General features: G+C 41.2%; 4 protein-coding genes across 6 annotated transcripts; all 4 read left to right on the forward strand.

Annotated features, from left to right (window-relative positions):
• Positions 1 to 2,217: 2,217 nt before the first annotated feature.
• LOC115358608 (proline-, glutamic acid- and leucine-rich protein 1-like) lies at positions 2,218 to 16,388 on the forward strand. Its single transcript, XM_030050578.1, has 6 exons — positions 2,218 to 2,548; positions 6,858 to 6,902; positions 7,298 to 7,342; positions 7,818 to 7,965; positions 10,123 to 10,284; positions 11,196 to 16,388. Exons 1-6 carry the CDS (start codon positions 2,498 to 2,500, stop codon positions 12,341 to 12,343), a joined length of 1,599 nt encoding a protein of 532 aa, XP_029906438.1. The 5' UTR covers positions 2,218 to 2,497; the 3' UTR covers positions 12,344 to 16,388.
• Positions 16,389 to 18,798: 2,410 nt separating this feature from the next.
• Positions 18,799 to 41,664, forward strand: pdcd4a (programmed cell death 4a). Of its 3 annotated transcripts, none has more exons than XM_030050581.1 (12): positions 18,800 to 19,007; positions 19,121 to 19,261; positions 25,973 to 26,272; positions 26,811 to 26,908; positions 30,418 to 30,531; positions 31,397 to 31,618; positions 32,538 to 32,635; positions 33,191 to 33,305; positions 36,963 to 37,070; positions 38,410 to 38,520; positions 38,682 to 38,821; positions 39,731 to 41,664. In XM_030050581.1, the coding sequence occupies exons 2-12, from the start codon at positions 19,216 to 19,218 to the stop codon at positions 39,780 to 39,782; spliced, it is 1,404 nt and encodes a 467-aa protein (XP_029906441.1). In that variant the 5' UTR covers positions 18,800 to 19,007; positions 19,121 to 19,215; the 3' UTR covers positions 39,783 to 41,664. The 3 variants fall into 3 exon arrangements, with proteins under 3 accessions (XP_029906445.1, XP_029906441.1, XP_029906439.1); XM_030050579.1 differs by having other exon boundaries at positions 19,155 to 19,261; XM_030050585.1 differs by lacking the exon at positions 19,121 to 19,261 and having other exon boundaries at positions 18,799 to 19,007.
• Positions 41,665 to 41,856: 192 nt separating this feature from the next.
• On the forward strand, positions 41,857 to 48,255 carry mogs (mannosyl-oligosaccharide glucosidase). The gene is made up of 5 exons (XM_030061825.1): positions 41,857 to 41,949; positions 43,182 to 43,545; positions 44,270 to 44,493; positions 44,657 to 44,850; positions 45,551 to 48,255. The coding sequence occupies exons 2-5, from the start codon at positions 43,197 to 43,199 to the stop codon at positions 47,319 to 47,321; spliced, it is 2,538 nt and encodes an 845-aa protein (XP_029917685.1). The 5' UTR covers positions 41,857 to 41,949; positions 43,182 to 43,196; the 3' UTR covers positions 47,322 to 48,255.
• Positions 48,256 to 59,986: 11,731 nt separating this feature from the next.
• Positions 59,987 to 62,469, forward strand: LOC115364949 (early growth response protein 4). The gene is made up of 2 exons (XM_030059646.1): positions 59,987 to 60,157; positions 60,424 to 62,469. The coding sequence occupies exons 1-2, from the start codon at positions 60,001 to 60,003 to the stop codon at positions 61,749 to 61,751; spliced, it is 1,485 nt and encodes a 494-aa protein (XP_029915506.1). The 5' UTR covers positions 59,987 to 60,000; the 3' UTR covers positions 61,752 to 62,469.
• The last annotated feature ends 8,922 nt before the right edge of the window (positions 62,470 to 71,391 follow it).

The raw sequence follows: 71,391 nt of genomic DNA on the forward strand, positions 1-71,391 counted from the left end.
GTGCATGTAGTCAGATGAAGTGTATGTGTGTTTTTATGTTACACTGTGTCATCATGTGGGTGAGAAGACAGTAAATAGGATTTTGTTATTGTTGCAGCGGTTACACCTTATGTGGAGGATTTCCTGAAGTTTACATATTTTCAGATAGGATTTTCAGAGCTTATTCATCACGCTTACAAAAATATCAATCTATTTCAGTGTTGATAAATAATACTAATCAAATTAAACTTTTAGACCAGACTACATGAATCATGATTTAGACCTTATTATATTTGACAGCTTCTCGTGCTTGTTTCAAGGGCTAGGTTTTTTCTGGCCTTCTGCAGAACTTGCCAGCACTTCTGAGCTTGTTACTAGGAAATGAAAGTAGACATATCAAAGATGCTTTTTGTAAATGCCTCCTCACTGATGTGGCATGAACAAGACGATTAGAAAAAAAACTCTCAATGGGCTCCATTTAGGCTGTTTAGTATCCTATTAACACCCATGGCTGGTTGAATTCAACACCTCCCAGGAGTTAACACACCCTCCGACTGATTTCTGTCTTTAATCATGAGCAATTTGAAATCTGCATGTAGGTCTAATAAAAATAAACTTGACTTTACTTGACTTGGCACAATGGGTTCACACTCACATTCGCGACTAAAAATAGCAAGCAGGAGCCATGTACAAAGCTTCTTTTGAACTCGAAGTTCACTGTCAGACTATTCAACCACAGGCATCAAACACGGGAGAGGCAAAAAAAAAAAAAAAAAAAAAAAAAAAAAAAAAAAAAAAAGCAGGGCAGTGGAAATACCTTGGAGGTTTCAGTTTGTGTCAGTGGCTCACAAACTTCTACACACACACACACACACAAGAAAAAAGAGAGAGATGTGTTTAATGATGGACAAGCGATGCTCTATTAAGGTGATGAATGAGTCTCCTATGAAGTGTGTTTTCATCAGCGTTCGTGTGACTGTATAATAATAAATAAACTCCTCATCCTCGTCTCACTGAGCAGCCTGGAGCCTTATTTTTCAGCCGTCCCGGGTCATTGATTAAAGTCAGCTTCATGGCCTGTGCAAAAACTTTAACTACAGCCATAGCCTGTAGTCTACTGCCCTCTTGTGAAGGACAGACATAAAGGTAGTGTTTGGAGACTTATTGCTGAGGTACTCTGGAAGAGTTATGCTGACCCGGTTTAGTTTTAAAAATTAATTACAATAAAAACTAATGAAGGATTATGGTGTAGTTGACCAAGGACAGTCAAGGGAAGAGATACTAAGCTCCCACAATTCCCTCCTCATACAACAACACAAAACTTCACATATATGTTTACTGTTATGTTTCAAGGCTATACCAAATATGTCATGTCACATGAATACTGGAGACACAATTTCTTCCACTTCCTATGATGTTGACACCAGCAAGCAGAGGAACATCCCAATCTTTTGGCCTCAACACAACAGGCCATTCTTTGTTTGAATGTCAACATTTAATAAAAGTCAGCAGACTGAGTTGCATGAAAAAAGATAATTTAGTTTGTGTTAAAATTAGATATTATAGCCTAGTCCGGCGCTGACAAAAGGGAATCACAGGTGAGATTAAAACGTAAAGATAATGACTCATACATTGTATTGTATCATAACAATTTATGTTAAGTTATATTGTAATAAATCTCTCCCAGTGAGTGTAGCATACTACTTCAAGGACAACTGGCTGCTCCATAGAAGCGTTGGGACGTATGTAGTTCCGGTCCTCAGCTCTGATTGGCTGAGCCATATTCGAAACCGTTAAAACACAAATCTCAACGTTCCAATGTACACCTGTGGCCACATTAACGGTTATCATGTTAATGCGCCAAACTCCCGACATAAACAAGCAAACAGGTTGTTTTAGAAGTATATTGCCAGGCGGAAAATTGCTTTTTAATGGATTACACACTATTACAATGGCGTAGTTTATTGCTGTTTTAACGACTGCAAGCTGGTAACAGCTGTCAGACACAACGGGAAAGGGCCTATTTTTTTTTTTTTTAACTACATGTGAATAAAAGGAACTAGCTAGCAGAGAGGAGAGACAGGGGCTCCTCTCTTCTCACAGCCTCTCTGCGGCTGTTGCTGGGAGCTCCGTCCAATCAAAGGCGCAGCGCTCCTCTCCAAGTAGTTTGGGGGCTGGAAAAAAAGCATGACATCATGCGTAGCTCCGACCCCATCTAGCCAAAACAAAAGAGTGAAATATCTTGTTTGAGTGCTACAGCAAATACGAGTCGACGACCGAACCACGTAGTAGTTCCCGTCCCATTTGTATAGCCTGTGCCATACGTCGGGACTGGCCCTGGTGCCGCGGTGAGGAGCGGAGTCTGGGAGGGGCGTCCGGGGAATGGCGGATGTTGAGGCCGTGTCTGTGGAGAGGCAGAGAGATGGGGGCTTAGCAGAGTAACACCCCACTCCTGTATTTTTTTTTTGTTTTTATTTCTTTTTAGTTAGCGTTACGTGTCTGTGTCCAGCTCACCGCCATGGATCCAGAGAAAACGTTGACTTTCTGCCTCGGGGTGAAGGCTGCGGAGGTAATGTTACTGCAATATGAATGCAAAGCTGTTCCTTCATGAGCGCTGCTGTCAACAGCTGGGCTTTAGTTATATTTCTGCAGGGGCAACATGCTGTACGGCGCCTCTTGTTGACAAACATCACACTAATTGCGAGGTTTTGCTGCCCTTTTGGTGCTGAACTTGCTCTGTAGCCATCTGATGTATTTAAAATGAAGGACTCATAATAATAATAATAATAATTATGATTATTGTTGTTGTTTTGTTTTTAGTCGTTGTACGTTGGCCATCGTGAATTTTGGGCAGCACATGCTTTAATCCATTATGAAAGTAAGTTTGCGCTGATTTCTGTTTAACTACTAATAAAGGCATATTACAGTGATGACCTAAAGGTGTAAGGTCGCTTTAAACTCACCATTGAGTACTACAGACACTCTGAATCTTTCTAAGAGCATCACAGGGATGTTTTTTCTAGAGTAGTATGGGACTTGTTGACAGAGTTGCTGAAATTACTCTTCCATTTGAAGTAGATTCTGTCTGAGCTCTGCTTCTTGCAGAGGAATTGCTGTAATGCACCAAGGGATTAACCCTAATTTAGACAGCCATAATTAAAAGAGCTTTTACTGCCAGGCAGTGGTGATAAAGTTAATTTACAGTTGCTTGACCAGCAGAGGAACACTATACTGCTGATTGGGATGGTTGTAGGTCGTCCCTGCAGTACAGCATAGTACTGTGACAGTCATTTCAAGTTGGTTGAAAGTAGGCCAGCTGTGCTATTTGGCCTTATACAGTTGTAGACCTAATTGCTATACCATGAAAACTATAGACTAATGGTGATCTAGAAGTGTGTTTTTTATGCTGAGTATAGTTGAATTCCACTTCAACACTGAAAATCAGATGCATAATAAAAGGACGTCTGTGTATAGCCAGTCAACATAACATGCAAAGCTACATTCACCACACATTCTCCAATACCAATGGTTGATATGCCATATAGAGAGAGAAGAAGGTGTTTTCTTTCTCTACTTCAACCACACAGTGACCTTACATTGTCCCGACTTTGCTTCAGGGTATATTAAGTGAGTAACTTTTTTTTCTGTTGTTAATCAATGTTCATGGCAATTTTTAATATGTTGACATGTCCATCGTGGTCAGAATCTAAGCCATATATCAGATAATGCCTTTTTCCAGTTGTCTGTGCAAATCCTGGCTTACTGTCGCCAACTAGCGGCTGAAAAACCTTGGAGTGGATTGTGTTATTTTGATGCTCTACAGAACTGTGAATGTTATCATACATACAACCTTTCCCCATTGCCCACCAAGTTAAAACTTAGGGTATCATGACCTTTTAGAAGCCTTTCATGGTGACTTGGTGTAAGCTTGGATTACACAAGATGTGAAAAAGATTACTCCCTTTGCCTTTCCACCAATGACATTACCTCCTCATAGACAAACATTGCACTTCCATGCTCTCACACACATAAATATACACTCAGTGGCCACTTAATTAGGTACACCTGTACGATTTAATGCAGTTTAATGCAACAGCTCTGCCATAAATTCTACCTTTTAAGAAAGTTTATAATGCTCAATTTGTGTTGACATTGTGGAGAACGCGTAAATTTAATTATATGTTTATTATTGAGGTTGCAGTTTGCAGAGGTCTTGTACTGGGCTACATTATATTGAGGGGTGTTTTTAATTTTTTGTCCTCCCTATATACATGAGGGGGACAGAATAGTAGAAACACCTCTCAATAAAATGCAGTCAGAACAGTAGCACTACTAACAATGAGTTCAAACATCTCAAACAGTTAACACCTCTGTAACAGAGGTCTGTGTGTTTGTGTGTATATAGATACATAGATAGATACATAGATAGATATACACATACATATGTGTGTGTGTGTGTGTGTGTGTGTGTGTGTGTAGAGAAGCAGCTTCCACATGTTTCAGCTGCAGGAGGTGAATCAGTGTGTTTGTTAGGGTACAGGCTTTTGGTTGGGCCTCCTGTGTATAAGTCATTTGTGGTTTGTCAGTGGTCTCTGGGGAATCCTGAATGATCTCCTCATACCCATTTACATGCACTTGGCGCTGTGTGGTGAGCTTACCACAGGAACTGAACTCTACAGCAGTCATGTTTGAGATTTCCCCCTCTTGATTCTGGCTTTTACAACAAGCCTTCTCATGCAAATGGATTACCTCAAGTTATATTATGTAATGGCACATTACACACCTGTTGAATTTTATTGTTGCACAATATTCACAGAATGCTATTCTCGGTAGAAACAGATGCACAGCTAACAAATCCTTATTTAGCTTTAACCAGTAGTAATCAGATTAAAAAGTCACTAAAGCCAATAAAAGATCGTTTTGATTCCTGAAGCAATCAGTTGGTAGTTAAGAGGCATGTCTTTGATGGAACAGGACTCCATGCAGTGCCTGCATAGCTCATGTTCGCCAGGCCACACAATGCTTGCTGCCACAAGATCAATTTTTGGCAGAAAACTGAGGTGCCTGTCCCGTGCCCTGTGTGCTGCAGTGCCCCGCTTTATTTGGGAGTCCTTATCTCCTTGGTTGGAGATTGCTTTTCAGCTTTAATATGATGTAATTTTGTGTCATGCAATAATAATTAACGTATGGATGCACTCGAAAAATGCTAAATATGAGGGTGTGTAAGTGAACTAAAAACCACTGTTGTTACAGCTACTGCAGTCGGTTTTTGAAATCTATCTTAGGTGTAGCTCATATTTCATAATGACTTCATTTGTGTGTGAAGAGGCAGTTCCTGTTATGATTATAAAATTGTGTGATTGCATGTGCATGTGTGTACACACTATAGTCTTGGGGCGATGTGGTTCCCCTTGTTGACTACACAGACAACAGCCAGAGTTAACAAAAGAGCTCTCACCGTGCTCATTTGCATGGCTGCGGGCCCACTGTAAAATAAGGCAGTAAGCCAAGAGAGCTTCATGCATGCATTGTCTTTCACCGTGGCCCCTGCTCCAGCAGCACAGAGGTAGGCATTTTCTTTTTACTCGCAGAGGGGCTGCATGACATTTGCACAGGCGTGACTGACACACTGAGTTTGAGGTGAAATCAGCACAACAGGGGAATTGTATTTCGGGGAGCGTTTATGCAACACTGATTTTTCACTGGCTGAGCAGGGGAATTAATGACACTTGGTGCTTGATTTGATGTGACTGCTCAAATTGAGCAAATTCGAGAAATGTAGATTTTGTATGAGTGTGGTTGTATATGTGTGTGTTAAAGACAAGAAGGAGAGGGAGCGCAAAAGGTTTTGGAGGTGTTTTTGGAGTGTCTGGGGTTTCGGTGCTGTCTGTCTGCTATTCTCTAAAGACCCACAGGGAACAGGTTTTGTTAAAAAGTCATTGTCCTTTCAGTCTCCTTGAAGAGCAGCTCCTGTCTGCAGACTGGAGAATGGGCCTATAATGACCTTTTAGCAAGCCAGATTACAACTATGACGACAGCATGCAGATGAGAATAGGAGACCACAAAAACATGCTTTAGAAATATGTGAAGCCTGTCAATAAATATCTTAAAAAACAATGTCAGTCTAATTCAGTTAGGATCAAATATTACAATTTTTACAGAAATGCCAGCTAGGGATGTCATGATACCAGAACTTTGGTAGTCAATGCCAGTGATTCTCAGAACCCCAGAGAAAAATATATCCCATATACTTAAGTATAAATTTGTGTAATGTAGTAGTTACAGACAATGAATATGGTTGGCTAGGTTGGATGTGTTTCCCCCCCTTCGTGTGCAAAATGCTAAATCACAGGTTTTTGTTTGTCTGTGATGCCTTTTCTAGCTGCCTCAAAGGCAAAATGCTTCCATACGTGGCTTTTGTAATTTACTCTTTCTTTTTTGTTAGTTTGTGGAACAGGAGGAACAGGAGGAGTACCACTCAATGTCTTTTTTGTTTTTCTGTGTGTGTGCTTGGCTCTCATGTGCTCCTGTGTTGGTAGCAGATGCGCTGTTACTCGTTACCAATGTGTCACCAGTCGGTACTACCGATACTGCATAAATCCTGTTAGGTTTCCTGAAATATATTGGTGTCGGTGGTATCGGCTCTTGTGACATCCCTAACATCAGCCATTATGGGTGAGAAGATATCGGTATCTGCCTCAAAAGACAGTATTGGTGCCTCCCTAATTTGTGGTGTTGGTCTCATGACTCTCTGCACTAAACTGTTCCAGTTTAACCATTTCTTCTATCTGTCTCTCACTGTTTCTGGTATGGGCCAGGACATTTTATCTCTACAAATGTCAGCTATAGTAACTGTTTCTTTTGTTTTTTTCTACCAGATGACCATGTCCCTGCAGGGGTTGGACGTGACTGAGGCTTCTACGGTAGGGAGCTCAGCCACAACTAAACATCTTATAAAAATGACAATGTAAAGTGTTGACTAAGAATTAGAAAGCCTTAAAGCTAAACCACATTAGTTTCTGTGGTAAACATGATCATGTGTGAACAAAACTCACTTATGTGTTGTAAATTAGTAATGTGCATGATAGATTAAGCAGCCCCTGCATCTTATTATTATGGTTTATGGTTTTGCTTAAATCCTCAAACTCATCTGGATTCTTGGACCCAGATCTTTGCTGTTTGTTTTTTTTAATATATCAAACAAAATTAATAGTTGAAACAAGTCCAAATTTTCACTGGCTTCAATTGCTTGCAGTGACGTGCTTAATGATTAAGATGCAACTAAAATTAATAGAGGTGCTCTCATTTCTCGTTGTAGGTGACAGTCTCTCAGAAGGACACTGACATGGTCACAGTTAATAAGGTGTGAGGTTTTTGTCATTTCGCTGTAAGGTAAAGCTGTCATAAAACATGGTTTCAACTGTCAAAAGGAAAAACAAAACAAGGTGACAGCAGCCTCCTTTAATAAATGGCAAGTCACAACATTGACTGTAGGTTTGCAATGCAATTCATTCATTGCATCAATGCTTCCATTATAAATTCTGATTTCAGCATCAATCTGTGAAAATAAATAAATAGAAAAGAATTTACTCATTCACAATGTATCTGGATTTTGGGCTTCTTTGTAAGATGTTTTTTGTTTGAACAAGTAATATTGATGGATATAAAATCTTGGCTAAAATCTAATTGAATTGTTCCACAAAAAATAACGAAATTATTCTTAATTATTATACTATACTATTATTATATTGTTCTTAATCATGAACTGAATTTATTTAAGGCCAAGGTCCATATTCCTTTACTGTGATTACATTGTAATGTGGTGTTTTGTCCACTAGGTGGTGAAGTACCATTCGGACTCTGGCAGCCAGCCTATAGTCAGTCCCAAGTACTGTCCTGGAGTAAATAACAACCCAGGTTACCTGTGTGAAACTGGCCACTGCTGCGGAGAGACAGGCTGCTGCACCTACTACTATGAACTCTGGTGTGAGTCAACTGACTGGCTTCCTGTCCGATGTAGACAGGGCCCAGATGGTGTCTGCAGGTCCTTAAAAAGTCTTAAAATGTCTTACATTCAATATTGTAAATAGTAGGCCATTAAAATTAATTACATTTTGATTCATGATGTCTTAATTCCAACAGATTTTATCTAATTTCAATTATCCATTGATTTTGTGTGGTCAGCATTAGTCAAGTTCTTCTGTATCAGAGTCAATATTTCTGCTGATTTACAAAATATGCTTTCTTGATTAACCAACCTCAAGCCTAGCTGTAGAGGGTAAGCTAAGAAAATTCTTACCTGTCCCAAGATCTGCGGAAAAATATTAATGGTTAGATTTATTACCACAGCACTAGTTAATAACAGACCATATTTTATACGTATGTGAATAAGAAAAAGATTATCTCAAAATCAGTCTTACAATTTGTTTTAAAATGGTTTTAAAAAAGTTTAACTCTTTGATACCTGTACACATGCTGCGTTTATAATCTAGTCATGCTAGTGAGCATTAAATAACAGAGGACTGCACTACGAAACGAGATAAATCGGTTAGCAAGATATGTTGAGTCTAAAGCCAGAGTTTGCCGTGTCACAAAGGTGGCCCTCTTTTGACCCGGCTTCGTCACCGTGGTAACATATGCTGTAAACATAACATGCTTCGGACCAGGTTATGTGCAGAGTTTTCGCTTAATATCACCTTTTTTCCTGTTTGCCTCAGGTAATAAAAGGTAATTAAATTAAATTTTACACTGAACATCATCCACAGAAATCCACAAAATACAAGAATATTAAGCCATAGCAACTACATGCCACTTTGAGTGATATTTTTATGCTTGCTCCTTATTTGCTGCCAAGTTTGTTTGACACTGCTGGTACCACTTCTAATAAAACACCGAATAAAAATGAAAGCCTATCACACATAGGCCAATATTATATACATTTAGCTACATTTATTTCACTTGATACTGATAAAAACTACAGTGATTTACATATATCCTTTGTTATAGGATAGTGTGAGTCCTGAATACAATTCTTGAGTTTGCTTAATGTTTAATTAATAGAAATAAACTGGAAGATAATTTTCTCTGGCCTTAGTTGCAGCCACAGTAATATTTTCTTTGTATTCCTTATTGCGCTCCATAATGACAATTTGTTCCTCTTGAGTGAAGTAGGTGGCACGCGATCTGTCCATTTTGTGCAAAAGAAGAGTCACATGATGCACCAAATGCCCCTTTTAATGTGAATGCACACAGAGCTCAGAGAAGAGAGCTGGGCTTCACAAAGCCAGTTGTTAACCACCGCTGTGATGCCAGTTATCTCTACTTGGGGCTTTAGGTTTTGTCAAGCCAGCTCACACAAAGAAGGCCTGACTCTGTTGAACTCGCTTTGTAGTACAGCCCTGAGGTGTGGACATACTTATAGTCAGATCACTCTGCTATCAGTTACTGAAAATTAGCCGTGGAAGTGGCTGGGTTTGCTTTGTGATCTGAATTCTTTGTAGTATGGAGAAAATCCAGCTACAATGTGCACTCAGGTTTTGTAAAGATATTGAGAATCAGACCAGAAAACAGGAGACACCAAACAATCATTTTAGTTTCTATATGGGCAGTGCAGTGTGGATATACAATAACATAAAAGCTGATATTTAAAATCACATCTCAGAGGTCACTTTGCAGTGGCAAGTGTAACTTTAGCCAGACCCTCTCTTGGTTGGATCACATAGTTTGACTAAAGTTTGGGCCACAGTACAGGCCATTCATGAAGAAATTTAGAGGTTTAGTAAGAATTTGTATTCATGGCACAACTTGCAGGCTCACTCCTGTAATTGTGACAATAATGCAGGGGGAGTTAGAAAGCAGTTCAAGACCAAAACAAGTATGAAAGACATGACAGTAGCACTTCCTCTATTCACCTGTTTGTTCCTCATTATTATGTTGTGCTGTTCCGCTTCAGAGGAAGCATTTTAAATGAACGGAAAACAGATCATGCGTCTTACCATCGAAAAGACTGTTTTCCTCTTTGAAATTGTAACAGCTGTCAGAGATTCTCAGATATGCAGCTCAGATACAGAACATGAGCACCTTTTGTTGCTTTATCATGCTGAAAGCTGGGTTCATGTTGGGTTCATTGTCTATTTTCTGCAGGGTTCTGGCTTCTGTGGACAGTGCTGATCCTCTTCAGCTGTTTCTGTGCCTACCGCCACCGCCGGGCCAAGCTGCGGATCCAACAGCAGCAGAGGCAGAGGGAGATCAATCTGATCGCTTACAATGGAGCCTGTAATTACCCTGCCTCAATGCTGGACCTCAGTATGTTCATCACAATCAGTTACTCTAAAACTCCCTTTCATTTATGATACTGAGTGACATTTTTTTTTTTGGTTTGAGTATCAGTTTCAGTTCAGCTTCAGTTGGCTTTACTGGTCTGACAGGAAGTTATGTGTTTTCAAAGCTTTTAATGCGTACTCAAAGTAAAGACATTGTGATATTTCAGTATAGTCACTGAGAACATAGGTACATGCAGTAGTTTACAAACATGACATAACATAAACAGTAAGAGCAAACACTCAACATAGCAAAGCAAACCATTGTGTTGCACACTACAGTGTAATATCTATTTTTCGTAGTCATCTGCATATACAAATTGGACAGTTCTGGAGAGAGAGCAAATCTGGTATCATTGGTCCTGGTAAAGTCTGGTCTGAAATTGTCCTCTGGGATAGTTAAGTATAGCCTCAAAATGAAAAGAAAATACTTCTGTCTCCTCAGCTCAGGTAAGCACATACAGATTTTTGTATATCTGCACTTTTTATTTTCATGTTCATTTCCGTTGAAACATTTTCCCTAAATTCCATGCTAACTGGCATTTAAGAGGAATTTAAAAGTCTTAGATTTAACTTGATGAAATTTACATGCTGAACTTGTTTTTGTCAAACAGTTGAGTGCAAAATATAACATTAAACAGAATAGAATAGAAGAGAGGAGAATATAATAGAACTTTGCTGTCCACACAAGGTGACTTTGGCTTCTCTTGGCAATATTGTACAACACTGATATAACATTAAAAGACGTAACAGACACACAACACATAAAAAGGATACAGCATCATTTCTTGACTGTATGTGGTGCATCAAGAATACTGAGTGGTTTCAGAGCCAAGTTTGAATTAAGTCAGTTTTTATTTAGACTCCATGTCTGAATTGGCATTTCTTTTTTCATAGGTTTCCTGGCTTCCTTCAAGCTGCCATCCTATGAGGAGGTGGCAGCCCAGCCCAGCACCCCTCCTCCGCCTTACAGCTCTGTCTTTGCCCTGCAGGGAGGTGCCATGGGCGGTCCTAGCTCCTCCTACCCCCATCACCACCATCATCATCCCTGTCCTCCCTATCTGGGCCCTGGCCCCGGTCCCAGCTGCCTGACGTCCTCCCAGAGCTCCGACAACTACACCAGCTGCTCCTGCGAGTCATGCTCCCTCACCTCCCCTTCCAGCACCTCCTTCTCTGTCCAAGTGACGGACGAGACGTACGACAGCAGCCGTGTCTCCACGCCCAGTGAAGCAGTGGGTGACCGGGCTGTCTTGCCGAGGTTTGGGCCTTCTTTGGATGGAGCCACCTTCACACCAACTCCCTCCCCGCCTCTTCCAGTGCACGTTCCGCCAGATCTTATACCTGCCCCCGCTCCAGATATCATACCTGTACCAAGACATTTTTCTAACAGCAGTGAAAGTGTCTCACCTCCGCCTCCATCCCTTTCTCTTCCTTTACACTCCCTTAACCCCTCTCGTCCTGCACATGCTCCTCGCCTGCCACTCTCTCCCCTTGTTCTCTCACCTTCCCCCCCTTCTGCTAAAGTCCGCCCTCTCATTCTGTCAGACCCGCTGGGAGTCACATCTGCTCAGAAAGAGGAAAAGGCTTCCCCCTGCGATCAGAGGCCATCCCTCAGGCCTGCTCAGTCCCCCCCAAAACAAGCTCTCTTCTCCTCAAATGTGGACATTTTTGAGCATCACAGCTACCAAAATGAGAAAAAACAAGAAAAGGAAGAGGAGGGGGAAGAAGAGGAAGAAGAAGATGAGGAGGACCATTTCCGCCATCGACGGCTAACAGGTGATTCAGGCATTGAGGTGTGCCGCTGCCATGTGAAGAGAGAGGAGCAAGAGGAAGAGGAACTGCAGAAGGGGCCTATGGGTAACAGAGGAAAAGAGGCGGTGGGGGATGGGGAGGGGGTGAACATGCTGCACGACAGCATGGACTGTTCCCTCCGAGCGCAGGCGGCTGTCCAGTCACAGCTCCCAGAGAGCCACGGCCACACCTCCTCATCCTCTGCCATTGTCCCAAAAGCAGGCGAGGCTATTATCACTGTGGAGTCCTCATGAGCTGACAGTCAGTGAGATGTTGTCAGACTGGTGAAGTGCTCAAAATGGCGTGGAGGTGTTTATGGTTGCTCAGTAGAACCCACTAGAGATTGACTGGCCATATCAGCTAACAGGAACCTAGTTGGCTCTGTTTATAGTTTCTAGCAAGTGGGAAAGAATGACAAATATATAGATCCTCTTTTTTTCAAATTGAGAATCACCAACTCAAAGACTTGGATTGTTAGGTTCATGCCGTTCCTGGTTTGGGTAAAGGCAGATTGTTTTTTTTTGTTTTTTTGCAAAGACCAGAGTGATAAAAAATGTTCTTTGATTGCTCTCTCTCTTTTTTTGTCTCACTCCTCTCCTTTTCTTGCTGCAGCCGCCATAAGAAGAGCAACAGCTAGTGACGTGAATTTACAAGTGCACACACATGCACACACACACGGCTGACACGCCTGTGTTTCTTTGGATTAAAATAACAGGCCCCCATACTCCACCCTCTCTCACTCTCTCTCTCTCTTCTCTCTCTCTCTCTCCCTCCCTCTCTCTCTCTCTCTCTTTCTCTCTTTCCCCCTTCACTCTCTTCCCTCCTCTCTCTCTCACTCACACATAATACACACATACACAGAACATATGGTTACCTAACCCAGCTGTGCCTGTGGCTCTGTGTGAACATCCCAATATATCTCTGTTTTTGCTCATCTCTGTTCTCTGCGTAAGTTCACATTTTTTCCCAAAATACCCGTATTGAACTTTGGGATGCCACCCCTTATATCATGTTACTGTCATTGTAGACAAATTAATAGCTGTCAAGTGACATTTTTTAATTGCTCCATTGAGGAGACTGTATTTTGTGCATTGTAAAGATATTGTTTGAATTATTGTAATTGCTCCCTTTACTGTAATGGCTCAAATGTTCTTTGAGTAAAATCACTGATCTGTTTGTTGTCAAAGGAGCAGCTCCAGAAAGTGTTTCTTGATCACATTACATTATCAGAATCTCAGTTCTCTGAATTCCAACTTTTGAAAAGAGTGGGTGTTCACAAGTATTAAGCGCATGGTTTGAGGTCACAGAAATAACATGAATTCTTTTGTAGAATTGTTTTTTTTTTTCCTTTCACCAGCCAGGTCTCCTCTGTCTGTCAGAGGCAATAATGAAAGCATCAAGAGAGAAAACAACTATGTGACTGATTTAGAGGGTGTGTTTTTTTATACCTTGTGTCTTGTTTTTCACCCTCATGGAGAGGGAATGCAAAAAAACCTGATGAAAATGGTGTTTTGGTGACAAAGCTTTATGATGGTATTATTATAATCCATTGTTGCAAACTGTTAAATGATTTTATTGTGTCATTAAAGACTGACTTTGGATTTGAAGTACTTCAACAAACTTGTAGTAGGGTTTTTGTTGCCCTTTTGCAGCATGATATAAATCTGATTCCTTCTATCACGGACTTTTGATTTTTTTATGAGGCAGGAACGTTAAGTCTAGCCCTCATCACTGATACTGAATGTAAAGGTTATGCATTGCAACAAAAAAACCTAAATTGTTTACGAAGAACTCGTACAGCATGACGCTTATCAGAAACTTGCAGAAAAGTTTCTGAAATTGCAGGAAGGCAATGCAATCTGTCAGAGCTTTGACTGAAAAAGCATACAAAGACGATATTATTTGAAATGAAGTGCCCACTGCAATGTCTGTCTGGGTCCAGTTCTGCTATTGTCCATTATTAAATGTGCAAGTGTATGAAGCGAAGGTTTAAAATCAGAGCCATGATACTGTTTCCTTCAGTCTTGTGTGATTATTATTGTGGCTCATCACAAGGTCACCACTTACAGAAGGACTATTTTTTTTTCTCTGAGATCCTGTATGTTATGGCTCACTCTGTTTTTCTACGTGGAATAATGTAACAATTGATGCATAGCTGTATCCATCACTACACCTCACTTATGGTCTCAATGTTTACTGGGATTAGAATACACACAGTATCTGCACATGACTTCTCTCAATTAACTGGCTCAAATGTACAAAATGTACTGAAAGAGTGAAAGTCTCAAATTCCAATTTTAATGTTTGTCTTGCCTTTTCTCTTGTAGTTGTCTTATAACAACTACAAGAGAGACAGTATCTGTTATTCAGTGAGCAGAGGCTTGTTTCCTTGGCTCGGTGCAAAGAATGTGAAAGCTTTCAAAGGTATTGACAAATCACCTGCTGTGTAAAGCCCTGTCCTTCCTCATTTATAGATACAGTAGATAAACACAAAGTGTTGCCTGTGTTCAGCTTTATTTGTCAAAGACAAATTATTTGTGTGTGTGTGTGTGTGTGTGTGTGTGTGTGTGTGTGTGTGTGTGTGTGTGTGTGTGTGTGTGTGTGTGTGTGTGTGTGTGTGTGTGTCTATTTGGTTGTAAATGTCACTTTGACATGTTATGACCAGATTGTGTGTCCTGAGGTCTTGGCCTGTGATTTCTTGAATACGTTTATCAGAGGTGATGTATTCTGACAGAAATTTTCCTGAACATATCAGCATAAAAGCCTTTCGGCTCCTATACTCTTACTGATTAAAGAATGGACAGAGTCATTATTTTCTCATTAATTCAAGCAGAATTATGTTATTTATTGAAGCATATTGTGCCTAGACGAAATTATTTTTTCTGTTAGGTATTCTATTGTTTGCTGCTGCTATATGTGTGTGTTTTCTGTCAGTTGTGTATAGTTGTATACCAAACGGGGAAACATTTTATAGCAGTACTTTAGCAGTCTCTTTATAAAATATACACAGTGCGTAGTACATGTGAGACTTGCAAAAATAGTAAATAGCAATATTATAGTGTTCACACTTTTCCTTATTCTAGTTGATGCTGGTTGATAGGAAATGACATGTTGTGAAAATGACTTTTACCTCTTAATATTGATCTGTTACTTGTGCTGGGCAGGTGCCCTTGATTGTAAACAACACAGGATTTTAAGCGCCTTTTAGGCTCACAGTTGCTCCTAAATGCAGATAATCTGGTTTTACCAGATTACCTACTTTTACCCCCACTCTTATTTCACCTTGCAAGGATCGGAAGCCAAACTGGTCTTAGCTCAGTGCATAGAAATAATTTAATCTCCCTTGCCTTGCCGGCAACTAGTGTATAAATGCTCATTTCCATTATAGGCCAAGGCCCGATAGAAGACTGTTACCTCGCTGAGTTATGACTGTAAAGGACTGTTTACTTCTCCTTATCAAGATAGTATTTACTCTATATTTGTACTGACTTTATTTTGTAATGCCAAGAAATTAACTGAAGAATTGAAAAAAACAAAAACAAACAAACAAAAAAAAAAAACACACAGATAGAGCCCACATTGGTTTGGTTGAACTACTTTGCAAGGGAAAAGAAAAAAATCAAACCCTGTTGCTTCAGGCAAGCGCAAGAATGTTTGTCTCCCAGGACACAAAATGTTCTTTTCCTCCTGCGCCTGCTGTTGAAAGACAGCAGAATCTATAGCAGTATCTTTATGTGGTTGTAAGTGGAGTAGTTCAGATGAATATTATTATAAAGTGTGGTGTTCTTTGAGGGTATATTGTTGTACACTTCTAATTGCAGCTCTTATCTGTGTAGTGCGCATGTGTGAGAGAGTCACTGTCAACTGTGTTGTTGTGGTGTTAAATCATTGAAGCTTATTATGAGGCCAAAGTTGATTGTTATTGGTATTTGTTAACACAATGATATTTGTCAATATTAATATCCAAACATTTTTAAGATTATGCCATAATAAATATCACACTCATTTTGTATCTTTGTGTATGGGATAGTAATTTCTGATGCATATTAACATGTAAATCCTCACGATGAGATGCTCTCACGTTTTTGTTTTGTTTTTAACTTGTTTAGTTGCAAAACTATTGGTGCTTTTTCAGATTACTTAGTTGTATTCGGTTGAATTTTGCCATTCTTTATTTTGATTCTGAATATTACATTGTTTGCTGGTTTTCTACCATGTTGGACATTGACATCTGCCTCACTTTATTCAACAAAAACTGTGGATTTTGTGTCAAAATAAATGTTACCAAGTGCTACACAATTGCATGTCATTCTTTTTTTGTAGAAATACATCTGTGTACCAGACAGTTACAAGCAATTAGTGTATAGAGTGAATTGGGTCTCCCACAAAAACACAAAACAGTGTGTGTGTGTGTGTGTGTGTGTGTGTGTTTTGTGACACTGTACAAATCTAGTAGCTGCCTAGGACATAAGCAATGTTTTGTTTAAAACCCACTAATTTCTTTTAATTCAGAGAATAAACTCCACACACCTACTCATGGAGTCACCGTGACTCAGAATGACTCATTAGGCTTGGCTCTATGTGGAAACTTAATTCTTTTCCAAAATAATCCACATTAGCAAGAAGTATAAAATTAGTGTCCATATCCAGCTGACAGTATTGTGTGCATTTCCAGTTATAATCACATCAGAGAGCATTTGTGTCATTCTGTTAGCTGTTAGTTTTCCACTGCTGCAGTCGTCTGAATGCTGCATTTAGTCAGGTGTTGTCATACCCACACATTATCTGACCTGAATGTTTATGTCATTATTCTACTCATTGGGGACAATTTGCTGTCCCAGTAGAAATAGTTAAGGCTGATTTGTTATTGTGGTCCAACTATGATGCAATGGAGGAAACTTCTAACGCAGCTGAAAAGCACAGCCAGTAGGTGTAGGAGAAGAAAAATCATGGCATGAGGAGAGGCAGGGAAAGGAATGGAAAACCTCCCAACAACTTACTGAGATTTCTATGTTTGCTGCCATTCTAATTGCATCAAGGGAGAATTAATTGATAGTTAACTGATACTGGTAACTGATAGGCCTATTGGTAAAATATTGGGGGCAACTGACTGCTCATCCCATTAACAAACATTGTGGTCCAGGCTTTCAACACCATCTGCTGGTGTAAATTGGGACTGCTGAAATGTGTAGTCAAATATTTTCTTGTAACAAGACAAATTTGTTTTGAATACTTTTTTGCTCAATCCACATATGCACCGAGAATATTTTGAAATAACTAAAATCCATATGGAGTGAATCCAGTGGCTAAGCTGTAAATTCTCCTGACACTGACACAGGAAGAGGCCAAGCAGGCCGACTGCTTTGAGTTGAAATAGGCTGATGCGCTGCCAAAAACCCAAACATCTGTAAAACCAGAATCCATTTTCCATGCATACAGTGGCCACATACATTACTTCTGTGCAGCAATCCCCACAAAGAAAATGACCATAATTGTTGGCATAATTTTAGGGCCAAACTAACATTACATAGGACTGGACCTCTTAAGGCTTGACAAACAGATCCAGAAACAATAAACTGCCTTAAAGAAAACTTTGTGTCTTCAAATAGATATGCAAGAGAAAGTATCCATAAAATGTAAGAGTTAGCTGGTAAAACATTTTGTCAAAGTTGGTGGTAAACTGGGTCATGTCAACAACACACAGCTGGATAAAGGTCCCTGCTACTAATCCTCAAGGTCCAAAGAAGGTCAGGGGCCTGTCAGGGTGTCATGTGTTTCCTCTTTCTGATGCACACTCATTCAAAACAAAACATAGACACACATACACACACACACACACACAGAGAGAGAGAGAGAGAGAGAGAGAGAGAGAGAGAGAGAGAGAGAGAGAGAGAGAGAGAGAGAGAGAACTATATAAATCCTACCAAAATTCTCATAGTAGCTCATAGCTACTATAGTAGCTCATAGCTGGGACCCACTTTACCAAAACTGCCGTAAATCTTGTCCTTGAAGGAATTGAAGGGTGTAAGACATATTCATAATCTAATAACAACGTCCTGTTGTGGTTGTTTTTAAAAGATAATTCACATTGTGTAGAGCGACGGCAGAAACTATCTAGGTTGCCAACACTGGCACATTTACAAAAATGTTAAATGATGTTGATTGTCTCTATAATACATAAATAAAATAATACATAATGGAAACTACCATCACAACTAGCCTACCAAGAGGACAGTGGCAGAGCTAGAGCTGACTTGTAAAGGGAAATGAGAACAGAAAAGTTACATTTTACAGAGGTGTGATGTGGAAATTATTTTTTTATCATGAAGGCATTATTATGATTAGGCCTATTACAACTAGTTTATATTATTTTTTATTTATTTTAGTATTTTGTTCCTATACTGTATTTTGTATTATATAAATTGTGATTTTTTTTCCCTAGTGCAAAAAGTGAATTAAATGTTGTGATACAAAACTACAACTTATAACTTCTTTCGGTGCCTTTTATTTACCTTGTGAGTAACGGGCTACACATGCATACTTTGCTTTACACAGGAGCTACACAGACATGTTGGTCCCCGTTGTAAATAATGGCCGTTCGCCTCTTCCTGCGCTGTGATTGGCCAGCTCGGACCAGCACCCACCCCCTCGGCTGACCACTCCCCATCCGCGTTTTCGCCACGTGATTCCCTCTGCTCGCTCCTTCCAAAGTTAAAAACAGACTTTGTTTATCTTGCACGCAGCTCGTTGAAATGCTCGCTAGTTAGCTCGTCCACTCGGACACAACCTGAACACGGTGCGACGGTCGCTCGCTGTCTGCATTGCCCGTTTCGTTTCTGTTCCATTGCATTTTCATTTCGTCAAGTTATTTTGTTGTCCTTCGAGCTTGAAGCATTCAAGAAGAAAATATTTAAAAAGGTGAGGAGGACTTGAAGGTTTCTTTCTTTCTTTCTTTTCTTTTCTTTTTTTTTTTTTTAACCAACACGTGCAATTTGTGTAAAGACTTATCCTAAAGCTGTGTATTTATTTAGTGTTCACTTTGTTGCACGCTTTTTGGGGATTAAGCCACCTCGGAAGAGCGCACAGAGAGGATTTTAGTCGGTGAGACGAGCATTTTGAGAGCGCCATGGCGACCGACGTGCAGACATGGTCCTCGGCTCAGCAACACGACGGTGAGTCAATTAATGCAGCACGGCTGGCCTCGTATGACGTTTGTGCAAGCAGCTAGGGCCACCTGAGTGGTGTGAATGGGAGCAAACACTGCCTCTCCTGCGGGCTCTCCGTGGTCCATTGTCCCTGCAAGGGATGGGCTGCAGTACCAGCCATGCTCCACCATGTGCTCCGCAGCCCAGTTCGAGCCCACAGCCACTTGTGCAGCGTTTCAGCAGCATGCCGCTGTGCCATTTCGACGTGCGGTCTTATATTAAACGACAATAGAAGGACACGCACGGCACATTTTGTTTCAGCGCTTTGATATGCGTCGTTGTTTGGCTCTTTCGCTCAACATTTAACCCTTTCGGCCTTCTGATTGGCTGGTTTGCACTGCTTACTTCCGCTTTGGCAAGTGTTTGTGCACTGGCTTAGCATGCACGAGGCTCTTCTTCTGCGCTCTGTGATTTTTTTTTTTTTTTTTTTTTTTTTTTGGAGGTTGGACGAGTGCGAGCTATCGCAGCTGCTTCCTAATTTTGGCTGCTTGGACTCTGCTAATTCGTATTATCAACACATGGGTCAAGTCTTTGGGTGTCTGATCTAACGGTAGCGTAATCATTAATGGCATAAATTGACAGGCTTTAATTGATGAACACGCTTCAGCTTGCATACAGTGCACTTAATATGTGGAGCAGCTGCGACCTTTCCCTGCTGGTTGTCATGAGCCACAAGCTTGCAGCATCGTCAGCCCTTATCACTGTGGCGAGATCGAAGATGCATTGTGTACTCAGTGTGCAACCTGGCACTTAATCACCTCATCTGACAAACAGGAATATTTACGCAGCCTCTTACTGGTTGCACGTGTATTTTGTTTAGTGTGAATGCATTAAATGATGCACAGTGGCATTGTATAGACTGAGCAGCCAGATGGGAGTCACGCCGTGTACCTTACTACTGTTACTGTTCAGCCAGGCGATGACGTCGACGTGTATAGCCTACTATAAGAACCAATAGAAACGCCTTACATAATGCCAACGCTTTTCTGAATTTACTGGTTACATAAGAAATAGAAATGCATTGTCAGTATAGTAATCAACCATTCACTGGGATGGAGCTGAGATTTTGACCTTTGCAAACTCATAACTGCAGTAGTGTATGGCAGTAGCCTATATATTTTGGGCATGTTTGTTTACACTGACGCTATACATTGACTAATAAGTTCCACCCAGGGTTGTATAAGGGTAAATCTGTGTTTACGTTGTATGCAGAAACGGCACATGAGCTTTGTCTCCTACAAATGCGATTAATGCAGCTCCGTTGGATTTAATAGCCCAAGTTGTGTGTGCACAGATGGGTCTTTCTATATGAATTTGACAGCGCTTTTCTCAAGGAAGGTCAGCCACGCTTGATCAAGCAGCTCTGTTGATGTGGTGGTCACACGCGGTCAAAGACTCCATTGTGTGGGTTGGGGAAAAAAAGGGGGCTTAAACAACTCCTTGTTGCATTATAGCAGCATGGGAAGTGACTAAAGCCTTAAAATACCATAGATGAACTTGCTGATGCATGGACAGCGAGTGGAATTGTGTCATTAGACTCGAGTGTTGCTAGTTATTTTCAAGCTCCAATGACCTAAATTTGTTTTTGAGTGACACCGGCCTGTCCTCTATCTCTGATAGGTGTTGTACTTATCAAGGGGCACATTATGGTGTTGGTTTAACAGCACTGGAGAGCTCCACCTGTTAGAACATTTATATAACTTCTTGGAAAAATATAAGCTTTGAGTGCACCCGTTGCCATAAATGTCAAGCCTGATCTCTTCATGGCCTGCTGAGTGCACATCATGTTATGGTCTCGCTCCCTGCTCCTTTGTTATTTGCCTCCTCCCACCCCAAATCCATGCACCAATCCACACACACACATACACACCACCCTTTTGCATGTTGTTGAATTAAGGAACCAAACAAATCAACCTTGGAAAGTAGGGCTTCATAGTGCATCAGTGAACATATTGTTATTGGTCTGTCTTCAGAAAATTAGTATTATCACAATCTTAACTGGCCAGAGGACTAGCCCTAATCTTTTGTGTGAAACTACCCTTGCACTTTATCTGTGTTGTAACAGAACACGAGACAAACAATGCAGTCAGCAGAAGGGTGCAAATATCAGCTCAAGTTGTTCATTTTTTTGTCAGGCCACATGAAGCGAAGCTGGATTAGCTTTGTCTTAAGTGTGGCAATATGTCAGCTTCACTTCTGCTGTGTGTCTGTTTAAGTGGCAAGTGCCCAAGTCAGTATCTGTTCTTTTTTTTTTTTTTTTTTTTAAACACGAGGAACAAAAGAGCTACATACCTGATCTGTTTACAACAGGTGAAAGCAAGGAAATGTGTAATAAATTAATGCAGTCTAAGCTTTAATGTTGAGCTGTCAGTGTGAAGGCCTTCATCAGAACCAAAACTTTGTGCTAACACAATATAGGCCTTGGCTTGCATTGAATGAGTGCAGGTGTAACCAGCAGCCTGATGCCAATGGATCATTGCACAAAATAGCAGGAGGCACTTACTGTTCTGGTAAAACAAACAAATCCCTGGATTTCTGGATGCCATTCAGGGCATATTGCTTTCACAGTCACACATGGGATTAGCTTGGTCATACTGTTAGAAAGTCATGAATGTGTGAAACTTGCGTCAAAGTGAGCTCAATAAGTAATTTTTTCCTACATCTTGTTACGCTATAAGAAATGACAGCTGAACCCCTTAGGGCAGCCGTCACACCCACCACACCCCTCTCTCCCCGATTAGCTAATCACAACCAGGCCATGTAGGGGTGTTTGTTTTTTCCGAATCATTATGTAGCTTCTAATTTCACTGTTGACGGCATCACACGTGTGCAGGCTTATATTACTGTGTGCTTGTTTGTGTGTGTGTGTGTGTGTGTGTGTGTGTGTGTGTGTGTGTGTGTGTGTGTGTGTGTGTGTGTGTGTTGGAGCAAGACTGTGATCTTTACTAGATTGTCATGTCACACCAGACAGCCATTTACACATGAAAACTAGGTCAGTCAAGTGGGAGCCATGTGAAAACTTTGCTCTACTGATCACTTCCCACTCACTCATAACAAGCTTACTGTATCTGTAGATACTCAACTCTTTAATGCTACAACTCAGGTTTGCTGGCTCTGGTAAACATCCACCATGTTACTGGGCCTGGATGGATCCCTAAATGTTTTGGAGCATCTGGCTTTTGTGTGTTTATGAGTGGCTGAATATGCGGGTGGTTAAAAAAACAAAACAAACATTATGATAATGCTTTAACTGTGGGTTTTGATAATCCCTTTGGTCTGTCTTGGTGGGTTTTTAGGCTTCCAGTTGGAGCAGAGACACATCTCTGCAAAAATGTTAGTTGTGCAATGACTGCTGTGACAAGTAATGCAAACACACAAACCCACCTTTGAGAATTAAGCTTAAGAAGGGTGGAACACACAGATTTTCAGAAGTTTCACTTCCTCGTGTTCACAATCACACCACATGCCTCAGACAAGTGAGCTTGGCACAACAGTGGTAAAAAGACGCATGGTGTCTGTCTGCAGTGTTAAAAAGTTAAGTTCACTTGTTGGCTAGAGAGGCTTTATTTTTGCTTTGCTCCTTTTGCAACTCATGTATTGGCATGCAGCCCCAACTGTTTTCTGCCATTTCCCACTGGCCGCTTGTGTGTTTGGCATAATGCCATAGGTTAGTCCCTAATTTATTGTTTTGGCAAGGTCTGTAGCCTACATTATGGGAAGAGCAGGGGCTGGAGGAGGAGATGACACGTGGTGTGCTGTTTACAGATTTTGCAGGGCAAGGGAGTGGTGCTACCTGTCCGTACTTAATAGTGCTTAAGTTCCTTTGTGCACATGTTGCATAACGTGACCAATGAGCCTCTGGTTTTGCGTGGACTCTTTAAAGGAGAGTATATTTTGTTGGGTTTGATTCATGGCATGGGCCTTTTTGCTCTCCTCTCTCTGCAGCACGGTAGATTCTAGGATCAGACCTTCAGGCGGGTTCAGCCCTTAATGAGAATGTGACATGCATACAGTGCTTTGCAAAGGTGTTCAGCCCCCCTGCTAAATCACTCCCTCCACTGGATAACAATCAATACTAGCTGCTTATAATAGCAATAATAGCTGCTTTTTCCTCTGTCTGCTCTCCAGATAAACTCGGTGTTTCCTGCAGGTAATATAATCAGTTGGTGTGTGATGGAGACAAAAGTAAGCTTCGTTAAATCAAACCAGCCAAAGTAATTCCACAGTATGTAACAGTAGTTCATAAACTTCCACAGTTTTCTGCAGCTAATAAAATGCTGCATTCGTGACAGAGTTAGAGTTACAGTTATGCACAAACACAACACATTAACTTATTTTCTCAGATACTTCCACTATTATCTTTATTTCTACTAACTCATGAATGTACAGCCAGTGAACTCACCAGAGACCCTGCAGCTGTTGCTAACAGGATTTTCCTAATTAAGTGATGCATCACATTCACAAATCAGCGCGTGGTGGCTAATTTTCTGTATAAATGTTGACGTTATAATGTGCCATACTGTACTCAACTCGTGACCCAGTTGTGGGTGTGATGTTGGTTTACTAAACAGAAGAGCTATACAAGTTACCCACATCAAAGATGGTAACTGTGGGCTCATCTAAGTTCTTACTTACTTTGATTCTTCTTATAGAAGGACCTGATGCCCTCATACTTGTACTCTTTTTGGCATTTTTTAAAATTGCAATAACGTTGGTTTGTGTTAAAACCAAGACATTTGAGCAAAAAAGACAAGCGACAAAAACATCAATTTACACCTGAAATGTGAGAATAAAATTCACTGATATTAGTTTTATCCACTGGAGACATTTTTTTAATGTTGTGATGTTTGAATCATTAAGCGCTAATGTTTTAAATCACAAATACCAACTGTTTCATTCAGGTACCTCACTGCTCACTTCATCTTGCAGAACAAAAAAAAATAGTGCACTTTTTGCACAAAAGACACAAACCTGGCAACTCTTTAAGTCTTCATAGACGTTATACCCGCCGCTTGTAACCCTGTGTGGAGTTAAAATGCCAAAATCGGTTGACTAAGTATCTTGACATTGGTAGAGACATGTCCCTACCGCCCATACCCAATACAGTGTCCATTTAATAATCAATACTAATAATGATATGTAGCATTATTTTTTTAAGGGGTGATGATATGAAATTTAGATGTGTTGTAGCAGCCCTAAAAGAGTCTGAACCCCCAAAGGTCTCCAGGTTGTCTGCATGTCCTTTTAATGTATAGGGTCATAATATCTCAGACGGGTGTTTGGGCTGAGCAGACGAGGCTTGGGTATTCATTACACCCTCAGAGATTCCTACTCTGCTTTCCAAATCTCCCACAGTCTGGTCATGTGATTGAAGAGCCTAACACTGCCATATGTAGTCACATCCATTCTGGCTGGTATGGACACAGAGCAAGAAGACGGCAAGGAGGAGGAGGGAAAAAAACTGGTGTCAGCATTTCTGCGCCATGTGTTCCCCTCCCTCCTCCCATGGCTACACTAACTGTCCACTCCCACTTTGTTGTTGTCTCTCTCCATACCTCAAAGAAGCAAGCTGAACTTGGCAGACACTTTCCTGCATAGTTATCTGACACAGAACAATATTGTATTTAGTAACCAGACACCTTGACTTTCATAAAATCGCCTGGTATTGCTGAATGGCTGGTGAGTGTGACAGGAATGTGTGTGTATTTGTGCATGTACTGACATCTTGGTGTGTTGTTTTGAGCAGTTGTGTGACCTTTTTTGCTTGACATGCAAAACATGTCCTTTTCAAATATAGTGGTGGCTGTACAATTAGCAATAATATACAGAATAATGCACAGGATTTGCAATGCACATAATGCAGCTTCACGGTCTCAGCTGACAGACTCGCTGAAATGAAAGAGTTTAGGGGGATGCGGTTTGGACTATACACTAGATCTGAATCTATATATGGAGTTACCACTGTACAATTAAATATAGGCCCACGCAGTCTTTGCAGAGAGCCCAAGGTACTGCTGCAGCTTCACTGTATTGCTGCTCCAGCTGTGAAATACCACATCCTAAAGTTGTATGTCTACAGATCTGGTTGTAACAGAAACATTGTCCTGTTTTGTCACCTTAATGCATCCCTTACAGGCAGATAAGTGACACTAGACAAACATATTCCCCAGCTGTTTTTGTTTGCTTTTTTTTTTTTTTTTTGGCTTGGGAAACGTGCTCTGCTGAAGCTTGTATACATACTGTATGTTTACCTTGCCAGACTTGCAGCTCCAGCTTTATGGTGCATAAGCAGTGAAGTTGCTCCATAAAGATTCAGCCCACTGCATTTATACATACATAGATAAGAAAGTTTGCCTTTCTCTGAAACCATATGCTTTTTCTCTCTCAAGATTTCATTTTTTTTTTATTTGGACATGGAGCTGCCATTAATTTGATTAGATTCTTGCATTCCTACATTTTCCCCAACGGCATTTCCTTTTTGTGTGTGTTGATCTTATCCCTGATTGTAATATTTTATTTCAATAAAACCAAGCAAAGCCAAACATAGGCCTAAATATTCCTTTAGAATGTATTGTAATATCCCCATCTATATGCATATTTTTTGTCAGTACAGTTTGTCTATCCAGATCCAAGCTCTATTATTAACTCTGGTCAACATTTTGGTTTCCCTAATCACAGGGATGTTCTCTGTTGACAAGAACCTGGAGGAGGACGGCGGTCCCTACTGTGACGACGAAGAGCTCAATGAGGCGGAGGTGAACGGTAACTGGACGCCCCAGGAAAAGGCGCTCCATGAGGCTCGGCTCAAAGCCAAAGCAAAGCGCCGCCTGCGCAAGTCCTCATCCCGCAATTCCACCAGCGATTCGTTTTCTGAATCGGGAGAGGTGGCAGGCAGCGATCCACACAGTCCCAAGGGTAAAGTCAACGCCAATGACCGCAAGTCCAGGACTGGCAAGGGCCGGGGTCTGCCCAAAAAAGGTACATTTTAGAGCTGTTAGGCCACCTTCGGCCAAGCACAGACATGCAGTAAGACAGTGCATATCCTGTGTTAGTTCTTAGGCTATGTACAGGGTTTTTTTTTTTTTTTATCTTGAAACTGCTGCTGCCTCAGTTACATTAAAGAAGAAGAGGAGCTGCGAATGCTGCCAGTGCCTTCTTTTCAGGGAAGTGGGTTTTCTAAAGATGAGGAAAGTTCAGCCAACTACAACATCCAGAAAAAAAGTGGAGAAAGCACCATAGAAAGTTGCTATTTTCAAATTTCGAGACTCTCATTATAAAGGGTGAGATTACATTCTGTACTGTGAGAATTCCTGGTGAGTGTGTGAGAGCTGCAGATACATGTGGCCAGTAGCGATGGTGGCACCTTTAGCAGCTAGCCAGTTTGGAAATAGTGCACCCCGCACAACCTGCTTTTCATTGTCAGTGCAAAATGTGGTCGGGGCCAGTGCCTTTATCTTGAAAGGAATAGCGTGAACATGCTCTCAGTTAATCTGTTGGCTGTCTTTGTGTTTCCCAGGTGGGGCGGGGGGAAAAGGAGTGTGGGGGGCTGCAGGGATGGTTTATGAAGATGAAGAGCCTGATGTACGGGACCCCAACTATGATGAATCTGCTCAGGTGAGTGTGAGTGACCACGTCTATGCTTACGACTGGCACAGGTGTGTTTACACGTTTACCTGGATGACATTGGACTCAACATAATTTTCAATAAAACAGAGCACATAGATGTGTTGTTGTTACCCTATTGCTTGAAGAAAAGTTTCAGCTTAATTTTTCATCTATAAAAATGAACTTAAAAACATTCCTCCTACAGCTGTCTTGGGTAACTTGAATGATTTTTGCTATTTCTCGTATGGAATTAGGATTATGTTTTGAATTCTGAAGATGCCCTACTTGACAATGCCAGACCCAACCACATAAACACACAAAAAAATTTGTTTTGTTTTATCCCTTAACATATGAACTATGTCAAATTGCCATGAGTCGATTTGAAACGAGGACTCTTGAGACTCAAGTCACAAAAACAAGGAATAGGTACGTCATTTAAAGGTGGAGTCCTCAATGGCTGTTATAGGCTACACTTTTGTCAGTTGCGTCTAAATGGTCCTCACTTCAGTTGATCCACAGGAATTTGCTTTTTACCTGAAGCACAAGAAATATATGTAAACCTGGTTTATTGGATGGCGCCTTTTATGTCTTGTGGCAAAGAAGTGCTGATGTTGAAGAGCCGCCGCTGACACATACTGAATATAAACAAGACCTTTCGCTCTGAACAAGCTGATTGTCCACATGCAGACAGTGAGCATATGCATACCCGTCTTTCCAATGACTCACACAATGTATTGCCCTTTGTCTTGTTGTGAATGGTGGCGTCTTGGATGACATAATTAATTGTCCTCCCACTATCAATGAGATGCTAATGGAGACGTGAACTTGTTGATGCTGCATATTTGATTATAGCGGGGAACAAATACTGTTAATTGTGCAGCTAGTATTGAATAGTCATGTATTCATCTCATCTGTTTGCAATTCTTATGTTCTTTTATACCAAAGTCCATCGTAATGGGCCAAAACACATTTTGTATCAAGGCTGTTCAGATTATCATCTCATCCAAATGGCTCTGTCCCATCGCAATCAGCCATATTTTCAACCTTTAACCCTGTTATCAAGCAAATGCTGAAGGCCAAGTATGTTTGTCTCCTGTTATGGTCATACTGACTCAGACTGCTGAGTGGGAAAGGAGCATCTGTCAAGGCAAGTGTCCAAGTTGATAACAGATTTGGAAAACTAAGGCAAGCCAGTGTCATTTGACCTTGAATACTGTAGAAATGGCAATGGTGGCAGTGTGGAAAGGGGTAACTAGGACAGGGTTGCACCGGAGACTGAACTCTGAAATAGCGTCCTTGGAAAAATGGCAAAATATACACTTACATATGCAACATTTAATGCATTTTTTAACAGTGAAAAGAACCCTTGCAATGTGGAAGTCATCACTGTGGGTCTTTTTTACACTGTACAATTTCAAGCCACCCTGTTATTTCCTGGTTTGAGCCTTCTAAATTTCTATATCGGCCCGAATAAGCTCCTTCTCTGCCCTCCACCCCCTCGCTGCTTCAACTTCATTCATAATATTCTGCAGATGAACATATCCAAATTTAAGATCAATCCCACAAATGCTTCTGTTGCTGCAATTGGCACTGCGACAGCATAAAAAGTTCATTAAAAGTAGCTCACCTTGCAGCTGAAAGACTGACCACCAGTTTGAAAATGTGGCAAAGATGCAGAGACAAAATAATCCAAGTAATCCAACAGGAGCATCATGAAAGTGGAATAAATCCCCCATTTCTACCCCCTAAAAGTATTTTGTCACCTTAACTGTGGGTTTTGTGCATGTGATCTACTGTGAACCCAGAGGCAGGACTTACACAGTGTTCATAAACAAAGTTTGAACCCTCAACACCCTCTAGTGATCAGAAATCGCTTACTGCAGCTTCCTGGGGAAAAAAAAGACTTAATGTAATAAAATGGAGGTCAGTAGCTTTGGAGACAGAACTGTAGCTTGACACAGAGTTCCTGTGTGTCATACAATTTTGAAAAGTATAGCTTAGACAGGGAAAGTCAGGGAATTTAATACTTGAGGCCAGTTTTGGAATAGTATGGAATTTGTGAATAGTTATTCACTAAACATAATATTTATTTTGCATTCAGGTTATGCCCAGGTTATATTCACTTCTCCTGCAGAATAAAACAGTATGACATTTTAATATGAATCTGACGTGTGTTGTGGTCATGGGGGGAAAAAGCATTAACTCATTTATCCCTTCATTTTCCAAGTCACTCATACTAATTCGGTCATGGGGTGCTGGAGCCAATCCCAGCGCTCATTGGGTAGAAGGTGGAGAAACATCTTGGACAGGTCACCAGTCCATCACAGGACAGACAAAAAAAAACAAAAAACATGTTACATATATAGGTAATCAGAATTTGAAGTTTAGTCAGGGAATTTTACATTTGACAGAGTGAAATCCTGTAGACAGAATAAACAACTACAAGCTTGTGTAGACATGTCTGTATGTAGAAGGAGCATGTCCTTGAGCCAGAGGAGGTATTGGGTATTGTTTTGGTTGTCTTCAGTCACCTGCTGCCATCAAGGATCACTTTTGCAGGGCAAGAGGAGAAAACAGGAAAGTGAGTCAGCATGTTTGACTGTTGGCCAGAGTCGTTCCTTAAACTTTTGTTTTGTTTTGTTTTGTTTTTTTACCTTGTCTGTTGAATGTTTCAGAGGAGGTCAGAACATTAGAGCTTATAGTCATCACGCTGAGGAGGAAGCCAGCCCTTTTCCCAAACCAGCCGGAGAACTCCTGCTCCTGTTATTAGTAGTAGTAGTAGTTTGAAGGTACTAAAAAGGCTTGTGTTCAGTCGGTGCCAAGATGATTTTTTTTTTTGTCAGTGCTCGTTATTGTTCTCAAGGCCTAGCAAAAAGCTCACAGGAAAAGTGAGTTGAACCAGTTTCGACTGCCACTCCTGACAAAGGCAAACAGCAAACATGAGATCCTGAATTAGCAATTAGCTTTAGCATTGTTTAACATTCAGGAATATAGCAGGAATATTCAGCAGCCAGTTGCTACACACTGATATCAAGACTTTTCATTGCTTCTCAGTCATTTCTGAATAAAATGCACCTCTGCTTTTTCACCATCAACTTTTAGCAGTGTAGTCCCTCTGCTGATTGACAAGTGTTTGTTGGCAGAAGTATTTTGTGCATAGTCTTGTACCTGAGGAGTATGTGTGGATTTTTAAACCAGCAATATGCATGAGTGATGGCATTGTAACAGCTGGACAGAGCAGTGATCAGTGCATCTCAGTGACTCAAAGCATGCAGGGGTGTCGGTGGAGCTGAACTTGAACTCATTTCAGCGTATTAATGGGAAAGAATAAGCAAGATATTGGTTCTGTGCAGAAATGAAGCTGGTGTAAAAAAAATATTATTAGGTATATGAATATATGATCATATAATAAGTACTGCATTTTAGAATAAATGCATTTGTGTACATGATTATGAATGTTGTGGGTTTTATGTCAGTTTTGTTTTGACTGCAATATTTTCTTTTTTTTTCTTTTAAAGGGAGACACAGTTTATGCAACAGTTGTGCCAGAGCTGGATGAGAAGGAACTGGAAAAAACGGTCAACCCAATTGTACAGGAGTACTTTGAACATGGAGACACAAAAGAGGTTCAGGTAAGTGAAGCAGCATGGAAGACGTGATGGAGTCACATGTACAGATCGCTGAATTAGTAGCAGAAAATCGCAAGGGCAGATTTTAGCAGATTGATTTAATTTGAATTGGCAGATTTATGATTGATGCAATAAATGGATTGTTACACTGCTGTAAATGTCACATTAGTATATGACTTGTCTATATCCTAAGGTTGTGCATTTCTGAAAAAAAATCTTTAAAAAAAAAAGTTCCAATATTTTGCTCACCACTTATGGGCCTATTAGCCTGAGATGAATCCGAACATGAGGCGGGGGAAGTACATTTGATTTGTCAAGTTGTACTGCTCCACTGCAGTCGGCATCCACTCAGTAACGTAGGAGAAATACCCAATAATATCAAATTACTGGATGGGTCATGTTTCTAAATAAAGGCATAATAATAATTAAATGGATTGGATTTTATTGACGCAAAAACTGATGCATCTCAAATTCATCCCAAAATTTTGTCTATTCATGACTGCTCTACCGATGTGCTTGCATCGTGCCCCCACATGTCCGTGTATGAATACAGCTTGGCTAATCTTCCCATCCCTAGTATATCCACGTCACCAGAGATTCACATCTGCTTGCAAGTTAGATTGCCTAATCAAGTTTCTATAAGTAATGACTGTTAAATGACTGACCGACAGACCATCCGTTTATTTTATTGCTTTATTTTTTTGAGAAAGGGGCTGGTAATATAAGACTTTCCTCTTCCTGCCCCTTTTCAATCATGGAACGAAACAAATATAACAAACTTGTGATTGATTATGAGCGATTGTTTCCATGGTACAGAATAAAAAATGAAAATGAAATGAACTTTTAACCTTGTCTCCACCCACTTCAGATGCTGCTGAAAGAGCTCAACCTGGGCCCCCATAAATATGAGTTCTCCTCCCTGGCCGTGTCCCTGTCCCTGGAAGGCAAGGCCAGCCACAGAGAGCTGACCTCCCGCCTGCTGTCTGATCTGTCAGGCAAGGTGCTGTCACAGGCTGACATGGCCCGGGCCTTTGACAAGATGCTCAAAGAGCTGCCAGACCTCATTCTGGACACACCAGAGGCTCCACAGGTAGAGCGGATAAGCAGAGCAGAGAACAGAGTCCAGATCCGTTAAACAGGTTTCTGACTTCAGGTAGACGCACATAGAAGGGGACACACTACAGACTGAAAAGTTTATCCCTCACATGTTTCATAGCTAGCATTCAGGTTTCATCTATTAACTTTTTCTTCTTCCATCATTGTGACAATCATAATTGAGTTAAAATGGGATCATACTAAATCTTAGTCGTAAAGCCACGCAAACACAGCCTCATGAAAACACAAGCTGCACATGGATACACATAAAACATGGAGGTGGAGTGTTTTTTTCTCTCCACACTGTGATACTCATTGGCTGCTGCAAATGCCCATTCTGATTTGAGTCACTCATCAGTTTATACTGCAGACATGTCAAGACCTGAGAAGTCATGAAAATGGAGTCTTTGACTAATAGATGTGCTCTAACCTGGATTAATTGTAATTGCACCTCCTCCATGGTTACCACCCAAAACTAGCATGGACTCTGATCTGTATGATCTTGCATTCTTGATGATCTAGTCATGGCTATAAGCGGTGTAAACATGGTGTAGTGTGTTCCCAGCCTCAGATTGAATTCTGAGAAGGTACAGTTTGCTGGAAACATGACACTGGTAGCCCTTAAAAAAAAAAAAAAGTTTCCTATTAAGTGTTATCAATAGACATATCACCGATTTATGCTATAAATATCCTCATGTAGTCTTAAGGGCTGCAGAATATGCATTGTGGGCATCATATCAAAAGGTTTTGCTCAGAAAATTTATATGAAAACACTTTAAGGGAGCAGATCTCTCAAACTGCATGCCTTTATTGTGTTTACAAAAATTGCACGTTTCAAATGAGGATTTCTGTTCAGTGGAATAAAGAAGAACAAAGTATCTAACAAGTAACAAAGTTTGTCTCATATCTTTCAGATGTTAGGCCAGTTTGTAGCCAGGGCCATAGCAGACCATGTCCTTCCCATGACATTCCTGGACCGTTACAAGGGCAAGGTGGACTGTGACCATGCCAGGTGAGCAAAGATTCAAAGTTAAAAATGTGGATAAGAAGATAAAGAATTGATAAAGAGGCCTTAAATGTGACTGCGGTATGATTATTTTTCACAGTCATGATTTTGCAGGGTAAGGCAGGCTAAAATCTTCTAGTTGTTTTTACAATCAGATAATTGCTGTAAGAGCTTCCAGATAAGGAAGCAAACATTTCTGCTGTCATCATGTGCAGCTGTTTGTTTTCAGTGACTTGTCAAATGGTTGTTTCTTCTTCAGAGCTGATTACCAGCATTACAGGGAGGCTCTTTGGTTTCCCCTTCCTACTGTGCAGAAAAAGCACTGCTTCCATTTGCTCTCTTTCAGATGAATGGCTTTCTTCATTTCCCACAGAGCATGCTGTGGGGTAATAGATAATGTTTAAACAGCAAATCTATGTTTCAGTGTGGTTACTGGTTGTTTTGTAGTCATAACCTGAATATGGAGCAACTTTTCTACTTGTCATGCTGTTTCAAACCAATGTGACGTTTTGTTTCCATTTTTGTGCATGCATTTCTGGTTTGGTTGTGGTCTTCCTCCAGAGCGGCTTTAGACCGAGCTGCAGTGCTGCTGTCCATGAAGAGAGAGATAGTTCGGCTAGATAATGTGTGGGGCGTGGGTGGAGGCCTTAGACCTGTCAAGCATCTCATTAAAGAGGTAAGCTTTGGCAAACAGGGCAGAATGTTGCACATCAAATTATGATAGAGAAGCATTGTAAATAATTGAATGTGTAACTGTTTTGAATGTTTGGATTTTAAAAAGTGATTGAAAGACCGAAAGGTGTGGCTGACAGCTGATGTTGAAATCAATGGCTGACTAGTAATCTTTCTTGATCACCTGACCATCGGTATCAACTGGGTCTGCTGCTCTTATGTAAGGTAAACAGAAGGCAGAAATGCATGCTGGGTGGAGACCCACAGGCCAGCCCTCTGCTGGCTTGCTGTGTCAACACTTTTCTCGCCTGAGAAGTTGGGTTTGCAAAATCGATGGCAAAGGAGAGGCAGACAATGATACACCCAATCCTCAAACTGACACACATACTGTAAACACAGGTCCGTGCACAGTCATACACACACACACCCCACCTCTTTTCTGTGTGTCTTTATGATTATTGTTCCTTGAGTTACATGCATCTTCTAGAATTTTGCATGCTAATGTGGGTGTGCATAGGTGCGTAGGAGTTTCAAGCGAACATCTTGTAAAATTGCAAGTTATGCAACGTTTAACCGATTGTGTGTGTGTGTGTGTGTGTGTGTATGTTTAGGAATGTGTGATCTATCACTCCTCCCTCAGTCCTAGAATGTTATGTAACCCTCAGTAGCCCTCAGACTCGTGTCCAGTTTTGATTTCCTGCCTGGTCGTGTCCAGCCTCAGGCAGAACAGAGTGGGCTTGCACTGGGCTGCAGTAGGCACAAGGCCTCTTTCACCAGCCACACTCCCCTCTCACTCATTTACTCTTTAGTTATCCTCTCATTTGCCCTCTTACAGTCCTTCCAGTTTAGGTGTCCAGTCTCTTGTTCCCTTGCTCTGACACTGTATTGTCTCATATTGTCTGCTGTTATCTTTGTCTAGGTTGTCAGTTAATGCTCTTAGCTGAAATCAAAGCAGTACCTTGGAGAGCAGATGACCAAAGAGTCACCTCTGGTGTGTTGAAAGGGTCTAAACATGTTGCATTAATCATGCGCCACTTGGACCTCAAGTGGTGTGACTAATTGTTTTATAAATAAGTGTGACATAATAAGCTTGCAGCATTGAATTAAGCAGAGACTGCTCAATTCATAGAGGCCTTCTAATAGAAAACAAAAACATTGTATATTACATTAGATCTGATTCTCATGTTGTGAGGCACAACTTACAAATTAAATTCCTGTGAGATTTCGATTGGCACAAGTGTTCAGGTTTTAAATTATGATGTGATACATATGATTCAACACAATTTCTTTCTTTTGGGGGGGGGGGGGGTACTTTACTTAATTGAAAGCACATTTATTATGTGGTGAAATATTTTCTGTTGACATTTGCATGAATGGTTTACTAATGGAACCAGACCAAACTAGGTTGTTTTACAGATGCCTTTTCAGGCTGACAAACAAAGCTCACTTTAACAGTTTAGATCAAAGGGAAAAGGGAAAAGGATAGAGCATTGGCAGTAAAAGACTCAAAACATCACCAGAGTCTTGTTTTTTTCCAGAGAAGTCAAGTTTGGGCCAAAGTGTTGAGTTTATTTAAATTATAACTTGCCTTAAAAAATGTAAACTTTCATAGTTATACAAATGTTCTTTCACGGCGGCCGCCTTGACATGAAATAGCAGCGTAAACACAGGTGTTGCTAATGACATTAAGGTTTACGTGCACCAGAGCCTTTCCAGAGAGCCAGTCTGCTCGGTGGACGGTATGAAGGACTGATGTCACCTTCCCACCGGAACAGCTCCCCCTCAGTTGGAGAGACCGAACATGCTGCAACATGGCTGCTTTTAACAGGGAGAGCTGCGAAAGCGAGAGCACAAACAAACGATAATCTCCCTAAATTAAATCGACAGTAACCCCTTCAACTTATCAAAGAATCAGTGGTCCATGGACATTAAGGTGTGGCCAGGAGTTTGGTTTCCTAACATTTATTTGTGCCTGATTTTGATGCTGAGGAATTGCAGCGATCCATTTGCTTCTCTTTTCCACAGCTTTTGGCAGTCTGTGAGAAGATCACTCTGATATCATGTTGAATCCATTTGTACAGTCAGTTGCACAACAGCTCTCTCCCATCTCAGATGTATGTTTTTTTATGCTTTTGCGGCACTGAAGCTTAATGTTAACACTGCCACTCTGTTTTTTTCTGCCACACAGTGGGGGGTAATCCCAGTGGCTTGTGCCTGCTGTGCATGCGCTCTATACCAGGACCCTGGCTCAGTCAGATCTACATGATATGGAACCTTCCATTAGAAACACCTGTTCACTCTGCTATTTCATGTCAATGGCTGCTGTAAAAAAAAAAGGCCTGTTTAGAGTTTGTATTGTTCATGACAGCCTGATGAGATACTTCTGTGGCAAGGGTCTTGCTATGGACCTCTGCTGTAAAGGTTCAGCCCCTCTCACCTGTCTCTGAGCAGGAAGATGCTCTTTGAAAGTTTTTCTGATTCCTGTTTTCCTGTTGAAGTCACAGTTATGAGCTGTTTAAAACAAAGCTACAGTGTAAGCTGTTCTATTCCACAATTACATAGTCCAATTGTTCCTATGTAAAGTTATTTGTGTTATGAGGCAGCAACAGTAAGTGCTTCCTTATCAGCCATCACACAGTAGATTCCTGTTGTTTGGTTAAGTGCTGTATCTATCTTTTTGAAGAATATGGAACTGAAGCATGCTCTTTCTAAAATCACCTTCCCTCACATTCAGACAGAGATTCACGCCTGGGAGCTGAGCTCTGCTAACTCTACTGCTGTCTGTCATGGAGCAGTTTGGTTTTCAGTGTCTTGCTCAAGGTTTTTAGATTATTTGAACCTATCACATATAAGTTGATAATATTTTAGAGGATTTAACTGTTTTCTTTTTTAATATCGAGTTGGCATCAGGATAAAAAAATAAATACATGCATATAAAATGTAGGCAATAAATGCAATATATACACTTCCTCCTCACCCTCAAAGTGTCTCCATGCACACACATGCAAAAGAACCTCATGTCTTAGGAAGTAAATTAATCTTCATGCTTTATTGACTCTGCTGAGGAGTGTGCGTGTGCGTGTGTGTGTGCGTGCACGCATGTTCACCCCCCCCTCCATGTGTGTGTGACATGTGCACCTGTGCCTGTCTGTCCATCTGGTACACTGGTCCTAGCAAATTCCAAAAGAGATTGCATTTGACAGGCTTTCATATCCCAGTACTCAACCTGCTTCAGTCTGACTTAAAACATTGTGCTCCATGCAGTTTGCACACGTCAGAGTTAATCATGTGCTTTAATTTTGAAAAACACGTGCTCAGACGTAGTGTGACTGACCTCAGCCGTCATAAGAGCCCAATTAAATGACCATAGTGGCTGTTCAGCTGCAGGACAATCAGAATAACCCTACACACTGTCATCACTTGCACAGGGACTGTTGTTGCAACCTTTCATCAGGTATCTTATTTTTTCCATCAACCTACACGTTCTACATTGTATGCACCTGTCATGCTGGTTTGTTAGGTATACACCCCCCTCTTCTATGTTTTTTAATCAAAGTCTTTTTAAAGTTTGTCAAAGCCATATGGCTGTTGGCAGTCACTGGCCTTAATGCAGACTTGAGGATTTCTACAGTGATCATGTTTGTTTGTGTCTTGGTTCCAGATGAACCTTCTGCTTAAGGAGTACCTGGTATCCGGAGACATTTCGGAGGCAGAACACTGTCTGCGGGACCTAGAAGTCCCCCACTTCCACCATGAGCTGGTCTATGAGGTGTGACACTTTTCTCTTCCCGGTGCCGAGCAGAGGAAATTAACCGATCACAACTAAAGAAGAAAATCTTTTGATAGTTGTTTGGCTGCATTTGCTGAGGCAATTTTTTGTTAAATGTCAAGAGATTGTGTGTTTGGCAGAGCTGTTCTCTTATTTGCAGAACAAACATTGAGAGAGCTTGCAGTCATAATCAATTCCAAAACACAGGAGCATGAGCCATCGGTATCTTCCATACAAAATACAAATTCAATTCCTGTGAGGTTATGATTGGCACTGATGTTGCTGGAAATTTTAATTATGATGAGAAACATATAATTCAACCACTCAATTTTTTTTTTTTTTTTTTTTTTTGCTTAACTGAAAGCACATTTCATTGTGTGATGAAATGGTTTAACATTTGTATGAATAGTTTTGTAAATAGAAACAGATATAATTCAGTCGGTCCTTGAATCTCTGTGTACAGATTAATTGTCAGACCTACAAACAAAACTTGATTGACTCTTCCAGTCTTTAGACTGAGGATAAAATGGATATGGCGAATTTGCAATGAAAGCCTCTTATCATGGCAGTGTTTAGGTACACTATGCAAATTCTCTATTTCCAGGTTACAGGTTCTATTTACTTCCAGGTTCTTTACATTTTTGAAACCAAAGAACCGGACTCTGTCGTCTGTATATGAACTGTATGTGCCATATTGTGCTTAAATATTCTAATAGAGAGTGGAGCCAGAACTCCAGAAATAGCATTTAGTCCCACTACTAGGAGGACTTGGAGGACTACTAGGAGGACTTGATCTCAGCATTGTTAGCAAGACACCAAATTCAAAAAAAAGTTTGTCAGAGGCACTAAATCACAATCTTAATTACATCAGAGTAAAAGATAAGAAAGGTTAACATGTAACAGCAAGTGTTTTGCATAAACTGAAACTGTGACTTAAAACTAGACAGTGCACTAAAATTAAACTTTTTCAAGGTACTGCATTCCTGAAATAAAAAATAAAAAACTTAAACATGTTGTGAGCAAAGTCTTGTGTGTTTACCTTGACTGTGTCTCTTGGGTTTGCATCTGGTTTTGGCCATGATGTCTGATGCCAAACAGCTCTCAGGAAGTTGCAAACACTGCCACCATGTGGCGAGATGTGCATTTTAATATGTCTAAAAAAAATCCAGCTTTTACTTTTCAGGAACATTGATTACTTAGCTCGTCTGTAAAATGAACTTTTCCATAAGAAGAAATCATGTTGTTATATTGGCATTTAACTTGTCAAATGATTGATGGGACACGATTCGGGACTCTCTCTTCTCTCTCTCACTTCTCATATCTCCTTGTGGTTCCTCAGGCTATAGTGATGGTGCTGGAGTCCAAAGGAGACACAGCCATAGATATGATGGTGAAGCTGCTGAAGGCCTTTTGGAAGACGGGCCTCATCACTGTGGATCAGATGAACAGGGTCAGTCACTTTGTCCCACGTGTTATTGATATTACTTAATAGCTCCATTGAATTGCCAGTGTAAGTTTCTAAACCATAATCTGTTCTTTGTTCAGACATTCACGTGTACTCAGCCTCATAGTGACGATATCTTCTGTGTGTGTGCACCTCTTCCCATGCAGGGTTTCCAGCGTGTGTATGACGAACTCCCTGAAATTAACCTCGACGTCCCACATGCTCACTCCATCATGGAGACCTTTGTGGACCTGTGCTACCAGGAGTCTGTCATCACCAAACAGCTGAGAGACGCCTGTCCCTCCAGGTTGGTTAGGCAGCGAATACTCAAACTGTTTACTGCTAACTGTTATGAAATGACTGCATAGAAATGTCTGAATAAGAGGTGAAGTATAGCCTTTATCCACTTGTGTCCTCTGATAACAGATGTAGTGTACAATCCAGAACAGACCTGTCTCTTGCAGAAATGGATTGTATTTCTCTGTATATTTGCCACTTTTTGTGTAGTAGATGGAAAAATACCTGCAAGCTTGATTGGTCAATTTCAACAGCAATTTCTCTCTCAAGTAATCCCCCTTGGTTTCCACACACTGTCATTACACACTGCTTTCTAGAGGGCATTCGCTACCATTTGATAAGGAAAGCTGTACACTGTGCATGTTTTCTTGATAAGGCTGATGTGAAGGCCCAGATCCTGTGTTAAAAAGCCTTTCCTTTCGAGGTTCAGACTTTTCAAAACATGCATGTTCAGAAATCCTGGTTTCACCTTCTCTACCCATCACCTTAAGTTTACATATAACTAGACATCCTTTTTTAAAATACAGTTTTTATCCCAAACCAACTATAAACTACAGCGTCTCCAAAGCCATCCACTGTTTTTTCTTCCACTACAAACTACTTTCCAAACTATTACATACATTAAACCATGGTCTAAGCCAGTTTCACTTGCACTGGCTTCACTTATCTGTTCCATATCCTGGAACCAGAACAAGGTTTTTTCTTTGAATTAAGTTTTTAAAAAATGTAAAAATGAATAACAATAGGGCTTTGCGCTGTCTCAGCGCTCGGGCCCTAATGAAAGGGCATCTGCTTTCTTGGGTTGCATGAGGAACAGTGAAATGTAAAAAATATGATGTACCTGCCGAGCTCACTGCTTGACATATACTGTGTCCCTCCTGCAGCATACCTATTAAACTCCTCTTTATTTCTCCACTAGAGGGCGAAAGCGTTTTGTGAGTGAGGGAGACGGCGGCGTAATCAAGAACTAATCCAGAAGAAGCAGCAACAAGAGAGAGGGGGGGGTCTACAGGTTCTTACACCCCATCTCACCTCCAGCCTGTTTTTTTTTGTTTTGTTTTTTTTTCTGAAACTGGGCAGGATGGCGGTCTATCTTCCTGATTACAACATCATCACGCGCACCAACGTTGACGTTCGGTGAAAGTAGACTGAAGAGAGCCCTGGGCGTCAAGTTCCCATCATCCTTTTTATTTTTTTTTCTATTTCTTTTGACATTTTTTTGTAAGAGGATTCTTTATTTCTGGGGTTGATCCACCCCGTCTTGCCTCAGCCTTTGTACCCATCCATCAAGAATGATTGAAGTTGAAGCTTGAGAAGGAGCAGGGTGGCCATTGGGTTCGATGGAGGATGAATTGGGGTGTTGTTTGCTTTTGTCTCCTGCTGTGCTGTATTTTTTTTTTTTTAATACCATGCATTGCGCTACAAAGAAAAGGAAGCACTTATTAAAAGCAAAGATGCAGCATGCTGTATCATCAGCAAGCGCTTGGCAATTTAGCTCAGTAATAAGGATGTAAGCATTTTATTTTCTGCCTCAGTTGTTTATTTCAAGGACAACACACTGTCTGTTTTCTGGTTCTAGTGGTTCTGTCACTCCTTCATGTACCATCTTTTTTTTTCTGTCCCCTCTTTATGTCTCAGTGTCTGAGTAAAACCTCACTTTGTAAAGCACAGCAGTCAAAACAAGAGCAGTTTGGGTACTGTTTGGGTGTTCATATGAAACTTGGATTAGGGCTTGTGTATTTTGTAAGCCCTCTCTGTTCTCTGAGAGTAAAGATGAATTGGTGTTAATGTTTCTTAAAAATAATAATAAATATGAGCAATCTGAGCATTTTTTGCAGACACATAAGTGGCAATACTGGCAAAGGGTCATCTGGACACGTAACCTTGAAATATGATCATCCTAACCTGGTGCTTAAGAGCAGAATTAATGCAGACATGAATGGTCTCTACACCAGGCACTTGTTGAATGTTTCTGTGAAACTGCGACACCAATTTTAATCTTACTACAGAGAATATGTTTAAACGGTCAGACTTTACTGCCACTGTTTGTGACGAGTTTTACATATTGACCAAAGTATCGATTGTGGAAAACAATATATTGCATTGATTAAAAAAAAAAGAAAAAAAAAAAGGCAACAACACTTAAGTGTCTATTCTTTGTTCATGCCAGCAGTGTTGGAAACGGGGGTGGGAAGGGGACCTGTGAGGGCACAAAGGAAATGCATGCTACCAGCCACAGCTGTTGGTTTCGGTCATCGGTTGTGTGATTCATAAGGTTTTATTTCATCACTGTCTATCACTCACTTTCACCTGTGCCTCCTCCACCGAGTTCTCTCATTTCCCATCTCCCTTGATGACTTGTTATGGTCCGAGCAGGCGTGAAAATGTTTTTCTGGCAATTGATGCCTGAGGAAAAAATGAGATGCAGCTTGAGGCCAAAGTATCACTGTTGTATTTTTCTGATAAATAAGCCGCAACTCCTGACCCCCCCACCACTTATGGCACATGGGATACCTGGTTATGTGTCTTTGTAGCATAGCAGTATTATGCCAGCAGTGCAAATATCTGGTCCAGGGAAACTGTTAAAAATAAATAAAACTAATTTTGTACCATTTCACGTTTCAAAACCATATGACAGGACATCCTCATTCATGCATGCAGTTGTCCACCCTGTCATGTGAATGATTTTTTTTTTTTTTTTTTTTTTGTACATACAGGTATATTCCTACAGAGTCATCTTTGTACTACCGTATTGACAGTTTATTTTTGATTAGCAGATTGATCCCTGCTACCTGCCTTGCACAAGAAGCTCAATCTTGACAGTATATTTCAATAAAACTCCATATTTCCCTTTACAGTGTCACACTAGCATTTTTTTGTGGTTAATAACACACACACACACACACACACACCCATCACTTTAGTATCTATAACGTGTCCTTGATCTAGCAAGAGGGGTGCTGGCCTAATAATTCTGTCAGTCTTACACACACACACACACACACACACACACACACACACACACACATACACACCGTGAGCACACGACACGTCAGTGCAAACGTAACCAGGAAGTAGCTAGCAGGAGTACGCTAGCAACGGATAATGAGCAGCTGAGACTTCTTGGTCTTTTGACAGGTTAGTGAAACACCTTTAGTCTTTTTTTAAAATATGTTTTAAGCTGACACACAGCTACCGCGGCGTCACCCGACGCTGCTTTGGTCGCTCGGCAAATTTAATACAAATACAACACAATGAACAGCCGTCTGTACAGCCAGTCACTCGGCTTAGCTAAAACTAGCATGTCGTTACCACAGGCAGGCGGGCAGCGCTGCATTGCCGGGTTGTAGTAGCGACTTACTACCACGTATTAAAACGAGTGTGAGGGTTTATTTTTTTGGTATGTAATGGTCGATATTGCACATGAGTGTAGCTTGACTTTAACACGGTCTGCAGCCTGGCTAAACCGCAACACATGGCCAACCTGTTTAGCCATGCATGGTGTTGCTGGGCTGCCGCCTCTCGCCTCAGCTGACGTTCACTCACGTTACAGGATACACGTCTGGGTTTTATCTCCCAGGCACGGACATGCATTTGTAAAGTAGCTTTATGATACATCAAGTAAAGTGCATAAGAGAATAGGGTCTCGTAGGAGTGTGTGTGTGTGTGTGTGTGTGTGTGTGTGTGTGTGTGTGTGTGTGTGTGGTGGGTGGGTGGGGTGGGGGTACACTGACGTCTCGCGATTCTTTTTTCTATTAAGATTTTCATCATTAGGGGAGCAAACATCGCTCCAAAGTTAGGATAAATTTTAGCGAGGGAAAAAATGGCACGGCTGTTTTCAAAGGGGACCCTTGACCTCTGACCTTAAGATATCTCAGTGAAGATGGGTTCAGTTGGTACACACGGGTCTCCCTTTTCAGACACGCCCACCTTATGCCAATCCCATGCAGTTTTGGCCACAAACCATGCAGGTTTTTGCAAGCAGGACGCCTATTCTAAAATGGTGTATTTGTGTATACCGGGGGATAAACAGTCTTGGAGTTGCATGGGTTTGATTGTAACGCTGTAACGAATCGTGTGAGTTCAGTGAACACAGTGTTATTCATGTGTGATGATGTTAATCCAAGTCGTAGTCAGAGCCTCAAGAAACTTGACGTCCACAAACTAGAGGATAATTCAGAAAACAAAACATTCAAATAAATTGCAATATTGAATTGCAATACTTGAATGGCAATCCATATTGAATGAGCACCCAGTATCGTGGTAGTATTGAATTGACTATTCCATCGACAAAGTCAGCATAATAGACCACGTGATTTGATATATCAACGGTAAATCCAGTTCTCTCCTTTGCTTATCTTGCTCCCCAGCTCCAGCAGGGCAGGATGGGCAGACAGAGGAAGAGGGTTGTCACCGGTGAAGCTGCTCCCCCTCCTAGGAAAGATGAGAAACCCTCTGCATTTCACCGCAAGGAGAAGAAAAAGAAAGTTGACATCGGCCAAGTGTTCATTAATATCTCCATCGGCCTCTGCATATTTAGCCTTATCTGGTTCTTTTATGCCCTGTACATGCGGTCCGCCCTGTCAAAACGGGTGGTAACTCTGCACCCTTCGCCTCCTGTGCTTGATGCCAATAGCACCACTGCCAAGGTGTCCCCTGAGAGGTTCTGGGGTTCATACAGGCCTCAGGTGTACTTTGGCATGAAAACCAGGAGTCCACGATCAGTTGTGACAGGTACCTGGAATTGTTTTGTTATCCCCTCGTTTGCTCTGGCTTGTGTTACTAAGCAAATGTGTTCAGGGATGGTTAACATTTCATAGATTTCTGATACAAAAAAAAAAAAAATCTTTATTGCAATATAGTAAAATTTGTTTAGCCTGTCAGCCACTTTGGTAGGTAACTGTTGATAACTTGGCAGCCCTGTTCTTAAAACTGAGCTGGCTGTGAAAATTGTTCTCATGGATGGTGAATTTTTAACTTGACATCTTTTGGAACCTGTAACCAATAATTTAGTTAGCTTTTCTACATGAACGGGAGCTAATGGGAGTTTTTGGTGGGGGGTCTATTCAGCTCCAAATCACAGTTTCTATTCTGCCATGCTGACTCTGAACGGCTATTTTGTCGATACGTCAGGCATTTTTATTTTATTTGAGGTGGAACAAATGTTGCTGCTTCAGATGACAACATGACCTATTCAAAGTGTAATTCCTCTGTTTCCCATTATCCAATGTTTTTGAATTAAACAGTTGAAAATTGCAAAAAAAAATCAAATCACAATACTCACAGAACTGCAATACAAACCCATTTATGTCATGAATTTTATTGTTTTGGGAGGTTTCTGCTGAATTCCATCCCTAGTTTATTGTAAAATAGTACTGTATTAGATATAATTTTATATTTCTGTGTCCTTGGTGCCGTTTTACCAATTAAATTTATTTGAATTCTTCTGTCTCCATAGGCTTGATGTGGATGCGTCAGTTTTCTGACATTGACGTGAACCTGAGGCACACATGTGAGCAGGGTGATCGTTTGCCAAGCTACAGCTGGCTGATGCATGATGGGCTCACCTTTGGTGTCCAGGAAATCCGAGACCATGACTTCACACTGACCACGGAGTTTGTCAAGAGGATGGGTGGGGACCATGGAGGAGACTGGACCTGGAGAATCACTGCCAAACAGCATGTGAGAACTGAGAATGAAGCTTGGTTTAGATTAATGTGCAGATGTTGATTTTCAGATGAGTACTGGCCAAAATCATTGCAGTTGATGGTTGTATTTAAAATTTCCTGTCTGAAACAATAATCATAAAGGCATGTTTCATTTCTTGTCTTTGTTTGCCCTCCAGAGCTCTGCCCCTCATGCGCCAGTCATCTCCCTCATGTTCTACGCAGCAGCAGATACACAAGGTTCCCTGGAGGCCCATGTGGAGGAAAAAAATCGTTTGGGGTCCATCACAGGCTTTTCTGAAGAGCTTGGCAACTTCAAAATCACGTTCCGCAAACCTGTTACTGGAGAGTTATCCAGTGCTAAATACGCAAGGTAAATTTATGAATACATGGGGAAATGGTAAGGGCATGGGGATCTCTAGCAAGGTAGTCTCCAAAGAGAGTGATTGTGGTGGATTCTGGAGGCTACATCATATTCAGTGTGACTGCCAGTGCATCAGAGGATTTTATTAAGATAAAAGATGAGCAGCAAAAGAAGATATAATGCTTGAAATGAATGGAATATGATAAAATAGTGCACTATCGCTTAAATTTATCCAGTCAAGAAATAAAAGAAAATAGGAAAGGCTATGTGTAGAAAAAGCTTAACAGTAAGCTCAGAAGATGTCCTGTGTGTAGCAACAACTAGGCTATTTAGCAACAGCTGTTTAAACTGGATGGGAAAATGAGCAGTGCTCTCTTGATATTCTTTTGAGATATAATAGAGAGTAGAAAACTTTTTGCATTTGGGTTTCACTCTTAGGAGCCTTTGGTCCAGGTTTAATTTTATTGATGACTTGTATGAGCAATTGCTATTTAACCTTTATGTGTATAGTGCAATGTGAGACAGAGTAAAAGCTTACGCCTTGTGATCCATTTTGTTAAAGCACAGCATACATACAGCAGATAAGGTTATATGTATGAGAGTTATTGACCTCTTACACGTATTCAAGTTTTGTTTGGGTGCTTAAAGAGGACAGACAGCAACATGGTACATGCACAGTGTGGCTGACAGTAGTTTCTTATATTTTCAGTTATAACTATCTACAGACTCTCACTCCCGGCTTTGAAAAGCTGACTGACATTGTGAAGAACAGCCTCAACCGCAGGTTTGTCTACAGTCCGCCCTCAGGTGAGAAGAGACATTACATTGCTGTAGACACCTATAAGCCTCCCCACCACCAACACCAACAGAAACCTGCCGACACCAGGAAGGAGAGTGACTTTGTGGTTCACCAGGTCACTGTCCAGACACCATTCCAGATTGAAGTTTTATTTGAGTCTGGAAGCTTCCGCAACCGTCCCCACCAGCTGGTGGGGACAACCATGACTGAGGAACTGGAGAAGAGGAAAGCTGCATTTGATGCTAAATTTGAGAAGATTTTTGGCATTAAGAGCAAAAATTTTAGCCAGGCGCATGTCAAGTTTAGCAAGGCGGCACTCAGCAACATGTTAGGTGGAATGGGTTATTTTTATGGACAATCCGTAGTTCAGTCACTCTACAATGAATACCCGCTCCTTTACCCTGAAGGTGCATTATTTACTGCCGTTCCATCGCGCTCTTTCTTCCCCAGAGGATTTCTTTGGGACGAGGGGTTTCACCAGCTGCTGCTGAGCAAGTGGGATGCCCAGGTGACACGGGAGGCTATTGCTCACTGGTTCGATCTTATTAATATGGAGGGCTGGATCCCCCGTGAGCAGATCCTTGGAGATGAGGCTCGCAGTAAGGTCCCAGCAGAATTTGTAGTCCAGAGAAATGAGAATGCCAACCCACCCACTCTCTTCTTGGCTCTTCAGGAACTTATTGAGCAGCTTTCTTCAAATCCAGACACGGCAGCATCTCAGCCAACGCTGCCTTTCCTCCGACGGCTCTTCCCCAGACTCAAAACCTGGTTTGAATGGTACAACACCACACAGTCAGGGCCCAAACCCAACTCTTACCGCTGGCGTGGACGTGACAAGGACACCAATCTGTTCCTCAATCCCAAAACTTTGACGTCTGGGCTAGACGACTACCCACGGGCCTCACACCCATCAGCTGATGAACGCCATGTGGATTTACACTGCTGGATGGCACTGGCCTCAGGAATCATGGCACGTATAGCACGGCTTCTTGGTGAGTCCCATGAGGAGTATGAGCAGACCCACCAGGTGCTCAGTGACAACAATCTACTGATTGAGATCCACTGGTCTGAACAGCACCGTGCTTTCAGTGACTTCGGCAACCACACCCAAGACGTGTCTCTGCAGCTGGAGAAAGTGTATGTGCCTCCCGGGCAGCCTCGGCATCAGTTCCCTGTGGCACGGCTGGTGCGCTCTGTCCGCCGGGACCCCACGCTACAGTATGTTAATGCTTTAGGTTATGTGAGCTTGTTCCCCTTCTTACTGCAAATCCTTGAGCCGGACTCACCCAAATTAGAGCATATCTTCAGAGACATGAGACACTCTGATAAACTGTGGACACCATATGGCCTGCGCTCACTTTCTAGGACTGACCGCCTGTATATGAAGCAAAACACAGAACACGATGCCCCCTACTGGAGGGGGGCGATATGGATCAACATCAACTATTTGGCAGTCAGAGCCCTGCATCATTACAGCAACATTAAAGGGCCGTATCAGGAGAAGGCAGCTGCTCTTTATCAGGATCTTAGGACTAATATTATCAACAATGTTTACAGACAGTATGCTGAGACAGGGTATATCTGGGAACAGTATAATGACAGCACTGGCAGGGGCCAAGGAAGTCACCCCTTCACTGGCTGGTCAGCCCTGACAGTGTTAATGATGGCTGAACAGTACTGACACTAGAAGTCTCATCTCAAGTGTTCATGGCCCACATTTATTGTGGTATTGCTGAAAAAAACAGCATGATTTAAGTTGTTTGATTGATGAAATTTCCCTAACCACTGAGCACAAGGTCCAGCTGACAAAAAGCATATTCTCAAGAACCCAGTGACACAACCACAGAAGCAGTGCCCTTTAATGAAATCTACAGGTTTCATGCAGGTATCCCGTCAATTAATTTATTTGTAATTTATGAAGGATGACTGCATACCAATTTATTGAGAAGGGCATGTACCACAGTCTAGCTGTGTGTAGAGCCCAGTGCAGCTTTATGCTTCATCTCTACACAAAGAACATTTAAAATATCATGTCCTCAAAACACAATTATTAAAAGGAAGTTACAGCAGCATAACTTTTTTGAAGGAATAAAATATTAGGTTAGTTACAGCATTTGTAAAAATTTATAATTATAGATTGAAATTGTCAGAGACTCAAGTAGCAAGCTTTAATATGGAACATGAGTCATGCACAAGAAAATCACCAGTCCACCTCTGAAATGAGGATGATCTTACATGTACAACTGTGAACAAATTTATAACAATTTTCTGAGAAAATGAGAGCGCAAATGAGTGGGTAGTGTGTTCACTTTACAAATGAGGGCCGTTGTCTTCAATAGTGCCATGTTTGTCCTTATGCTATATGTCTCCAATTCTCTGCTGTCTTAATGAATTTAAACTGTTTGAATTTTTTTTTTTAATTTAAGCTGTTTGATCACAGTCTTTCAAACAGAGTCTATACAGTGCACAGCTTTTATAATGTTTTCTTTCTCTAAAAGCAACCGTATTTTGTATACAGAACCTGTGGTTTGACTGGCAGGGAACAACATGAAATTTGACTGGCATTGTTTTTGTTTTGTTAAGGAAACAATAAATGATTTAAATATTGAACTTTTTTGTCGTACTGTAACTTGTTTTTGATGTTTGTATGTTATTTCCACTGAGGTAAATATATAGCATTTATTGAATCTAAGCATGTAGCTACAGTCATAGTTTGACAGCAGGAGACTGAAAAACACCATCATCTTTTCGCCTTAGCTCTTATTTTCTGTCATAGAACTTCTTTAGAGTCGCAGGAACATTGTCAGGGCACTACGCCTCAGACCCTTGTACTCCACCATACTGGGTGCTTGTAATTGGCTTCGATTTTTAAGCTTATTCTGTCGTCGCACTCACATTTGCCAACAAAATCAATCCATGTCCAAAAATAGTGTGATGAGAAAGAGCTCTGACTGGAACAATGTTATCTTCAGTAAGATATCTTAACTGGCTCGCTTGCAAAAGGAATTCAATGAACAGAATACCTAGAGTTGCATAGATGAGTCTTATTAACTGCATAGTTGTTGGAGTCTCAATGATACATGCAATAAAAAAGCATTAAAAATGCACATCATACTGTGCAGGCAGTTTCTTGATGTATGCATGTGGTAGGTGTTTGAAAGGTTGAAAAAATAGGGCATTAACTGTTTAGGAATTACAGCTAGTTTTATAAATTGTCGCACCATTTTCAGAGGTTCAAGAGTAATTGGACAAATTATACATAGCATACGTAACTATAATTATAAGAATTATATTCAGTATTTAGAGGAAGATCCTTTGCAGTCGATGACTGCCTGAAGTCTGGAACCCGTGGACAACATCACTAAAGCTTCCTCCCTTGAGATGCTCTGCCAAGCCTTTACTGCAGCTACCTTCAGCTGCTGCTTGTTTGTGGGTCTTTCTGCCTTCAGTTTGGTCTTCAGCAAGTGAAAGGCATGCTCAATTAGACTGAGGTCTGTAAACGCCGTCCTATCGGTTTTGTGGCATTTGGCTGGATCTGAGCAGATAGTAGATCCCTATAAATATCAGAGTTCATCCTGCTGCTTCCATCAGCAGTCACATCGTCAATAAACACCAGTGAGCCAGTTCCATTGGCAGCCATACATGCTCATGCCATAACACTGCCTCCACCATGCTGGACAGGTAATGTGCTCTGCTGGGGTCATGAGCTGTTCCTTTCATTCTCCACACTTTTCTCTTACCATCATTCTCGTACAAGTTAATCTTCATTTCATTAGTCTAGGAACCTTGTTCCAGAGCTGGGAAGGCTTTTTAGATGTTTTTTTGCAAAGTCGAATCTGGCATTCCTGTGCTTGAGTGACACCAGTGGTTTGCACCTTGATGAACACCCTCTATTTATTTTTTTAAAATGAAATCCCTTAAATCAATGCTGAAAGTCTGCACTTCAGTCACATCTTGATTACTCCATTTCAAATCCACTGTTGTGGTGTACAAGGGCAAAATTATGAATATTGTGTCACTGTCCGAATACTTATGAACCTAACTGTAATTGCCTTCAAAATTGCTGTGTAACCAAAATGGTCTTCAGCTGCTGATGTTCCACTTATGGTTTTATACAGTATGTAAGTACTGTAACTACTGGAAACACAAGAATGTTTTCGTCATTTTGTGGTCAATACTCCCCAGGTGTTCAGCGGAGATGTTAGCATTCTCCTGTCAGTCAAAGTAGACAGTAGCTTCAACACAGTGTGACCTTAAGTGCAGCAGCTCAGTCCTCTTCCTTTTGTCAGACAGCACATTTGAAGGCCACTAGCTGACGTCAATCTGCTGCTAGTTATTTCTTTTACCTGCCTGGTTTCCATGGAGCACAGTTTTGAGGGCTGGGTGCTTAATTAGACAACATCAAAAGCCATGGGGAGTATATGGATGGCAAATTCTTTCACTCTTTGACATATACCGGCGTACATTCACACACCAGGGCATACAGTAGCAGTTTTCTTATTAATACTTTGACACAAAATAAATAACGTCTGGGTGAGGACAACAGTCATGTTAGCTCTCTCTAGTCTGTGTGCATGACCACTGGGTCCCAACCCCTTGTCTTTCATAAATCCCGTGAATAGCCTAGACGTGCAGTTGTGTAGCTGAAGGCTGAAGGCTTAGCATGGTGCAGTAAGGTTGCGTGGTTAAAAATAGTGCCTGTACTCTATCTGCAAGCAGAGCAGCAGTCAGGCTGTGAAGACACAGATTGGCAGTTTCACCACAGTTATCTGTAACTGTGATCAAGACTATTATTTTGTTCATCAAGATGGCAGACAATGGAAATTATTAATAGCAACTTGTATGTACTGTGTAAGTCAGTGCTTGTGTGCATTCTGCCAAATCAAAGCTGTCATCTCCAAGGCGTGCAGCCCATCTTTGAGCACTTACCACTCGGAAACTTTGCCAGACATTCATTTTACTGAATTGTGGTGAGTTTAGATCTCTGAAACTATTTACCAGTGGATGATGGTATCAGTGTGCAATCATTGCCTTTGGGCTTAGTTGTGGGAGACAAAAGCTCATCATTTGACCCATTGACCTGTTAACGCAAAGCACATTACCAAGGGATTTGGATACAGATGAGCCATATCCTCTGCCTTTTGCTGTTTCTCTCAGAGGAAATGGATTCCACATCCCCTCAATGCAACTACAGTCAAAAAATGCATTTATTCCTTTGAAGAGTGCGGACAATCTGTGTGACTAAAGCACTCACTGCGCAATCCATCCCCCTCACCCAGGACCCTTTTTTCACAGTGAAATGGGATAATAGCCAAACAGCATCAGAGCTAACTAATGTGACTGCATAATAAACAGATGAGTCAGGGGAGTATTCATTTGCATATTATCTCAACCTTATCAGAGCTTCAATATATTGAATATTTTGTGGTTGCCCAGAACCAATTAATTGGCCAGTGAGTGCTGTGAATGCAGTGAATGTAGTGTCCAAATGGACACTGCACAATATTGAGATAAAGAGTTTCCTTTTTTTTTTTTTTTTTTTTTTTTGGTCATGGTGGAAATCATTGTACATCTGCAGAGTAGTCATAAAGTTGTCTAATACTTGCTGGAAATCGCCCCCTCTAGTACTGACTGCTTTGTGGAATGTAATTACTGGGAACTTATGCTAGAGGGAGCTAATTAATAAGGCATTTGTGAGTGGAAAAGAGCCTTTTTGAATACAGCTCAGCTATCATTTTACTTACAATAGAGAGCTGCTTAGAATTACAGCAGTATAAGTGGATAATTATGCTAATTGCTCCATTTGGATATAAGATATGGTGGCAGGCTATATTTCTAGGTAATCTCAGTTCATGCATTACGTTTGCTTTCCTCACACAGGTTCTCTATGCACATGTGGGCTTGTAGATTCTCATCATTTCAGGGGCGAAAGTTAAAGGTTTTGACCTGAGGTTATACACTGATGTGGATAATGTAGTGGGATTTAGTTATCTGACAACCATTTGTCTGCTTCCCAGACAAATGGACAAGCCTTTTGGCATTCTCTCTTTCATCTCACGCTGCTTATGACGTCCACAATTATTTAGTGTATTCCTCAGGCCCTGTGGGTATGAACAGTCTAATGTTTTGTTCACTATCAACTTTAATCAGCCCGCTATATGTAGGCTACTGTGAACCACCCCTTGTTTGTAGAGGAACTCCATCACTGACATCACTGCTCTCCCAGGGGATCATTGAATATCGCAAAACACAGTAACACTGTTTGTACTCCCCGGCATCACAATAACATGCCTTCCTCCCCCTCTTTACTTCAGCTGTCACCATCATTCACCGTGGTTTAACTGCTTTCTATACTTTGTATCTCTGTAAAATATCTCCTAGTATCTCTGACCACCATCAGCGATCTTATGCACCCCGCCTTTGCCCCCCAGAAGCTTGCTGCTGAGCACCCAACTTGCCTCAGCCAACATAGGTCTATGTGTATGTTATGTAAGGCCCACTATAAATAGGTTCACCCGGGATCTTTTGTCTTTACCTGATTCGCTCTTAGCCCAACGGTTTTTATTTCTGGAGAGAGCTGTGGAAGCTAGTGCAATGTAGAGCTGGCCGTTTCCATAGTTACTTTTGTTAGCTGCAAGCTCTTAACATTCTTCATCTGTTTCCTCACATGTCTGCTGTAAGCCATTTGTTTGAATCTGTATTGCATCTCCTCATGATGACTGTGCATCAAAGCACTGATGGAAACAATGATTGCTAATTGTCAATATTCATATCTTTGCACAGATATTGCATTGTGCTGTCAGTAAGAGCAACACATAGAATCACATGTTGGCTATGTGCAGAATATTTGGCCAAGATTTATGCTGAGACTAGACTTTGCAGACTTAATTGGTGATTGATGTCAGTGAAAAGTACATGCAATTAGTCCCACTTTATGTGATAATGATTTTGTGGAGAGGATCTTATTGACTGTCTGTCTTAAGGGGATTGTTGTATCTGGCAGAGTAAGTAACCTAGATATTTTTGAAGCCTTATAGCCTAATTACCCTTACCTTCCATGCCATCGGTCATTTAGAACTGAGACCATTCTGCTGTCTGAGTCCAAAATCATACTGAATTAGTAGGCAACGCTGACCATTATATATGCAGTCACAGAAAAACAACACTGGGCAGCTTGTTTTTTTCCAGTGTTACATTTCATGGATTTATCATGAAAATCTGCAGGCAGTTAGATAACAGCAGGTAGCTGGATCAGGCCCAAGAGTTGATCTGTCAGAGTGCTGTTGAGCATGGATCCTGCAGAGAAGAGGGCAAGGTGGGAGCCATGCCAGTGCAGTGTGTGTGGGGGAGTCTGGGTTCACGGCTGAAGACACACCGGGGCATTCCGCAATCACGATTGGAGAGCTGAATGTGAGTCCAACATATAGCCCTGTTGTAGAAACAAAGAGCACAGGCGGCTGGGGACCAAAGTGGGCGAGTGCGGAGGTATTTTTGGAGCATACGGGAAACCTGCCACACCAACAGCAGCATCGGGGCCTGGTACCGGGCTTCCCTAACCCACTCCCACTCTCAGAGGGAGAGCGAGAAATGTTCCTTCAAAAGACGAACCATGCTTCCGCTCCCTGTCTTTTTCTTGTTCTATTTTTCCTTCAATTGCCCGGTGTTTCAATGATGATGTGGTATATATAACCATGTATGGCCCAACATGAGACAGAGAGAGAGAGAGAGAGGAGAGAAAGAGGGAGAGAGGGAAAAAATAACGAACTTGGCAGCTGAGGCGAGTACCTTGTATTTATAGAAAGTCGTGTTTCCGGCAGAGGTTTCTGTGGTGTTAGCACTCCCAATCCATTTTTGCGGTGTCTTACAAGCCCTATTGTATCCAGGTTTAGATTGAAGATGTTCCCTCATCTGACGCCTTGGGGGGAGATTTGAATGTGAGACATGTTGTCAGAATGTGATTTGGGGGAGGCAGATAGATTTCTCCTGCTCTCGTACCACCCTGGCTTTTTGCTCCAAAAAATCTGCTGTGCATCTTGGAAGTTAAATGGTATTAGCTGAAAGTATAGCACCGTTCTTGAGGCTGAATATAAATGTATGTACAGTATGATATATGTGCATTTGATTACCATATAGATGCTCAAAAAAAAACATCTCACATGTTAATGTAAGGTCCCATAGATTATTTTATTTACTGTATACATTGCCATCCAGCATTACTGTCATTCTTGAAAAGGATGATCCAAAAGGTTTATAAATAATAAATGCCAATAATAAACTATATTCTGTGTTCATAAATATAACAAGATTATATTTTAATTACAGAAACCTTACAATTGAAGATATTTCTTCATATTGTGATAACCTTTCATCAAAGCTGTTGCTACCTTCTGTTTTTTTTTTTTTTTTTTTTTTTTTTTTTGTCAAATTTCACTGTGCCTGTTTCATGTATAACCCTTGTAAATCATGGTAGGTTAAAGTGATTTTTTTTTTTTTTTTTCAAACATCGACAGCCTCTGCATCTCAGTGGGTTTCCTGGTATGGATCATCTCTCTCTATTATTTACTCTCATACAGTGTGGGATGCATAGTTGGTTGACAAAATGCCAACATATGGAGACTTTGAGGAACCACTGCACATCAAGATAGAGATCTATTTTGAAGTAAGAACTAAAGTAATGTCTTCCATACTGTCGAGTAATGATGGAGAAACAACACCAAAAACAGTTGACATCAACTCCTACACTCTGGATAGAGAGTCTGGGTCAACAACTTGAAAATCAAAAAAGCAGCAGAGTTGACTGACCACAAAAGTTTGGAATTCCAGCTCTAAATCCAAGGTTGAACTGGCAGAAATGCTTCACTTGTTCTCAGTAGCGGGGGTGAAAGTCCTCTGTATTTCTTCTTTTGGCTCAAAATATTAATAGTAAACTCAGTAGCTCTTACCAAAACAGAGTTACAGTGTGGTTTGCAGACAAAAACAATTCATGCCAGTATGAACAACAAAAAATCCTACATATGAATACACACAGACATAATGTATAAAAGCCAAAAGATCATAATAATTTTGTTAGCTTGAACTCCCAAGCTTTAGTTTTCAAAATCAAATATCAAAATTTTTGTCTAGACTCTGGCCCCACCTGAGATTCTCTGTTTAGTCTAACCTGGGATGTAGCTGGAGACAAGATTTGTCCAGATATTTAAAGTAAGTTAAAATCTTAAATTCTGATGTTTGTTGGGTTTTCAGCAGTAATTTGACTGCACAGTCAGGCAAAACCATGCACTGTGCCATGGCTTAAGGCTTGAGACAGGAGAACAAGATCATACAGCAGCCAAGGTGGATGGATAGGTCCTAATGCACTGGCAAGTTAAATCATTTAAAAAAAAACAAAAAAAAAAAACACTTGTATGGAACAAAAGACAGGTAATGAGAGTATTTGTCTATGTCAGGGTCAGTGATGAGAACCTCAGATTTGTCTGAATTTTGTTAAAGGACATTTTGGAACATTCAGTCCTCAACCTCAGCAGCACAGACTTGTAGCGCTGCCAATTCAGCAGGATGGTGAAGCCGAACTGAAAGAAATATTTGAGTATTTTCAACATAGCAACCCCTTTCTCGTGAAAATGATACTAATGAATAGTACTTCAAGTATTAATGAAAAGGTTATAACAACAATGACCACAAAAACATACATTGCACTCGAGCTCACCATCTGCAGGATGAAGAAGAAGGAACCACAGCTGGACCCAGAACAGAGCGTTCCCTAAAGCAAAAAAAAAAAATGTAGCCAGCAACAGAAACATAATCAAAACAAATTATTTTTAGGAAATAGGTGTCAGTCCAGGGCTGTCCCGATGATATCAACCCATTTAATCATAAAAGGTAATCTTAAAAATAATTTTCCCTCCAGGAGTTGTTTTGGTGCCAAATCTTCATATCAAAAAAAAAAAAAAAAAAAAAAAAAAGACATCAGAATATAAAGCTAAAACTACTAAATTACTATTAAAACATGAAATCACTACATTTATAGCAGCAGCATATGTGCGTTTAAAGATTTTTTTTTTTTTTATTATGGACATTTCACTTTAGGATAACACAGGGCTGGTTTGGTCAATCAAACACACTGACATTCAGTGAAGGGCTACATAAGGTGTAATTCTTCTCAACAAATCTGAGATAGAAACGTCATCACCAGTCATAGCTATTGTTGGCACAAATCAGTGTATTTCAGAGTAAAGTGCTGTGTAGTTTGTTGCTTTGTGTAGGAGGTCAAACAGATACCTAAGCTAATTAGAAAGACATGGTGTGAAATATTTTAGTGAAGGACTATATTAATGCATGTTCCACTTGTGCTTTACTGAAATGATTTGTTGAGTAAAAGTTCTTAGATATCCTTTCATTATAGCAGTGCTTCATCTTTCAACCATAGCCAATGCTTTGAACCTCTTTTGAAGTCAATATCCTTGTTAAACCATGGAAGCAGCTTTGTGTTGCACTACATTCTTTCTCAAGCTAACACGCTGTTCCCTAAGAAACGAGAGCATTTTTCCTCGCCGTGCTTAAATGCACTGGAATACAACAAAGGTTTTCATTTAACTTTTACAGGTATGGCGTTACCCCTGCGCTATAATGTCAGTAAGTGCTAACATTACATAAATCCATTACTTAGTCCGTGTGCTGTGGCATTTTATGGAGGAGAGAGGTTACAGCCACACTGCAGTTATCATAACAGCATCTCGTGATCTGAACTCTGTGTGATCAGATTGGTTTTAATAGACTCAGGATTACTTGGAGGCAGTTCCTCAAAGCTAAACATCTCTGGGCCTAGAATTAGAGTGCACATCTAAGGTGAAAACGATTTGTTCCAGAGAATGTCAAAGCCGCAATGAAAGAGCTTATATGCTATTATCATACGCTAACTTAAAAAGATGACAGGGCAGCAACTCACAGATCCTTTGATATATTTTTCACTCCTCAGTACTGAAGGAGATAACATAAAATTTGAATAGTCTAGTAAAAGCACAAGCATGTCGCTTATTAGGTCTGGCAGTCTAGTTGCATATGTGCTGAAATAGACACAATTATGTTTCTCTCCTTATAGCCTACACATTTTCTAATTTTGAGTTAATCTCATCCATAATAAAGCATATTCAGATGATATGTACATGACCTGAGCTTATACAGTCACACAGTAGCCGTATTAGTGCAGGATTTGATCTAAGTAGAGAAATAATCAAGTTGCTTTGGTGATTGTGTGTCTGCTGTGGTATGGAGAAATGCATTTCTTTCACCGAGCCACTCATCTACATGGCAAGGTCACTGTCCATCACCACAAATATATTGATTTTCAGGGACCATCTGTGGCCTCCATCTTCATCATGACAGTGGAATACACTGCCTCAGAGACACAAAAAATAAAATTTGAGGCTTTCGACAGCCTTAGCATACAGGTAATATAGTACTGCGCTACTTCAGCCACAGGGCCACTGCTCTTGTGTGAATAGAAGCATTATTATTCTGCTGACCACTGCTCCCACCGAGAAAGAAATGCACTGGAGGATTAAGGTGATCCAGTAAAATGACTGTGTTAGTAGTGACTGAAATTTCCCTATAGCCCTCTGAGGCAGGATAGCATTGATTTCATGCAATGTGTTTCACCTAAATGCAGAACCACAGGAATCATTCAGTATAAAGGGGCCTGTGTGTTGTGGGTTGTTCCTTGGTCAGATGTATTATTGTAGCAGCCCTGTTGGTCAGACTTCACACTGCACCGTCGCTATCCGTGGTGCTGAAACTCAAACTGGTGCCAGAGGGCCACTGCACACAGCAACGTCCTATGAAAGCATATCGACTTTTTGTAATAGGAAATGTGACCACGGAGTGCACCCAGCAACAGATGCGAAACTGAAAATAAAAAAAATGCTTTGGGGGTTGAAATGTCATGTGAACAGTTGGGTTCAACCACTGAACACCTCAGGGGTGTTATCGACTCCCTTCATTCCTTAAAGGCCAAGGCTTCGTTTGGACAGAGCTTTGCAGTTCGCCCTCGGTGTAAGCGATCACAATTTCCAGCGACCGCACTAGAGGAAGTGAACAAGCGAAAACAAAAGCTGGGCAGTTGCCCACCAGGAAGGGATGTTCAGTTTAACCCCTGAAAACATCCAGACCATGCATCCAAATACTAAACTGGCGCAGAGTGAAAATCTCTGCTAAGGCGAGGGATGAATTAAACCTCTGGACTGTAGGAAAGTTGACCCTGCGTATATCCATCTTTAGGATTATGCATAATTCAGTTCACTAATTCTCACTTATAAACACATAGAAAGCTAATTTACCCGATTCTGACTATAGAAAATATAACTACATGTTCAGGTTACCTCAGCTTTCACCTTGGGTCACCTATAAGTTAAACATGTTTAGGTGTTCCCTAACAGGACAAGAGGTATCATGGATTTTTACTCAAAAAAAAAATCTCGTTTAATAATTTTCCTTTAAAAATATATACTGCACATATTACTGGCAGTTTAAAAAAATGCCTTTGCATGTCCTTAACTCCCATAGCACATGAATGTCGACTGTCAGGGCTACAAAGAGCAGGCGGTCCCTCCCGCAAGGCTAATCCTTACAAATAAAGTCAAAATCGAAATCAATAGACATGCAACTCTACTGCTCTTTCAGTGGCAGTGACATATCTGTTTCTGTGTTTTAGCTCTTAGTTAATTTTTCTTGCGCTGTATGGATCTCCCTGCAAGCCAGATTCCGCACCGGAGACAATGAAGTTTTGAAGTTGAACACCTTTTAACCTATCAGGCAGAAATGAGACCTCAAATTTCCACTAATGAAAAATCTCTATAATATTTCTATAGGGTGGTAACTTATAGTGTAATGGTATAAATTACACAGTTACCCCTCCTGTACATTATGTTTTTCTATGTCCATCACTATAATATCCCTACAGGACACTGCATTTATATTCTGCTGTGAATATCTGTAGAGCAGGTTACTCTTTTAAAACATAATATCTGTATATAAGGCTATTCTAAAGGATTCTTCTTGTATTTTGCGTTATAAATAAGTGTCCTTCAGTGAATGAAGAAAATTAAAAAATACTAAAAAATAAAAAAAAACTCTGGACAAATCTTCTGTTGCTGTATGAGATGCTTACCTGAAAAGTCTTTGACATATGTGTGGATGCTGTGAGTCAAGCTACATTATTCACACAATAATCCAATTTAGGCTCCTGCCGTCAGTAAGTCATGAAAGGTGTAAAAATGTTTGGATTCGGATGTGGGTATTTGTATAAGTATGCATTTTCTTTGTTTTGCACATACCGGAATGAACAAAATATGTGAGAAGGTATTAATGAATTATTAATCCTCAGGTCAGATAGTAGCCCGACCTCACCACCAGTGTTGTTCTTCCTCATTAAAGTAAGTAATTTGCCAGCAATTTTCTGGTTCTTATAGGAGACAATACTAATTGATAACATTACTCGTTACATTACTTTTTCATTACACTCCCTAAACTGGTAGCTTCATTCCCTCCAACCCCCAAAAGCGAGGTAACCCTCCTGTGAATCATCAATTAAGGTAACCAAACAGCGTCTGCGTCTAATGCCCTTGCCACCATCTCTTTCCCTAAAATCATAAACGCTGGAATAGCTACTGGCCCGAGAAATTAAAAAAAATATTTTTGCCATTTTCGTCCGAGCTAGATAATGTGAGAAAACAGCGTTCCTGACCAAAATAATCGGGGGATGGCGGTGGTATGCAGTTTGGGAGATTTCAGCTTCACTCTGGTTGCCTGTTTGGAGGGGGGCGATAACACGAGTGTGAACTTCATGTGTTGAATCGGTAATTTCACTGTTATTACCAAACGATAAATAATAATTCCTTACACTATTCGATGCTGTGAAAAAGAAATGAAATCGCTGAAATGTGTTACCACCCAGCACTGGTCGCCACTTGTTGCAACGTCAGACTCCATCTCTCCAATTTGGGGAGGGAGGAGGGGGGAGGGGACACGTCACATCCTCTGTCCATATATGGGCATGAAGTTTACACGCAGCGGGGAATCCTCTCACTGGAGCTGATGAATGGGGAGGAGGGCCGAGGGAGCAGCCAAAGTGTATATAAGGAGAGAGAGGGGAAGTCGCTGATGTGAAATCCACAGCAGCAAATACCGCGGAGCTGAGACGAAAAGGAATACCTAATTTGCTTTTTACACCTTTTGACACAGACAGACCACTTTGGATAATTTGTTGAAACCATCTGGGGGTGTTGAAAGAAACAGTTATTTGCATTCGTTTTGCATCTCCCTTTCTGTCATTTCCCTGGGAGACACGGACTTCTAAGTGCACCATTATGTTGAACAATATGGATTTGAATGCTAAAGATTCTTTTTACCCCCAGTTTGAAAATTGCAACAGTTCTTCCCTGGGAATGGAAAATAGCGTGCGGAAAGATAACCAGGAGGTGTATGTCGATGCAGAGCGGGGGGTACCTGCCCAGTTTGGCCACGGTGAGTTCGCATTATTGCAACACCGCGCAGGCTATAAAATGTGCATGCATAGAAATATCAAATAAAATATAGCCTAACAAATTCGGGAAAATCAAGAGGAGATAGTACTTTACATATGTATCAAGGCACTTATTATCAAGGCAAACCTGTGCCGATTACGCATGAATGTTTATGTAATGGTTCTTCTTTTCCCCGTTTAATTTGCGCTGATTCTCTGAAATGGAACACTTGTCATGACAAAGTTTTCTCTCTTTCTAATTCAACAGAGGGAACCCCTGTAACCCTCAAAACCGAAGCCTCCAACTCGGAATTTGCTTTTAACCCCTGCGAGTGCCCAAAAGACACCTACACCCCCACCTCCCTCGCCTACTCCGGCAGTTTCTATGTTGAAGCATCTCAGGGGGCGCCGTGCAGCACCGAAACACTTCTCAACATGATCACAGAGATTGTTGGTATATCTACATTGCCAATCTCTGAAGTGCAGCAGAGTGGCAATGGCCGGGGAACTTATCCGTCGCCTGCGCCGATGGAAACCAGCCATGGCGATTTTGGAGACCCTGCCAAGAGGCAATCCTACACTTGCTCCGGACCCACTCCTCCTGTGTACTCTCCGGATCAGACGTGCCCGAGCTTTGCTGACGATCAGGCCGGAAGCCACACTCAAGACCCGGCCTCTTCACAGTTTAGCTTCGGCTCCTCGGCCCCAAACCAGAAGAAGGTTGAGCCAAAGTCAGAAGCTGCGTCTTTCCCTGTTGTGGTCAAGAACGAGTTTGAAAGCAGCTGTTACGAGTGGGGCACATTTAATAAGTCTGACTGTTTGGAAACGGGCTTCCAGACAGAAACCTTCCCCATGTCAAATGATTTCCCTCCTGACCAGCAAATGGATGTAAAGGAACTCTTGGACACATTCCCCCCAATTTGCCCCAACCCAGAGATGGAGTTTAAAGTCGAGGGAGGCATTAAGCAGGAGCCGTGTTTCTCTGACACCTGTTCTCAGAGCTACTCCAGTCCTCTGTACAATAATTACCCACCGCCACCGATGGGCCTCTCATCCAACCTGAAGCCGGTTACATTCCCTGTTGAACTTCCACAGCCGTCCAATCAGTGCGATTCTTTATACACATCACCAGCTTTACCGAGCACCATAGACTCCATCCTGTATTCTTCCTTGCTGCCGGACTCTTTTGCCCAAAGTTACACCCGTGTGACGAAGCCTCCGAGGGCCAGAAAGAGCCCCGCCACCTCTCACGGCCCGGCCAAAGAGAAACCATTCACATGCCCTATGGAGAGCTGCGATCGCCGATTTTCCCGCTCGGATGAGCTGAACCGGCATATTCGCATTCATACGGGGCACAAACCCTTCCAGTGCCGCATCTGTTTGCGCAGTTTCAGCCGTAGCGATCACCTTACCACCCACACCAGGACTCACACCGGGGAGAAGCCGTTTTCCTGCGATGTCTGCGGCAAACGTTTCGCCCGGAGCGACGAGAGGAAACGGCATGGACGCGTACACCTGAAACAGAAGGAGAAAATGGAAATAAAGCCACAGGTTGCCACCAGTGCATGGCCATTCACTCTTCCCGAGGGAATTTGAAGAGTGATAACGCCCCCACAGTACTATATGTGTCCACACTACATTAGGATCTTTCCGTCTTGGAAGATAAGCCAGCTGATTACGAGTTGATGTCTCAGTTGGTTTGACTGGCAAGTCCAACCCTGACACGAGAGGTTTTGGAAGATGCTGGAGGGGCAGAAAGGGGGAAAGAGGGCTCTGCTTTGGCCCTATTGCCTGCTGTTGATGCTGCTGACTCTATGCAATGATGCATACGTTGTAAAAGTGGGTGAACAGCTCAACAGTGACTTGTTGCTGTTACTGTCAACAGAGCCAAACCTCTCTGCGGCATTGCATGACTGCTGTTCAGCACCTCTTCATCTGGACAGCTCCAACCTCGATAACAAAACCATCCGCGTTGTGAACCTGGGATGGATTGCACTTAAACTTAAAGATTATTGATATTTCCACTTAAGATTCTTATTTTCTGCTTTTAGCATTTTTAGAGCAATGGTTCGGACAATGGTTCTTAAAATGCATGTTTATGTCAGTGTTTTCTTTTTCCCCTTTTCTTTTTTTTTCTTTTTAAAGGAATATCGACCACTGTCAAGGTAGTCTTTCACTCCACAGTGAAGGTTTATGACATGAATGTAGGCTAACATATTTATGGCTTTGACCATAAAGCTGTCCATCTTTGCCCAGATTTAGTGTTTGTTTAACTTTTTATCATTTGGCTGTCAGTGTTTTTGTCATTGGTCTTTGTGTTGTGTTACAATTGTTTGAATTATTACAATTGTGAAAGATATATCATAAATGGGAAATAAATATATTTGTATTACTGTACTTCTTTGTATTTTTATAGCTAACTGTATATTTTACATTTACCACATTTGAGCTTCATTTTTAAAGTGAAATGCATTCTAAGTCATTAACAATGTTTTGGTTTTGGAGGGCTATTGTTTAGCAACACAATATTTTAAATGTTACAGTTTGATATCAGAAACATTTTCGCACTTCATCCCATTGTTGATATGATGAGAAATATTTCATTGATGCTGATCTAGATCTGAGAGGGATAAGAATGTACACTAGTTGTAGTATGGTTTTTCAATGATTTTACAGTATGTACAGAAGTATGTTTAATCAAGCTAGACATGACTAGCAGAACATATAAACATTGCTTATGAGTAATCAGGTAGCACACATTGCTGCGGGTTTCTGTGGACTTTACCTTGGAGATGAAAGGGTTTGGCTCCTGCTATCATTTGCTGGGGATATATGCTGAAAAGTTCACTTTAGCAAAAACAATGGTGACAGTTTGGTGAAATTATCAGCAACAGTCAGGGTACTGCAAAAAAGTAATTTAACTCGCCTTAAGTTATATTAACTGTTCAAGTAAAGATTTTGTATATACACAATTTCTACAATACCTTAAATTAATATCGATGTTGTTATTTTTATGAAAAAAGTTTATGAACAAAATAAACATTTTCTGGAAGTCGTAATTGTCTTGTTCTATAAATATCTGCATCGCTGTCCTCCCTTCCTTATTCTGACCATCTGTGTCTTACAACACTGAATCTTCCCATGGGAGCAGTGATATGGGTGATGAGTTTGTGTCTTCCCAAAATATACATTATAAGAGGCCACCTGTGGCACCACATAGTGTTGTCATAACATTAGACATCACAGTTTTACCCTGTGACTCAGAGGGCCTTTGACTCAAACACATTAAAGTGAATACCCTATTACTCAGTGCTGTGATTCTGGATCTCCTTGACTTCAAAGATCACTTTTCATGGCTTATAAATGTGAAGATGAACACCATGTTAGAGCAAATCTCTCCAACAGGATATTTTCTTGCCATGTCAGTGAGATGATCTGGTATTCTCGGTTTATTCATTCTTTTGTTCAATCAGTCATTCATTTTCACAATACAGAGATGATAATTTCTTCTCAATTACTGAACAGCATTATGGTCTATTATCAAATTCTTTTCCTCTCCAAGAATGATGACAGTTAAGACTCCTATTGGCAAAATTTCCTGTGTCCTCCTCTCTGAATTCTTTCTGCTAAAATGATGAATTCCAGGTCAGTATATTTGGCACTTTCCCAAATGGCTTAGCATTCCCCCGTGAAGTGATAATATTGCTATGCTGTGAGTATGATTCTGGTTAGTGCTGAATGTCAGGAAATGTGAGGCGTTTACCTTTAGGGCGTAGGCTGCACATGCAAAAGAGAGGGTTACAGGTTTGAGAGGAAGATGACTACCACCACACTCAGAGCGGGGCTCTAACACACTGCTCTCCCTGGGCATCCTTCTTAGATGCCGAACTTGTGCAATCTGTCTCTGCAAAGCGGACAGGCACTCAGGCATGCAGTACCAGGGACTCCACAGCGGTACACAGGACACCCATGTGCCCGTGACGCAGTCGGCTGGCAGAACACCTCTTTGCTTGCCCACGGCAGTGCGTAAGTGCCTGCGTTGTCTGTAGCTGACAAACATACAGTACCAGTGTGAAAATGCGAGTTGCCACATGGAACCCTGTGAATAGTATGTACCCATCCTCTCTTGTCCATCACTCATCATCACTTACAATAGCACAGCTCCCTGCTTCTGAACATGCAGTCCCTTATGCATGTTGTTTTAGCGGCAAACATTGTCCAATGATGGATAGTTGAGGTTTTGAATTGCAGCACTGTGCAGTCACAGTGACCATTATCCATACACTTGAAGACTGAAGAGTTATTGAACTCTGGCCACAGATGAAATCTCTGCATTTGGCAGCTCTGGTTCACATTTGCATACTGTAAATGGCTCTTGATATATCTATACGAGTACAGTTTCAGCTTTAATCAGCTGTGTTTGTCATGTTGAAAACCTTTACTATATCATAAAGCTTTCAAACTCATGCTCTGACACAGACAACAATCTATAACTCTATTCCTTTTACAGTGAATGACATTTATATTTGCGACTGCTGTAGATATGCGTAATTGCTGATGCCATTAAGTAATTGTGTTGGGAGGGCTCATGACCGCCACTGAGCACCATGCTTTCTCAGAACGTGGGCCTCCTCTGCTGTGAATGGTAGCCCATCAAGTCCATTAAATCCTTGCCAGTGCTTTACGAACGCAAACATGTTAACATTAGTTCCATTGCACTGGGGTTTTATCCAATGTAATGTTCCTGTGTAACTGAAGTATTCCATGTAACCAGGGAGAAAACCATAAACAAATGTGATTTCACTTCTTCATTGTCTCATCCAATTAATCGCTTCATGTAGGATTGCTTCTGGATAAGTCAATGGGACTATTTATCAGCTGTACCAAATGAGTACTTTGGCTCAGGATTAAATAAAAAAAAATCCCTACAAATGACAGAGTAAAGGATTAGATGGGCCCAAATTCTGAGGATCAGTGTCATTGCAGAATGATATGTTCTTACATGTACGTTACTTATGAGGACAAGCTATCTGTTCCCCCTGGTTGGCACACAAAAAGTTTGGTTATTTTGCATACCCTATTTTTATTTTCTTCTGCATTGTACACAGGCAAATACTTACCGCCGGTAGGTCTATATGATATAAGCTGCTAATCGTGGCATGCTGCCCACCGAAGCATCAAGGCAGTCCACAATAGTGGTGCTGTTTAATGTCTGAAGCCTATCTTAAGTGGGACAAGTACAGCCCCAGTAGTCTCTGAAAAGCCTAACATGCCTTTTATCCATGCTTGAACTCCAAACAATTCCATCTCTACAACAATAATCCAATAATGACTTTCACAGTGCATGAAAATGAATTTATTTGCTTATATTAGGGATCAGAGGCTTTTTCAGTGGTTCAAGCTTCAGGTATCAGGTCACCTCAAGTACCTATTAATAATCACAGTCCTACTTGAGACGGTCTATATGGCCACACAGTCTCATTCACTTCTGGATTGATCTATTGTGGGGTAATCACCACATAATTTTATGCGCACCTTTAAAATGTGCACTGGGGCACGTCATGGTCCTTGGGGTGGGCTCAGTAATCAAGGCGCATAATCGCATGGCAGTAATGGCAATCAGGCTCTGCAGATTAATTCCTCGGATCATACATCAGCCCGCTGGTCCTGTATCTGATCACGAAGAAGGGTGTAGGTGTTCTGGAGAGTGCAGGTGATTAAGAAGAAGAGAACTGTTGCAGCAAGAAGGAGCTCGTTATGCAAACATTTTAAAGTACCTAATTCTTTCCATTGTTCTGGTTCCTAAATTCTTCATTTGTATTGCTGATCAGGCGAAGCACTAGATTGAGAGGATAACTTTTCCCTGCTCCTTCATAAATTACAAGCCAACCCTGGGTCAAGGAGTCCTGTCTACCATTTTTACTGTGCACAATATCTCTATGGCAACTAAGTCAAAGGACTTACTGTATATGCTGCACCTAAAGTGAATGGAAAGAGGTGAACATACTTTGAGGCAATTCAATTACCCTGACGGAAAATTTACAGCTGCCTTTGGGTACAGTCCAAGTTTTGGCATTACAATATGGCTTCAGCATTGTGGCACAGCATTGTGTATATACTGTACTGACAATCAGTGAAACTATATCAGTGCAGTCTATACAGTCAGCTTTATAAACCCTATTTCTTTTGATGGTGCCAAACGCTATTGTGTGCATTAGCTTAGTCTATGAACTTAGGGCCACTGGATTATTGTGTATGGTGTGTCAGGAATTTAAAGCAACATGGCATCTTCCACATAATTTATATTTATAGAAAAAGCTTCAACTTGAGGATTCTTTAAAGGAAAAGAGTTAAAACACCATGACAAGTTCTCCATCAAAACAACCCACTCGTGTTCTTACAACAGGCTTAATTAGCTTCCCACCCTCCAAAACAATGCCACTGACTGTGGCCCTGCCCAGTTGGGATAGCTACAGCAGTGGTGAGCACTGACGACAGGAAGAAATGTTAACCTTTAACCAGATGAGCCTGTGGCAGAGCAGCACAGCTTCCTCTGACACTGAATGGTCATTCAAATCTGTCATGATAGACACTTGCAGCTACATAGAAAAAAAAATCCCACGCATCCTTTCATCACCATCAAGCTAAGAAACCCAGTTAACAATGTTGGGCACAACTGCTTTAACATATCTCTTGGAAATCTACAGCCATAGGCTCATGTGCACCATTTCACCTGAGATACACTGTGACATCGACCTCATGAGAGAAACACGATGGCTGAGAGTTTCCTGGATTGACAGTAATGACTCTGAGGCTTGCAGAGTAGATTCCTCTTCACAGTTTCAGAGAGAAACATCTATTATTGTTTTACTAGTGCCAAATATCCTGATACTTGCCATCGCATTAGCATTCAGCTGCCTTGCAAAGTATCTATCTCTGCAAGCACTTGTTACTTTAGAGTGAAAAACAATATGTAAAACTCACTTGTCTATATAAGATTGCCACATTCACACAATTGTAAATCCCCTTTCCATAAAATAAATTATCACCATGTGTCCAGCAGAGCTCTGAGTGATTACTTTAGTGCTTTGACATTTGCAACAGCAGTAATGAGGCATGTCTGTGACAGCTGTGTCACTACCGGCAGCCTATGTCTCGGCTGTTCAGTTCAACACTGGGAAGGAGACATACTGTGGCCAAACACTGGCACTCTCTCCAGATAATGATGGCTCACCCATGGAGAAGTAGAGAGAATATGTCGAAGAATGAGGAATCTGTGCGCATGTGTGTTTTACTCAGAGTGAACGAGAGTGAGAGAGAGAGACCGATTGAGAGAATATGGGAGGGTATATTAATGTGTTCCTGTTTATGTGTGTATGTGTGTGTGTGTATATATACAAGTCTGTCATGACCAAGATGGAGTCAGAGACTAGAAGAGGAGCTTAGGCTGGGACATAAAGACTAGTAATATAAAATGAGTGGGTTGAACATGCTCAGCTCATACACTGTACCCTCTGTTAAGCAGAGTGACGATTTGCATGCGCTTACCAACCTCAACGCCAGCTATGTATTCTGCATCTAAATTAACCATCAAAATCAAGCATCTCACATCTGAGCCGCATGAAATGTATGCAAAATGTATCTACTTCAGCATTAGCAGCATGCTTTATCTATCAGAACAGTTGTTTTAACGCCTGCTGAATGCTGATGGATGTGAACTGGGGCCATTAGCAAAGAATAACAGAGCACGCAGAGTCTAGTTATTTTCTGGGCAGACAGCTGAGTGATCTAAATGATACAGTGAGAATCGTACAGTCAAGTTTATAAGGTATAACACTACCTAATTTTTCATGTGCTTTCAATTGTGTTTTTATTATTATGCATATATACAGTAGACTATGTGCTATCACACATGAGTCTGCATGATTGGGGTCGTCTGGCAAAGTTTCTAAGAAAAAAATAGCTTAAAATGCTCAGCCAGATCTTTGTGGAGATAAATATGTATATACCTCCAGTTCTCTTTAATATGTATGGCTGCACAGAAATATTTATACCTTCATGTTATACAGCTTCCATTATGCTTACTTAACTTAGATCCCCTGCGGTGTCTAACTTGGTCAGTAGGAAATCCCTTGAGCACAAACTGAAAGAATAGCCTTCTCTCTCACTCAGCTCTGCTTGTACCTGCTGCTTTACCCCCCTCTGGTTAGTAGCACAGCAGAGCTGTAAGCATCACACAGTCCCCTCCCCTCCTTTCTGTTTCCCCTTCAATAGTGCATAATGGCCCGTTCCGCCCCCCAGTGGCTTTCAGCTGGTGATGGACCGTCACTTTCACCAGGGGTCTGCAAAGCGAGTGACGTCTCTCCCTGTCTGGGTGTATAGGAGCCATGCTGTGGCCACACAAGGCCTTATACCATACAGCATGTTTCCCAGGCTGTAGCACAGACAGACGCTGCCTCTGATCTCAAACCTATAGAGCATTGGAAACCTAAAGAGATGTGTTTTGTCTTGGTGCTTTAAATGGGGCATTCATACGTATGAGTCAGATCAGAGCTACACATTTTAAAATCAAAACACTGCTTCTCCTTGCAGGCTCCAATTTTCTTGTCTTGTATTACAATCCAGAGTTTCAAATGATCACCAGGTGAAATGGTTTGTGACTATGTAGTCAGTGACAATGTAAATTGGTCTGTGGTTTTCATAATTGCTTTTGTGGCTTTGGAGCTTATGTTTTAACATAGCCAGGTGAAGATGAAAATGGATAAAATGAAGTAGTTTTAAAGATGCTTTTATAATGGAAGATGCTCAATACTAGGTTTTAATTTGTATTGTATAGTCCCTACCCAGTATGAAATAGCAGCTCTATCTATCTATCTATCTATCTATCTATCTATCTATCTATCTATCCATAGAAAGAGTGGATTCAGTCATTATGGCATACCTTTAAATAAACTATATGGGAAAAAAAATATTACACCTTTTAATCATTGAATTCAAGTGTTTCATTAGGTCCACAGGTAATGGGAGCATGGTACTATAATAGTAATGTAATAGGATGCCACTGTTACAAGTCAGTTTGTGAAATTTCTTCAGTCCAAGATATTCCACCATCAGCTGTGAGTGGTATTATTGCAAAGCAGAAGAGTTTATGAACCACAGCAACTCAGCAACTAAGTGGCAGACCACATAAAGTTACAGAGCGGGGTCACCGAGTGCTGATGTACATAGTGCGTAAAAGTGGCCGACGCTCTGCTGACTCAATACCTGCAGAGCTCCAAACCTCCTCTGGCTTCAACATCAGCACAAAAACTATGTGCCCGGAGCTTCATGGCATGGGTTTCCATAGCCGAGCAGCCGCATGCAAGCTTGATATCACCAAGTACAATGCCAAGTGTCAGATGGAGCGGTGTAAAGCACACCGCTACTGGACTCTGGAGCGGTGGAAACATGCTCTGTGGGAAATCTTAATGCTTCAGTTCACCAAGACATTTTTGACAATTCTCTGCTTCCAACTTTGTGGGAACAGTTTGGGGAAGGCCCTTTTCTGTTCCAGCATGACTGAGCCCCAGTGCACAAAGTAGCTCCATAAAGACATGGCTGGGTGAGTTAGGTGTGGAAGAACTTGACTGACCCACACAGAGCCCTGACCTCGACCCCATCCAACACTTTTGGGATGAACTAGAATGGAGATTGTCTCGTCCTACATCAGTGTCTGACCTCACAAATGCTCCTCTGGATGAATGGACAAAAATTCCCACAGACACACTTGTAGAAAGCCTTCCCAGAAGAGTGGAAGCTGTTCTAGCTGCAAAGGGGGGCCCAACTCCATATTAATGCCTATGGATTTAGAGTGGGATGTCATAAAAGCTCCTGTAGGTGTAATGCGTTGGTGGCCAAATACTTTTGTCCATATAGTGTATGTGTTGTAGTTCCATTTGTATCAAAGGCATAAAAAGGCAACTATTTCTATTCATTGCTATTAAGTCATTTTGTTACAGTTTCCTCTGAGGATTTATCAAAGGGAATAATGTTTATTCGAGCTTTGAAGAATTGGCAGCACAAATGCTTAGTTAGGCAACAGGAGAGGGGGAAAAAAATCTGTGCTGTTATTGTTAGTCATCTGTGATCCTGTCAGTCAATTCTGTGGTGGCATAGGGTCTGCTTCCTGTTAACAAGATATGTTTACAGCATCAGCACTGGGCCCCCACCGTCTGTGTATCTGTGCATTTATACTCCTTGACAGCTCTTTGGATTGATGCATCCATGCATACATTAACTATTAACTGATCAGGGACTGCTGTCTTTGGAGAGACAGATAGCGACAGGGTCCGGGTCCTCCACAGCACACCCAGGCTGAGGCCGGTTTTCCATTGTTATGGAGCCAAAATGGTGCCCAGTGGCAGGATGCTGTGTGTAACCATTAACTAGATACTGGGCACTGGGGCTTACTACTGAGGTGACAAATCACAATGTTTCCTAGAGCTAAAGCTCGAGAAACATTAACCCCATCACCACCGGGGCTCTTCCTATCGTCCCGTAAACAAATGGAGAGAGGCTGATCCTTCCTTTACCATCCCTCCTCCCTCCTCCTACTCAGCCACTCTCCATTTGTATCTCTCTGTTTCTTCTGGCACCACTGACAGTGGCGTCTTGTGAAGGATAAAGAGATTGATATGACAAGAGGTAGATGTGCTGCTTCCTGCCTCTGGACGAGAAAAGATAATTTATGGACTCATCAGTCCAAAGCTTTTTGGGGAGTGGGCTGTGATGACATTTTTTTAAAAATAAAGAGTAGCCACCAGAAAAAAAGACAATTAGGAACAAATGCTGCCTTGCACCTTTTAATTTATGCAGTTGGATATTTTCAACCATGTTCATCAAAGTATAGCTGAAGTTGAACAGTCACTAAAATTAATATAATCAAGGACTTTGTGTAGCAAATTCCTTTCATCTGTGATGTGATCTCCTGTCTGTCCTGTACACAATCATTTTATTGAGGCTAAATGTGATCATTTTTCTTTTCATATAACCCATTCACCGTGCACTTGAATGTTGCGGGCCTCCCTGAGTTTAACATCATTGAAATATTCTCTCCTTTCTCCTATGAGAAGTTAAAAGGGTGACAGATTCAGCTGTTGCCTCCATCATTAAATACTGTACCCCTTCATAAAGTCAGCAGACCTCCATGATGGCTCTGTCCTGCGTCATAATGGCCGCTCATGGACCAAATGGACTG

Source organism: Myripristis murdjan, chromosome 1 (assembly GCF_902150065.1).
Source record: "Myripristis murdjan chromosome 1, fMyrMur1.1, whole genome shotgun sequence".
NCBI classification, from domain to species: Eukaryota; Metazoa; Chordata; class Actinopteri; order Holocentriformes; family Holocentridae; genus Myripristis; species Myripristis murdjan.

What these genes read in the sequence shown, in the direction of transcription:
- LOC115358608 (XM_030050578.1), top strand. Translation starts at nt 2,498, where the DNA reads ATGGATCCAGAGAAAACGTTGACTTTCTGCCTCGGGGTGAAGGCTGCG. An exon ending in TCGGGGTGAAGGCTGCGGAG is followed by an intron (nt 2,549 to 6,857) that starts GTAATGTTACTG and finishes TTTTTCTACCAG; the next exon opens with ATGACCATGTCCCTGCAGGG. An exon ending in CTACTACTATGAACTCTGGT is followed by an intron (nt 7,966 to 10,122) that starts GTGAGTCAACTG and finishes TATTTTCTGCAG; the next exon opens with GGTTCTGGCTTCTGTGGACA.
- pdcd4a (XM_030050581.1), top strand. Translation starts at nt 19,216, where the DNA reads ATGGCGACCGACGTGCAGACATGGTCCTCGGCTCAGCAACACGACG. An exon ending in ACACACCAGAGGCTCCACAG is followed by an intron (nt 31,619 to 32,537) that starts GTAGAGCGGATA and finishes CATATCTTTCAG; the next exon opens with ATGTTAGGCCAGTTTGTAGC. An exon ending in ACCATGAGCTGGTCTATGAG is followed by an intron (nt 37,071 to 38,409) that starts GTGTGACACTTT and finishes GTGGTTCCTCAG; the next exon opens with GCTATAGTGATGGTGCTGGA.
- mogs (XM_030061825.1), top strand. Translation starts at nt 43,197, where the DNA reads ATGGGCAGACAGAGGAAGAGGGTTGTCACCGGTGAAGCTGCTCCCCCT. An exon ending in TCCACGATCAGTTGTGACAG is followed by an intron (nt 43,546 to 44,269) that starts GTACCTGGAATT and finishes CTGTCTCCATAG; the next exon opens with GCTTGATGTGGATGCGTCAG. An exon ending in GAATCACTGCCAAACAGCAT is followed by an intron (nt 44,494 to 44,656) that starts GTGAGAACTGAG and finishes TTTGCCCTCCAG; the next exon opens with AGCTCTGCCCCTCATGCGCC.
- LOC115364949 (XM_030059646.1), top strand. Translation starts at nt 60,001, where the DNA reads ATGTTGAACAATATGGATTTGAATGCTAAAGATTCTTTTTACCCCCAG. An exon ending in ACCTGCCCAGTTTGGCCACG is followed by an intron (nt 60,158 to 60,423) that starts GTGAGTTCGCAT and finishes CTAATTCAACAG; the next exon opens with AGGGAACCCCTGTAACCCTC.